At 40.6% G+C, this 60948-nt stretch overlaps 2 protein-coding genes across 6 annotated transcripts; both read right to left on the bottom strand.

Annotated features, from left to right (window-relative positions):
- Positions 1 to 2939: 2939 nt before the first annotated feature.
- On the bottom strand, positions 2940 to 21144 carry LOC111834445 (interferon-induced protein 44-like). 3 transcript variants are annotated; one of them, XM_023793749.2, is made up of 7 exons: positions 20942 to 21144; positions 10999 to 11110; positions 7942 to 8137; positions 6730 to 6882; positions 6372 to 6543; positions 5701 to 5801; positions 2940 to 3409 (listed from the first exon to the last, which is right to left on the bottom strand). In XM_023793749.2, the coding sequence occupies exons 1-7, from the start codon at positions 21018 to 21020 to the stop codon at positions 3245 to 3247; spliced, it is 978 nt and encodes a 325-aa protein (XP_023649517.2). In that variant the 5' UTR covers positions 21021 to 21144; the 3' UTR covers positions 2940 to 3244. The 3 variants fall into 3 exon arrangements, with proteins under 3 accessions (XP_023649517.2, XP_072562858.1, XP_072562857.1); XM_072706757.1 differs by lacking the exon at positions 20942 to 21144 and adding an exon at positions 13846 to 13851; XM_072706756.1 differs by lacking the exon at positions 20942 to 21144 and adding an exon at positions 13099 to 13175.
- Positions 21145 to 32120: 10976 nt separating this feature from the next.
- LOC111834450 (interferon-induced protein 44-like) lies at positions 32121 to 60742 on the bottom strand. 3 transcript variants are annotated; one of them, XM_023793758.1, is made up of 7 exons: positions 60701 to 60742; positions 48764 to 48907; positions 35802 to 35997; positions 33886 to 34062; positions 33426 to 33597; positions 32804 to 32904; positions 32121 to 32356 (listed from the first exon to the last, which is right to left on the bottom strand). In XM_023793758.1, the coding sequence occupies exons 3-7, from the start codon at positions 35850 to 35852 to the stop codon at positions 32192 to 32194; spliced, it is 666 nt and encodes a 221-aa protein (XP_023649526.1). In that variant the 5' UTR covers positions 35853 to 35997; positions 48764 to 48907; positions 60701 to 60742; the 3' UTR covers positions 32121 to 32191. The 3 variants fall into 3 exon arrangements, with proteins under 3 accessions (XP_023649526.1, XP_023649523.1, XP_023649525.1); XM_023793755.1 differs by lacking the exon at positions 60701 to 60742 and adding an exon at positions 59820 to 59855; XM_023793757.2 differs by lacking the exon at positions 60701 to 60742 and adding an exon at positions 58813 to 58938.
- Between the last annotated feature and the right edge of the window lie 206 nt (positions 60743 to 60948).

Here is a 60948-nt window from a genome sequence, read left to right on the forward strand (position 1 = left end):
AGCCTCGGAAATAATTTGATTTTGATGTATAATTTTGATATTCTTTTATTATAGGAATAAATATCCACCTGTTGTTCCCTTTAATCTGTTTAACTAGCCTGCTTCCTGCCTGTATGCCCCCCTCCTTGTCCCCCTCCCCCACCTCTAAAAAAAAAGTGGTTTGATCCACCAGTGCACAGATCTGTCATGTAAATAACAGTCGGTGGCTTTCACCAATTCTGAATGCAAAATGAAACCGAAACTAAAACCATGATTTCAGAAGCAGAAGGAGTGTAGTGAGTGAAAGAGGGAGACAGAGGGCAGACAGCTGCTGAACAGTTTATTTCAGAAAACTTTCTCAGGAGGGGCTTTGGGGGGTGGGCAAGGGGAAACGGGGGGGATGTAATGATTTGGCATGGTGAATGATGATCCTCTGAGCAGCTTACAGAAAACATGGGTATTTTTATTGCAAACTAAACTCAGAAAAAGAAACAGAAAACAAAAGGAACCAGGAGGGGCCTGAACACAGGTGGGAAGGCACACAAGAACTAGACCAAGAATTTGATACTGAGGCTCGAATTACGTGTCAAATTCACTAGTATCTCTGTCAATGAAGGACTGCTTAGAGGTTTAGTTCATTCTGGGAAAAAAAGCATGATCTGTGAAGCTTGAATGAATTTTTGGTCAAATGTTAACATCAACTGGACATAGAACACCATAATATTCTAAGTACGTAGAATCAGCCCTTGGACTCCTGGTATTCAGATTGATACAGGGAGCCCCCAGTGGGCTGGGTGGTGAGTGACAGTTACAGAAATCGGCTCACAATAAGACAGTAGCCGGGCTTTTGCTGACCACCCCCCAGGCCCGGTAATCAGAGCCGAGGTGGGGGATCTTAAACAAGGCCAGCTGTAGCTACAGCATTCAGCATCATGGTGTGCAACATGAGATGCATTACGAGGGCACCCTCTATGACAGCGGTTTAGCTTCATAGAGTACTTGTTTCTTCTCCAGTCCTTACACGAGGGGTGGGCAATCTTATCTGCAAAGGGCCAGTGTGTATGCAGGTTTTTGCTGCAATTCCATAATTAAGTCACTAATTAGAGGACTGATTAGCTGAAGAGTCCTCACACCTGGGTTTAAACAACTCATCTACAAGTTATCCCAAAAACCTCCATACACACCGGCCCTTTGCGGATAAGATTGCCCACCCCTCCCTTACACCATCTCCTATGCTATCTGTCAAAATGCTCTGCATTTTCTAAGTATGGATCTGAAGCTGGTGAGGCCAAGCCTGCCATGGGGGGACTAAATGTACTGCAGGTCATTTAGAGACTCTAGTGCACCTAAACCACACATGTTTTGACAGAGAATGGAAGCTGGAGGATCTGGTGGAATCCAGCAGAGACACATCTGTAGAACATCTGTTGTTGAGTTAAGCCTATCCCAGGCCATGAGGCATAGGACACCCTTGATAGGATGCCAGTCCACCAAAAGGCTCACTCTCATACACTGCAGGTGCACCTAAACCACACATTTTTGACTGAGAATGGAAGCTGGAGGATCTGGAGGAATTCAGCAGAGACACGTCTGTAGAGCATCCAGACTCCAGACACACAGGTGCAGGACTCTGACCTCCCTGGAGGTGTATGACTACAATTGTCCCTACTGGGCCACCAAAATGGCCCTTATTATGTGGGTATGGTTCAGGTGAAGCACCATATTCTGCTTTTGTGTATTTAAGGTGGAGTAAAACAGTACCAGTAAAACATTCTGATAAGATCCAGCTCTGGGCCATCTGACCAAAACTGCATCTGCTTTGTCTAATATTTCTCTGTAAATTTTGTCAAGGTTGGTGATCTGACTCTTACCTGCTGTGTCATATTGCATTTATACATTTCTACACTGCAAGTTACACTGTGTTTTGGGATCAGTCGACTCATTAGGTTATAGCAGTTAGATCAGTGATTCTCAAGCTTTTTGCAATATGAATCAGCTCAGAAAATGGCTCTCCAAGTACCACCATATATGACCAGCATTAAAATACAGCAGCGTAAGCCTTATTATATGTGCAAACAAATATAGTTTACACATGTGGCAATTTTATTCCTAATATGAATAATATTTAGTATTTACTGTAACACTCAGGCATTAATGCCACAGGACCACGGAAGGGGATCATGTGATTTTGTCCATCCAATCACATAATTGTCCATCCAGTCACATAATTCCACTCTTCCAATCCTAACACATCGTGGCGAGAGAATAACAATGATTTTGATGATGGCAAAGGTGGTGATGATGGTAGAAATGTTGGAGATTCTGGTGCCAGTGGTGATGTGATGGTGGTACAGATGATGGAGGTTCTGGTGACTGTGGTGATTGAGGTAATGTAGACAGGTGATGGAGATAATGCTCATGGTGCTGATGATGAAGCAGATGATGGTCCTGATTGCAGTTCTATCTTTGCTGGACTGTGGGCCTACAGAAATGGTTTTGGTCGTAGTGGTGGTGTTTATTTTGCTTGTTGCCTAGTTGCCCCGGCAGTGAGGACGTCACTGTTTCCCCTGAGGGGGATTTTGAGCCTCACTTCCCTCCTGGGGCTGCTGCTGTCTGCTCTGCACTAGGGGGCCTCATCTTCTCCACTCCCTGTCAGCCTTCTGCATCCCTGCATCTGTACTCTGGCATCACAGTCTGATTCCATTGCTGCGTGATGAGCTGTGTAGATCTACAGCCCTTCCCTTCTTCAGAAGGTCTCTTGTTCACATACCACCTTTGAGGTCAATTATATAAGTAGATAGCTTGATGTTATTAACATATTACATAAGATTATTTTATCACTCCACTCAGTTAGCAATCTGTGTAGAAGGGCCTAAGTACAGTTAAACTAATAAGCTAAACACTTCGATAAGCTCTTCTGAAAAAATCTTCATGTGATTAAAAATTCCAGTGATGCAAAAGAATATGAGACCATTTTATTTCAATTTATTTGATCATTTCCAAATCAACAGGCTAGTAATGAAACTGACAGAGACACTGAAGAAAACTTGAAATACAGACGTAGAAAACTGATCCAAACCACAGTTAAGACTGAGACAGACACTGAACCATGCAGGAATCACCAAGTTATTTTATTAATGTGTCTGATTATATCTATAGGCTGCAGGATACAAAAACTTGGGCAGCAGCTCTCGACACCATCAGAATGAGCTGTTGGCACTGACCCCAAATACGATGAATTCATGGTGTCTCTTTACTGAGTGTCCTAATCAAAGTTGTCTAAGTAATTATCAGCAAAGTTGAGCATCTGCTTCATAGCACTGAGGAGCAGGATGTCACAGGTGTCATTCAGCTCAATCTCACTGGAGTAATTCTTCACTGGAAGCACATTTGACTCCGCAATGCCCAGACATCCACTTGCTTTTTTGATCTGCAGAGAGACATTTACATTCCTTTTCAAATATATTTTCTTCAGTTGCTGTGTTGCAAGATTAATGTCAAACAGGGTTGTAATAAGTCACAATTGAAACTGTAGAAATCTGTGTTTAGCAGATGCTACTGAATGTCAATATACAGCTAAAGTTCTAAAGCTCTTGAATGCAATAAAATATCAGACACAAATTTGTCATCCATCCATCCGTAACAGGGTGATGGTGAGCCTATCCCAGGAAACAGAGGATCTGAGAAAGGAGGCACCCAGGCCAGGATGCCGGCTCATTGCAGGTCACACACTGTGGGCAATTTAGAGATACCACTTCCCCAAAAGCATGTTTTCACCTATTGGGGGGGGGGGGGGGACACAGTCATAGGGAAAACATGCAAACTGCACAGACATGGAGTGGAGGTGGGATTCAAAGCCCCAACCCTGGAGTTGTGAGGCCACAGTGCTACTCACTGAGTCATGTGGCTGCCAGTAAACATGTTTGTTAGAAAATAATACTGGGCTACAGATAAAAAAAATATGAGCCATTGGCCCCTAAACCCAAAATGTACAGGAGCCAAATGTTTTTATGGAGCCATAATCATCATTACATGCCAAATGTGAAATAAATAAAAAATACCTGCATGGCACATTTTGTCTCCAGTCTACCTCACAGTGCCTTTTCTTATCTGCCTGCTATTGCCTTCAGCATTCTTATACATAATAACATAATAATAAATGACACAGAAATATTCAATACATAAAAAGCAGTATGAAAGCAAGACAGCTGCATTATTGAATGTGAAGTGCACACACAAACATTGAAATGTGAAAACTCGCCCGTAAAGAAATTTGGAAAACCAAGATGAGATGCTTTTTTTGAAAGATATTACAATTGGGAGACTGAATATAAAGCTAACTGTACCGCGGTGTCATAGATAAGGTTTACTTCCCTGGTATTCTCCCTTGATGATGTAGGGTATGTTCACACTAGGGAAGCCAGAAAATGCAATGAAAAGGGCAACGCGTTGCACTTCGTTTTATTTTTAGCATGTGTTTTTCCGCATTTTCATCTCGCAGTTGTCCACGTTCTTGTGAGTCTTTCTATGTTTTTAATGTTGTGTTGTATTAGCCGTTTCTATGATTCTACATGATTGTCGCTAGTGTTTCTGGGGAAAAAGAGGGAATGTGTTTGCATCCATTTTTCAATTTTCATCAATGGGAGTGCGCAGCACAGAGAAATGCAGCACACAAGTGGGAACATCATACATTGTTTTCTATGCAATGTACAATGTTACAGCAAATCACAGAAAGCGTGCGTTAATGAAAAGTGCAACGCAACGCGCATAGTGGGAATGAGCCGTAAGCCCAACACCACAGTAAAGTTAACTTTACAGGTATATGCAGTTTTCCAGCTGTAATATCTTTCACTGTTTGTAATATTTTTCTATGGTTGTGTATGCACTTCACGTTCAGTAGTCCAGCTGTCTTGCTTAAAGTATGAATGGACATAGTGCAATTATTAATAATTATGCATAAAAACACATTAAATGCAACTTACATGGTGTGCATTTTCCCCCATAGTTTTATGCTTAAAGCTCACTTTACAGGACATGTCTGTATTATTTAGGTTAATGCTTATCAGTCCATAAATAAATGCCATCTATTTTACTTTAAACGGACACAGTGCAGTTATTAATGGTAACGGAAAAGTATTGCAAAAGTCCATCCCACCTTGGCGAGAGTCCATACTCTCTGCAACAGGTTGCCAGGTAGCGTGAAGAGTTTCCAAAGCAACGATTTCACAAAACCCGCCCAATCTGCTAACACTGCTCTAGATCAAGCCAGGGTTTAGTCACATGATAATGTAGAAGGAAAGGCAGACATTGGTCATTAAAAGCTGCCACTTTTCTTGCCTTATTTATTTTTCATTGGATTGTGAGAGACAGTTACCATTGGTGTCTAGAATGAAAAAACGAGTCGCAAAATTATAAATCTAGTTGCACTGGTGACCATTTTAGTCACCACCCGGAGCCCTGAAATATTGAAGATAACGTTTTGTGAGTCATTGGAATATAATAAACAGAAGTTCACACCCCCAGGCCTGTGGGCTTAATCCCTGCCTCTAACTCCATGTCTGTTGTTTGCTTGTTCACTCTGTTTCCTCCTACGGACCACAAACATTCAGCCAGGTGAGCTGCTCTCTCTCACTTGGTCATTGTGTTTGTCTGGGTGTGTTTTGCTGTCACTGGTAACCTGTCCAGGAAGTTGGCTTCTTGTCAGCTTGTAACCAAACTCACCAGTTCCCTTATGTAGCAGCTGCGGTACACATTCTCCAAGTCCTCTTCCACACGTGGACACGCTCTGTCCACTTTGGTCAGTAGCACCAGTAGAGGGACATCTATACACATTAATAGAAATGTGTCCCTAATCACATTTATTATGAAATATTGTATGGAATAACCCATTATCAGATGACACAGTTTCATAAGTAAGCTCATAGCAATCAGCACACTGTCTGTCTTACTCAGAAGCACCTGCCAGCATCACTCTGCCCTTCCTGAATCCACATGTTCATGCCCCAACATTCAGTCCCATCCCCTTAAGTGGCCTCTATGTGACAGAAAGCCCTTGAGTTCCTCCTAGATGGAGCAGCTCTGTGTAGAGGAGCATCCAGGAGCTCTTTCTGTTATGGCATGAGTACTGTTCATGTCAAAGGTATGGAATACTTTCAGTTTGCCACTTTCCAATCCAGGAAACCGAATTTCTCTTGGTAATTTTCTGAATATCCAAATTATTAGTCATTACTTCTCAGGGTTGAGCTTACTTCTAATTATTCAGCATTGTCCATGTTTCCAGAAAGCCAGGTGATAACACACATTATTATTTCCATACAAATAGTTGATTTAGTTGTTTATGAATTAGATTAGATTAGATGCCGCCTCCCTCCTTGTTCTCCCCACTCACTAACCGTGCAAGCAACATTCCTTTCGGATTTCATCAACTTTCTTCTTCATGCCTTCGTCTAGAAGTCCAGGCGATGAGCTGTCCATCACATACACCACACAGTGGATCCGGTCTGCAAGTGTCTGTGTGCTGCATTGCTGACAGTCAGAAGCTTCCTTTGGTTGTGAAGGGTTGAACTAAAGAAACAAAAAGGTGTGAATGATACATACAGACATCCATTGACTTTGATATCATGAGAAACTCAAGCAAAACAAGACCAGTAATTATAAATGTGTGACTTTTATAAGCCATTACATCGATCAGACCTGCATGTATTCATTTAGCAGCTACTTTTGATGCCTGGTTAGATACACAGTTCTTACCTGGTACTCGTCTGGTATGTAGCCCTTCAGGATGCTCATTATATCTTTAGGGTTCACCCCTCCATGATCTGTTTGTTCCAATCCCATGGTGTCACACAGTAGGAATGCCAGTGGCTGTCCACCTCGGCCTGCCTTCACCTTGTAAGTGCGATACTGGAAGAAGACACATAATGTCATTCATCTTCTGACACTTTATCCAGCTCAGCAGGTGCCTCAAACCTGGGGGCCACTGACAAGGAGGTGTTCAGCTCAAGGGACCTGCTTAAGTTTTTTGTTTTTGAATAATATAAAGATAATCCGCTAAACAGCCATCATTTAAATGTGTGTGTGTGTGTGTGTGTGTGTGTGTTGGGGGGGGGGGGAGGGATTACACGATGTCCCCGAGTTGGGTGGGTTTTTCACAGTTCAGTCTCTCCCTAATGAAGACAACAAATGGCAACTGAGCAACAGAATGAAATTATAAACAGCAGGGGGGTATTCTTCATACATAGTTTGAAACATTCAAGATCAGAGGACACAACCCAGAGTGTCTAATCGTGGAAACCATGATCCGGCTTTTTCGGTTCCTCAAAGCTGTGGGAGAACTGGATTATCCTCCTGAGACCCAACCTATTCATTTATTTACATTGTAGTGGACATTGTATTTTTGCATTCACTGATGTTGGGAAACATATTTATTCTTGTTGTGCACTAAAGAGGACATGCTGTGAAATTAAAATAAGAATAAATTTGAAAAAATCTAAATTGTAAGATGTCTTATTTCCTCCAAAGACAAATAGCCTACCATTGAAGGACACTTTTTTCCTTGGGTCTCAGGAGGTTATCCAAACTGGATTAAATGATCCGAAAAATTACATGCTGCTGTGGACACTGACTAGGTCATATATCATGAAGCGTGATACATACTGAAATATATATAAATATATATATACTATACTGAAAAAAAGATATAACAGGTTTGAGTTTAAGGACTGGTTGCTATGACAACCAATCCAGCAAGAGTTTTGAAGAAATGACACACCTGGAATCTAGTCAATTTTTCAACAATTGAATACAGATAACTCGTTAATCAACATATGAAGAACATTCCCCAGATGTAGAGCAAACACCAAACTAGAATATCATCCCTCCTCTCAAGCAAGAACATTATATAAGAATACTTGGATACAAAAGTCTTACACCAGGAAATGAAGAGTTAGACAATCATATTACCTTCAAAGTCAGGCTGGTTGTCATTTCTCCAGCTCCAGCTTGGCTTGTAATGTTGCCACGGAAGATAGAGTTGATGGAGTTGAAGAAGCTTGATTTTCCAGCTTGAATCCGACCAATTAGAAGAATCCGAGCCTGAGGCACTGAATCAATAGTGGGCTTGTAATCTAGCAGGTATTGCTTGAGATCAGTTTGTGTGCTAAAAGAACGGACATTGGAATTGGAAATGGGAATTAGTCAAAATTCATAAGGGATATAAACAATCCCATATCTAATAACATGTTATTACAGCTTCCTTTACATCCAGTGGCGGTTCTAGACAAATTTTACTAGGGGGGCCAAGAAGGGGCCAGTGTTTAACCAGAGGGGCACATTAAAAAATGACAACAAATGATATTTAAAGATTATAAACTTTATTTTACTTTAAAATCATACAAACATTTATTTTGTACAAGAGTAAGTGCAGGTGCAAAAGAGGTAGGGCCATAAAAAATGATAAGGGTACAAATACAGTGTCAGGGTTCCCCTGGAGTTTGATTTCAATTCTTCACTTTTCTTTGTATTTTTGATTCTACTAATCAAATTCTTCACTTTTTTTCAGCATCCGTTTTTTTTAGTCACTCTCTCGCCGTTTCTTAATAAATTAATCATTAAACTTACTGAATATACATCTCTTCTGACAATCACACTGTGATTGGTCAACTAACGGCATGGGCGAGTCACGAGTCTACTTGATAAGGTTGGGAGAATCGTGAATACTGTGTAAAAATTTGCGTGCTGAAAACATGATGTATAGTACGCATTTCGGAAATAATGTTCTAATTACTATATATATAAGGTAAGCTAATACTTTCCCGGTGTTTCATAGTACCTTTGAGAGGGACATTCTAAAACGCTTAATGTGAAAACGGCTAATGTGGTTTAATGTACCAAAATAGCGACCAATAATCACCAAATTTCGCACACACACATCTGGTCGTCATAAAGACTTTCACCTGACAAAAAATCAAAACAGAAATACAAGGAATATGGACTTTATTTTACCCTAAGCGTTTTCCCCTCCATTGACGCCCATTATTATGATTATAAGGAAAAGGCTTAATGTAACTTAAAGTACCAAGACAGCCACCAAAAATCACCAAATTTCTCACATATATATCTGGTCATAAACACTTTCACCTGACAAAAAATCTAAACCGAAATACAATGAATATGGACTTTATTTTACATTAAGCCTTTTCCTTATAATGGGCGTCAATGGAGGGGAAAACGCTTAACGTAGTATAAAGTCCTTATTCTTAGCATTTCGGTTTAGATTTCTTGTCAAGTGAAAGTGTTTCTGACCAGATATATGTGTGAGAAATATAGTGATTTTTGGTGGCTGTCTTGGTACTTTTTGGTCGCTATTTTGGTACATTAAACCACATTAAGCGTTTTAGAATGTCCCCACACCGATCGATAACATTTGCTACTTTTAGAACGGCCCATGCTCATTTGACATGGATGATCGACGATCGTGTGTCCGGGGCGCCGGGCCAGTTTTGATTAGGCGCTACGGGTGCTACGGTTGAAAATTGGGAAAAAATGAAATTCGACTTTTCAAAAATTAAAAATTCATCATTTGAAAATTGAATTCGCCAGAGTGACGATTTGATGCCGTTTTTCTTCGTCACCATGGGTTCCGTTTTCGTCAATGACGAGAGTGACGAGCGGCAGCGGGAACCCTGCAGTGTGTCAATTCAATGTGAACAAAACTCCAGGGTACAACAAAGGGTACAACTATGTGCCATTTCCTATTTATGGAAGCCCCACTACTGTGGACAGTTGAGTCCACACATATGTATTTGAATTAGCACAACAATGCTGGATCAATTGAATTTTAATAAAATATATACACGTTACACTAGAGCAACAGGATACGGCGGTTGTGCTGTCTGGAAAAACGGTCCACAAATACATCAAGATCCAGAGCCTTGGCCCTTCTGGACTCTATGCTCAGGACACCAAGATCACTGAGTCTCTCATCAGTTAATGCACTGTGAACTAACATGAACAGCTGTATATTTTTATTAACTAACGTTAACAAAGATTAACAAATACAGTAACAAATATAAAAGTGTTACCAAGTTTTTAAACATCTCGAGACCAGCCATTTCCAAACTTGATATCATTATCAGTGTGAAAAACAAAAGTAACACGGTTATGTGCAAGAACAACAAGTCACTCACGAGATGAAATTGTTTTGCTTTCCTTCGACTCTTGCTACAGAAGAAATTAATCGTAGCTCCACTATCCAAGAGTGGTTCTAGCTGTTGCTGCGCTCTCATTCACCGAGCAGCACCACAGTGTTTAGGTGCGCCGCTCTAATTTACCCGTGTAGAACGATGCGTCGCATTAGTTCCGCTTTTGGCGCTCGTGTGTAAAATCATAATAAATTCATACTTTTTTATTTGGTCAGCACAGGGGGGCCACAGGGGTGGCCAGGGACATGTCTACAGAGGCACGGGCCTCCCTAGGCCTCCGTGTAGAACCGCCACTGTTTACATCTCATTAGTCATCTGCAACTGAAACCACTTAATGAAGTATCATACATGCTTATTAGAAAGTGTTTATTTATTTATTAATGTATTATTTACATGTGCTTTCAACCAAAGCTATGCAAGACTTAACAGTCTTGTTCAAGGACCCAATTGTGACATCACTCTGCTGAACATACTGTAAGATCAGAATCTTCAGAATCTTTATCGCAACATAAAATTGGCGTTGGCACAGCTTGCTACAATTTGAGACACCATGATAATAGACAATTAACAATTAGGGCATAAGCAGACAGATTTAATATAAGGCAAAGGATATACAACAGAGATGCATGAATGCAGTGTAGGTGATAAACACAGTTACCAGCTGGTGAGCTAACCTGCAGGGCCGCACACTGGCCAGTGTTTATATGTGAGCTTGTGTGGGGGGAGTAGGTTATGGAACTCATACATAAAAGTATGTGATGCTAGTAAAAAATAAACAATAGTTGTTGATTATATTCTATAAAAACAGGCTTCATACCTATGGTCCCACACAACATTCCTCCATGGTTTACCAAGGAGTTCTGTTTTTTTCTCCACTGTCACTGGGGTACTGCTCCCACCTCCCATTTTCCAAATGCCAACGTCCAGACCTGTTCAATGAAAGCATTGTGTTTTCAATACTGGTCCACCAGTTCCTGGAGAAATTGGGATTAAGGGCCTTGTTCAAGGGCCCAACAGGAAAAATACTGGGCCGATCAAAGGATCTGAACCAGCAACCTGCTGATTATGGCCACAGAGTCACACACTGCCCCATTACCCTTTTGCATCAAGCTTTTTCACAATATACTTTATACATTTTCCAGACATCTTATGCTACAGGTGGCTTTGGAGTAAAATGTTTCTTAAATGGATTTTTACAGTGCTTGGAGTAGGAAAAACAGGTGCCGATACTCACCTTGTTATCTTTTACTGATACTAGAAAATCATGAGAGTTGCCAACATGCTAGAAATGTTGCCAGTTCTCTGAAAAGAAAGACAAAGAGGTGCCAGTACAGCCTCTCTCTGAGCAGCCCACTTCAAGCACTGGATTAGTACTTATACTGTACCTATTATACCCAGTACATTCAGGGCTGGTCCTCACCCATGTGGCGACCTGGGCAGGCATTACCAGCAGCGCCCCCCCTCCCCACCACCAACTCCAAAATAAATGCATAAACAATAAGAGTGAAGAAATAAAGATGCTGGTGACTAAACAGTGCCTAAACCAATCCAGAGCATTAAAGAATGGCCTATTTTATTTGTATGGCAAATTTGAACATCAAATTGAACAATAAATTAACTTAAATGTATAAATATATATATAAATACAGAACTTTTAACAAATTTACACAACATGATGCATCCACCTGCTTTTAAGTGTATCCATGCAGCGCCAGATGCGTCATTAAATTTGATGCCCCCCCCCCCATCCTTTTCCACGCAAATGATTTTAAACACATCCCGGTGTCGGAATCCTTTTGAATGAAATGCCGGGCTTTACACTGTTCAGCTTTAGGCTTTTTAACTGGGTTTGAGGTAGCTACTAGCTAACGGTAGCGTGACATCAGAGCAAGTGAAACATGAACCAGAGAGGGAACATAAGGTGCAGTGACGCTTCTGTTGCCTGAGCAAAAGTGGGCAAATATCAGCAGTTAAGACATTTAATTGACACCAAAATACGGCAACAAAATCTTAACTTCAATACAGTCCTGTACAAACTCATTGGTACACATCCCTATTGTTCATTGTTTAATATTAATTAAATTTGTCTGCTTAATGCAAAAAGTATACATTTTTGTAACATTTTCATATAATAGGGGTAGTGCAGCACGATCAATTGTTTTTGAATCGCAATGTCGATTCATACCCTCATGCTATTTCTTTGTAGGACTGAATTGCAGGGCAAAAAACATCATCAAGGACAGCTCCCACCCTGGCTCTGATCTGTTTGACCTGTTGCCCTCAGGGAGGCGCTACAGGTGCATCACAGCAAGGACAAACAGACTCAAGAACAGTTTTTTCCCAAAAGCCATAACCACTCTAAACTTGCACATGCATTGACTGGACAGTAGACTACACAGTCTAACCCCCCAAACCCTGGACTTCCTTCTATGAACTGTGCAATACCTGTATACTGTGCAATATCACTGCTCTGTATCCAACATCCACTACTCACTGCACATGATCATTATTACCATGTAATACCTAAATAACGTGCGATAACCCACACTGCATATCACACTGTATATTCATATATTTAAAAAATCCTATTTAGTTATTTATTCTTATAAATATATATAGCGCTGCAGAACTTTTTGCACTACATGTATTTGTTTATTGTTTGTCATGTCTACATGTTTGCACTGAAGGAGCTACTCTTAATCTCATTATACATGTGTATAGTGACAATAAAAAATTCCTGAATCATTGCCACTTTATAATAAGGCTAGCCTTATAAAGGGATCATGAATGGTTTATAAGCAGGTCATTAATTAAGTTGTAACACTTTGTAAATCATTACTTGACAATTATAAACAAGTTATACCACAGTTTTCTTCATATTAATGAGTTACTACTAAGTAGCAAAGGGTAGCCTTACTGTAAAATGGAACCCCTGGATCCCAATGCGATTTCATTCTTACAGGGCAACAATTCAGCCACTCCCTTCTCAAAATGATGGACTCTTCATACTCCTATGAAACCTCATGTTAAAATCACACAGATTATGCTTCGCTATAATTTAAACAAAATGACAGTTACATCTTATCTTATAAGTCATTTTAAAGAAGCCATATATTTATTGGCGTTGGTGGCTTGATGGTCAGGGAAGCGCACTTGAAATTGAAAGATTGCAGGTTTAAATCCCCGACCAGCAAGGCACCACTGAGGTACCCTGAGCAAGGTACCGCCCCCAAGCACTGCTCCCCGGGCGCTGAATTAGCTACCCCCTGCTATGTCACATTGTCACATATGGGTTAAATGCAGAGGACACATTTCGTTGTTGTACACTGTGTGCTGTGGTGTGTCAACAATGACCATTGATCACTAAATTCTAAAATGATTTCCCTGACGTAAGTTTTCTCAAGGAAAAAATAGCCCAAAATGTACGGCACTTATTTAGCAGTTAAGAATTCCTAGAATATTTTTTGTATTAATATTGGTTATGAAATCTTTCTACACATCTACATGAGTTACCCAGGAATAACACATTTTTAGGACAACGATTACTAACAATTCCTAACAATCAAAAAACATTGTGTAACCGGACATCTCACAAAAGCACTAAGTTATAGGACTTCTTACATTTTGTACACTGTTGAAATATACATATTTTCCAAATATTCACCTTTTCCAAACAATCTTCTACCGATTTTGATTTTACAGATTATTGTGAAAATGACTCTGTAATTCATAAATATTTGAATGTAGGAGTTACAACATTTTGTATAGACACGACATTTTTCATTTCATAGTTCATAAATATTTCATATTGCAGCAATTCTCATTTCATGGTTATCATATACGTAAGCTGACATAAGATGCTTGGCTATAATTTAAACTTAAAGGAAGTTACAAATTATCTTATAAGTTACTTTATAGTAAATCATTCCTCAAATGGATCCTTGTATGCAGACAAAGCTTCATATCCACGGGTTCCGCACTTGCGGATTCAAGCAGCCGTGGACCTCGTCTGCACTGAACATGTAGGCCTACAGGCTGTTTTTTTCATGTCACTATCCCCTAAACCAGTGTATTTCAACCTTTTTTGAGCCACGGCACATTTTTTATACTGAATAAAATCCCACGGCACACCACCAACCAAAAATGCTACAAAATGACACTATGTAGTCTAGTAATGAGAAAATAGTCTCTCAGTTTATTTATACTCACTCATTGTGAAACCTGAGCCTGTTTGGATGTACACAAAGCTGATATCCTGGCAGGAATTGAATTCAGACACACAGAAAGCTCTTTCTCAACAGCTCTCTGTCACGCCCCGCTCCGTCCGCTCCTAGTGTGTGCCACGCCCCCTCATTATCCACGTGTGCTTCCCCGATCGTGCCCAGCTGTTTCCTGTTTCGTTTGCCATGTCTTGTGTATTTAGTCTTCGTCTGAGTCTGTCTTCGCCAGACTCACCATTGATGTTGCCTGTCGTGCTCCCCCGGTCCTGTTGCCCTAATAAATCCCCGTTTGTACCTGACTTCCTGGCTCCGATCGCCTGCTTTCCTGCTCGCTTGCCCGCGATCGTGACAGAATGGTGAGTCTCCCGAGCGCACCTCTGCAGCTTGAGGAAAGCCGCATCAAGCTGCTGGACGAGGTGCTGTATTGGCTGTCACAGCCCGAGGTCCGTGAGGACCCTGGGCTATGGCAGCTAGCCAGCAAGAGCGGTCGCCTTCTTCAGGGGATGACTCCACTAACAGGCGCGCACGTAATTGCCGACGTGCGCGACAACCTGCGGCTGCTGGTCGAAGGATTTATGGAGAGGCAACTCCAAACGCTCTGCCTGCCTGCTCTGCCTGCAGCTGCCACCACTCTGGCTGCAGCACCCGCCGCGGTGCCCCCTGCTGGCCGCACGACGGAGGTGCACGCCGATGCGCCCCCTGCTGGCCGCGTGATGGCGGCACTCGCCGCGGATGCGCCCCCTGCTGGCCGCGTGATGGCGGCACCCGCCGCGGATGCGCCCCCTGCTGGCCAAGTGACTGCGGCGCCCGCCGAGGCGCCCCCTGCTGGCCACGTGTCGGCGGCGCCCCCTGCTGGCCGCGTGATGGCGGCGCCCGCTGCGGCGCCCCCTGCTGGCCGCGTGGTGGCGGCACCCCCTGGTGACCAGGAGCTGAGGGTGCCCGCTGCAGCTCCGACTGAGGTGCCCGCCGAGGCGCCCCCTGCTGGCCGCATACCCGAGGTGCCCTCCGAGGTGCCCCTTGCTGGCCACGTGACGGCGGCGCCCGTCCTGCCGGCTCCTGACCTGCCTGTCTCGCCTGTCCTGCCGGCTCCTGACCTGCCTGTCTCGCCTGTCCTGGCGGCACCTGAACGGCCTGTCTCGCCTGTCCTGCCGGCACCTGAACTGCCTGTCCTGCCGGCACCTGAACTGCCTGTCTTGCCGGCACCTGAACTGCCTGTCTCGCCTGTCCTGCCCACGGCCCTGCCTGAGGCCGCCTCTCCCGTTCTGCCCGCGGCCCTGCCTGAGGCCGCCTCTCCCGTTCTGCCCGCGGCCCTGCCTGAGGCCGCCTCTCCAGTCCAGCCCGCGGCCCTGCCTGAGGCCGCCTCTCCAGTCCTGCCCCGCCCGCGGCTCTGGCTGCCCCGCCTGCGGCCACGCCCGCGGCTCTGGCTGCCCCGCCTGCGGCCACGCCCGCGGCCCCGGCTGCCCCGCCCGCGGCTTCGGCTGCATCACCTACGGCCACGCCCCCTGCTCTGCCCGAGTCTACACCCTCGGGCACCTCCTTCCTGACTCCCTCGCCCTTGCCCCGACAAGGCCAACACCACCCGGGACCCCGCCTTTCAGTGTCCCGTAAGGGAAGGGGACACAGGCGTCGGGTCCGGGTCCCGCCCTCCCTGCCCCCTGGCTCGCCCGTTCGGCCCCTGGCTGTAGCTCGGTGGCTGCCTGCGGGTCCTCCGGCTCGGGGTCGGCGGTCGCCGCCGGGTCCCCCCCTGGATCCTCGGTGCTGGTCCTCGGTCCCTCCTCCGGCTCCATGTCGGTCGCCTCCGGGCCCCCCTGCTCCGGCTGGGCGTCGGACGGCGCCTTCGCCGGCTCCGGCTGCGCCTCCGCCTGCCGCGGCTTCCCCCTTCTGCCTGCCTGCACCGGTGTTCCCTCCTGCTCCCTCCGTGTCCCCTCCGTCACTCCCTCGTCCCGTTCCCTTGGCCCCTGGGTGGTCCCCTCCTGCTCCCTTCTCCCTCTCCCCTGCGTCCCCTCCGGCCGCTGCCTGTCGCCCGCCTGGGTTCCTTCGGGCTCCCCTTGTTCCTCCTCCCTTTCTGCCTCCTGTCTCTGCTCTTCGGCCCTCTGTGTCTCCTCTGTTCACTCCTGGCCCCTTCGTGTCGCCTGTGGGTGTTCCCTCTGTGTCCCCCTTCTCTGTTTGCCTGTCTGCGTTTCCTGTTCTTTGTCGTGTCTTGTCGTTCTTCTGGTCCCTGTTCCTGTTTTGTTCCTCTGTCCTGTTTCCGGTCCCCGCCTTTGGTTGATGTTTTGCCTTTTGTTTTCCAGGTCCTGTTCCCCGGTTTCGTCCCGTCCGTCGCCTCCTCTCGGGCGCGCCCGGTGTGCGCGCCTTTGGGGGGGGGTTATGTCACGCCCCGCTCCGTCCGCTCCTAGTGTGTGCCACGCCCCCTCATTATCCACGTGTGCTTCCCCGATCGTGCCCAGCTGTTTCCTGTTTCATTTGCCATGTCTTGTGTATTTAGTCTTCGTCTGAGTCTGTCTTCGCCAGACTCACCCTTGATGTTGCCTGTCGTGCTCCCCCGGTCCTGTTGCCCTAATAAATCCCCGTTTGTACCTGACTTCCTGGCTCCGATCGCTTGCTTTCCTGCTCGCTTGCCCGCGATCGTGACACTCTCAGTCTCTCTCTCTTTTTAGTTTTTATGAGTCAGGCTTGAAAAGCTCAGCTTAAAGAGATATGTCGTGGAAAATGGGAGTAATGTTGAAAAAGTTTTGTTTGTTTAGAATACATCAGTATTACAGTACAGACACTCAAGAATGGCATATTATTTGCAAATAATAATTAATTTTCAAAAAAGTTTTTTAGACCAATTAAGTGAATTTGGATAATTCCCCACGGTACACCCTACAATGTCTCAAGGCACACTAGTGTACCTGCCACGGCACAGTGGTTGAAAATCACTGCCCTAAACAATACATTAGGTCTATAACCTCTATTTACAGTACATGCTATTTACATTGCATTAGGTAAATAATGTAGAGTTTATTTAAAGTATACAGGAGGATGTGCGCAGGTTATATACAAATACTACCCCATTTTATATAACGAAAAAATACGAGTAGGCTTACCGGTTCTTATTCAACGTTTACTAATTATTAGAATAAGTTTTATTATCCATATTGGTTATGAAATCTTGCTATACGCATCCATTTGAGTTCTCTCACGGTTCGAGAATAACGGTAACTGACATTTTCAGCCAAAGACTTCTTGTATTTAGTCCGCGTTTCAGTTTGTTTCCCCTGTCCGTCCGTCTGCGTTTTGCCTGCCTTACCTGTAATTAAACCCTGTATTCCCCGATACCCGGACGTCTGCGCCTTTGTCCCCGTTCTGTCCCCGCTAGGCGCATGACAATATTATTAAAATTAAATGTATTAATGGTTTATTAATAATGATATTAAAATAATTAATAAGAAATCTTTATTTTTAAATGTATTTTATTATATAATAATAATTTCTTTTATTGCCTATCATTGTCTAAATGTATTTTTAGTGTCTAAATATATGTATTCAGCTAGTGTAAACATGCACGATGCTATCACAGTCAATGCGAGGCTGAGACTGACGCATTACCCTTTGTTTCCGCTGAGACGTGCCACGTGACTCATTTCCCCGCGCATACAAGTTATCTTAGGTCGGCGTTCACGGTTCGACTTCCGAGATTCTGTTCGAATTCTAGGTATTTTTTTTCGAACTGGTTGGTTCGACTTTTAAGAAATTCGAGTTCTAATGAGTTCGAGAACTGAGGTACCACTGTATTCATACTTATTTGAGAAACTCACCTTTTCCAAACACCACCAGTTTTTACAGTTAGCCAGAAACTCCAGTTAGATTAATAATCATACGTGTTCAGCAGCTGGGCTGCACCGCCTGAATCTGTCAGGGTATTCATGCCCCACTGCGCCCCTACGTACAATTGCTGACGTACAATGCTTTACTATAATTTAAACATAATGGAATTTTCGACTTTTAAGCCATTTGTTGTAGTGGTGTATTTGATTGCTGGTCCCGCCCTTCGATGATTAACATATTTGGAAAGGTTTCAGGACAGTTTCTGTGCAGCTCCTGGTACCACCCACTCCCCTTTAGACCAATGGTGCTGGATGTATATTTGCATAGTATGACACAGTACTGTCTTTGACTTAAGATTTTTTTAATCCACCATGATTGTGATGAAGAGGGCAAGAGAACAAAAACCACATAAATGGTTTTAGTCTCCTTGCCAGTGAGTAGTTCAGATGGAGTATCCTCTATGGCTCAAAGAAAATGATATGGAAAATGATTTGCTTCGCTTTGATTCACAGCCAAGACCCTCTAGGAAATGCATCCAGACCATACAGTATGTACCTCTGTAATTGATACACTTTGAAAGAATGTGGTGCAAAGCACAACAAGATTTTTTGGGGGATACATACACATAAGAATAACAGCACTTAGACCAATTAATATATATCAAACCAAAAGCAGTAGCTGTCAAATGTGGCAAAGACTAATATCAGTGCCATACCATCCTCAATTGTGGTGGGTTTCTAAAAATTAAGCTTAATGAAAATCTGAATATTAAATGAGCAGAATGATTTCATTGGTTTTCAATCCAAGTTGTGGTCTAAAGACAAAAGGTACTGTTTCTGGCCACTGTATCTTGTTTATAGCTATTTATGCAAGGATGCAACAATGTGTTGTAATAAAGTGGACTGTTGCAGTAAACTGGCTTTTGGGTTATTTAGTTCTTTCAAATTATATTTATTAGTTGAGAATGAGCAGTTTTATTGGTTTTAAGTGCAAAAATCTAATGTATTAGCTTGACTACTTTAAGTTGAACTGACTTGAAAAAATTATATTAACCAAACTTGAAAAAAGTTTGAAAAAATTAAGTAATATTTTAAGTTGATCCAATGTTTCCTTTTTAGCCTGTAGGTTCTAATAGTAATATGTTTTTTAGTACTCTAAACAAGGCAACTTGAAATATTACAGTTGAATCTTGCTATTTAAAAAAGTTAATGAAAACAGTAACTCTTAAAATGTCACCTAAACAAGGCAGGTTTATTTAAATTTAACTTGACTCCTCAAACAAAGTTGAATAAACCTCTGAACCTATGTTAATAGAACTTGCAAAACAGTGTTGACAATTTAACAATCTAAGTTTATTGAAACTTTGTACCTAGGTTAATCTAACTTGTATTAGTGTTGCCTTAACTCTTAAGTCAAAGTTAGCTGAACCTCTGTCTATAGGTAATTTGTTGAACTTTTGTAACTGAGTTGACTTAACTCAAAAATGTTATCGCAGCATTTTGCCTTGAATTTTTGAGTTGGCTGAACAGTTTTTTTTTTACAGTGTATAATAGGAATCCGAGGTAGCGGATTTCGCCAGTGTCAGTTTTGCTTCTTCACAGGAAAAAAAATAAAAGTATGGTTGGTATGTAACAGCTATAGAATTCTAGAAAAAAGTTATTAGGCCTATATTAAGACAGGTTTTCATATTTATTTCTGCACATCTTCATGAGTTGATACGGTTTGAGAACTGCAAAAACTCTTAAGCGGAAACATAAACATGCTTCAAAAAAATATTGTTCAACTGGACTTTTCACAGAAACATAAATTGAACCAGTTATGGAATTTAGTAAACTTTGGACGCTGTTGAAATATACAGTACATACATTTGTTGGACAAATGAACCTTTTCAAACGCTGCAACGTTTACTTACAGACCGTTGTGAAAGTGAAAGTAGGAGTAGATTTTGTAAAAACAGGATGTTTTTCACTGCGTAGGTTATAAATATTTTAAAGTAGCAGTTGAAATATTTTGTATAGTCATAGGCATGGTGTTTTTCACTCAGTTTATAAATATTTCATATTGCAGCAATTCTCATTTCAGGGTTATTGTATACGTAAGCTGACATAAGATGCTTGGCTATAATTTAAACTTAAAGGAAGTTACAAATTATCTTATAAGTTGCTTCAAAGTAAATCATTCTTCAAATGGATCCTTGTATACAGACAATGCTTCGTATCCGCGGGTTCCGTAGGCTATACAGTATACTTGCATGCAGATTCAAGTAGGCGTGGACCTCGTCTGTACTGAACATGTAGGCCTACAGACTGTTTTTTCGTGTCATTATTTCCTAAACAATGCATTAGGCCTATAACCGCTATTTACATTGTGTCTTAAAATTAATGTAGAGTTTATTTAAAGTATACAGAAGGATGTGTGCAGGTTACATACAAATACTACGCCATTTTAAATAAGGAAAAAATACAAGTAGGCTTATTTAACGTTTACTAATTAGGCTATTAGAATAAGTTTTATTATCCATATTGGTTATGAAATCTTGCTATACGCATCATTTGAGTTCTCTCACGGTTCGAGAATAACGGTAACTGACATTTCCAGCCAAAGACTTCTCAAAAAAAAAAATATATATCGTGTAGCTGTAGTTATACCAAAGCCAATAAATGGACGATTTACGGCGTTTCATACATTTTGTACGTCATTGAAACATTCATACTTATTTGAGAAACTCACCTTTTCCAAACAGACTTCGACCACCACAGTTTTTACAGACAGTTCTGAAAATGAAAGTATATAAGGCGATCAAAAGCATTTTATATAGTCACCCAAGGAACGTTGGCCACACCATGGTTCATGAATATTTAATATTGTTGCGATTTTCATTTCAGTGTTAGCATACAGCCGGGGACGTAGCCAGAAATTCCAGTTAGATTCATAATCATACGTGTTCAGTGGCTGAACACGTATGATTATGAACACGTTCTGCAACCCCTGAATCTGTCAGGGTATTCATGCCTCTACTGCGACCCTACGTACAAGTGCTGACATACAACGCTTTACTATAATTTAAACATCAAGGCATTTTCCACTTCTAAGTCATTTGGCAGCAAAACGTTTGCGCAAATGGATTTTTGTTGTTTGTTTATATTTGGTAGCCTATATTACATAAACTTGTTTGGTTAATTATATAGGAATCCGGGGTAACGGATTTCGCCAACGTCAGTTTTGCTTCTTCACAGGAAAAAACATAAGTATGGTTGGTATGTAATAGTTATAGAATTATAGGGGAAAAAAATTATAAGGCCTATATTAATACGGGTTTTGATATTTTTTTCTACACATCTGCACGAGTTCATATGGTTTGAGAACCTCAAAAACTCTTAAGCGGAAACATAAACATGCTTCAAAAAATATCGTTCAACTGAACTTTTCACAGAAACATAAATTGAACCAGTTATGGAATTTAGTAAACTTTGGACGCTGTTGAAATATACATACATTTGCTGGACAAATGAACCTTTTCAAAAACATTCGACCGCTGCAACGTTTACAGAAAGTTGTGAAAGTGAAAGTAGGAGTAGATTTTGTATAAACAGGATGTTTTTCACTGCGTATAGGTTATAAACATTTTAAAGTGCAGTTGAAACATTTTGTATAGTCATAGGCATGGTGTTTTTCACTCAGTTCATAAATATTTCATATTTCAGCAATTCCCATTTCAGGTTTATAACCAAAACAAGGGTCCGCATCAATATAAATGCGCGCGCACGCACACATACGCCCGTAGTAGTGGTGCGCAAGTCGGCTCTGACGCCATCCGAATCCGCAGGCATGTATAAAACATGCACTCGCCACGAACCCGTACTAATTCTTTTCTCCGATTTAGACACCCACACCGAATCACACATTGCCAGTATTTCTCAGTGGGATACATGTAAGCGCCAATATTATCTTATTTTATCTTTTTAAAAAAAAAAGGTTAATATTGGCTGAGGATCGTTGGTACCAAGCTCCCATGATCTGAACAATGTTTATGCTAGCCGACTATGTAGGAAGGCTAGCAACATCATCAAGAGCCCCACCCGTCCGGGTTACAAACTCTTTGCTTTTCTTCTATCGGGCAGAAGATTCAGAACCATCAAGTTACGAACGCTCAGACTGAGGAATAGCTTTTTCCCCGAGAACAGTGGTCTCCGTTACACCCCTTCCCACTACAGAAGACTGAGCTTTAAGTCATTTCCACACCTCTGTATTACTGCTGATATGCACTTGGTCACTTTTAAATCACCTTAACTTGTAAATACCTATAATCTGTAAATGTATTTTTATATTGTATTTTATTAAAATTTCTTAGGTTTATTTATATTTATACCATGTCTATGAGACTGTATTCTATATTAATGTGGTACATTAATGTATACCTCTTTGCTGCTGAGCCATGAGCTACCAAACAAATTTCATTGTATTTCTGATACAATTACAATAAAGTCTCTTATCTGTTAGTATATTACACTGAATTAACAAATAAACATTTAAAGTAAAAAATTGATTTCATAGAGCCTAAACTATCTTGCCTAGTGACTGGCTAGCACGCAAGAACCATTTCTGTGGTTTTTGTTCTCTTGCTCTATTCATCACAATCGTGGTGGATTAAAAAAAAAAAAAAAAACTTAAATCAGGAACTGTGTTGTGTTATTCTATACAAATATACATCCAGAGCCTTTACATCTCATTTGCCATCTGCTACTGGAACCACTTAATGAAGTATCACACATTTTTATAAGGAAGTAAAATTAGTAAATTGTTAATTTACATTTAGTCGACAGACGCTTTTATCCAAAGTGATGCACAGTTGAGAATGCAGGTCAGTCAATCCCTGGAGCAATTGGGGTTAATTAAGGGCCTCGCTTAGGAGCTCAATAGTGAAATCAGTCTGCCAACCACAGGATCTGATCCAATGACCTTTAGATCATGGGCATTATAGTCGGTTATTGTACTCATGCACATTAAAAAATATATATACCTAAAAAACTAGTAAACAAAAAAAACAAACAAAAAAAGCTTTATATTTGATAAAAAGAGGCTTCTTGCCTATGGGTTCTTTAAGGAGCTCTGGTTTCTCCTCCTTCACTTATCGCTACTCATTACATACTGCTGCTGCCTCCCATTTTCCAAACACTAACTTCTAGACCTGACAATGAACGCATTGCATTTTCCTTATCCGTTCGTGTTAAATTTAAATTTATTTTACCAGATGCTTTAATCCAAAGACACAATACAGAAACTGAGGTTAAGGGCATTTCTCAAGTGAAAACACTCAATCACAGGATTTGAACCGGTTACCTGCCAGAGGTTGCTGAGCCTCACTGGCCCCATCATCTACTGACATCAACCATTAAAACAATATAACTTACAAATTTTCAATATGCTTTATCCTACAGGTTGCTTTGAAGTAAAACGTTCATTACATGATTTGGTATAGTGCTTGAAGTGGTAAAAAACACGTGTCGCTAGCAAAGATTGTTAACGATTAGAGAGAGTTCTACACTACAAAACAGGGCTGTCAGGAATCCGTGCGGCTCAGGCACGAGAACGAGGCATAGTGCAGGCACAGAAAGGGCGGACGACCTACTTGCGGCTCCAGGAACAGAAGGGGTCTATTAAATAAGACAGAAAAACTACAAACACAAAACCAAAAGGACCACGGGGGGTCAAAACTAAAGGGAATAAACTAAGATTAAATCACAAAAACCAAATACACATCAAACACTGAAAATAGCAGAACCATCAAAGAACAACACACATAGACAATCATAGACAATGAACCACCGGGGAACTGAACAGAAGCAGGAACTAAAATACTAAGGGGTAACGAGACTAACACAGGACAGGTGAGACTAATTAAGAAAGACCAGGGAAACAGGGCACAGGTGAAACTAATAAAGTCAAAGGAACTAAAAAAAACAGGGAAACTAAGAACTAACCAAGGACACAGAGAAACAGAAACCAACACTAGGGAATTAAACAGGTAAAGACACAAGCAGGGGCACAAGGAACAAAACCAAAAACCATATACAAAATCACCAAATACAATAACTAGACAAACTCAACTGAAACACTAGGGAGCAAAATACAAAAATAGAGGAGGCAGGATTTGAACACAGGACAGAAGGGTACACAGACAACCACATGCTCAACACATTGAGCCACATGATTAGACAGGTAACCAGGGAGAACAAAGACTAACATGAAGGACGGGATGACCAGCGACACCTGCTGGTCAAACGGGGAAGGGACACGGAAGGACCACAGCAGGGGCTGACCCTGACAAGGGCTGAGTTTCCCAAAAGCAATTCATTGTTGGAATTATTTGCTTCTGAGACATGAGTTAATTGTTTTTGTGTAAGTACAGGCTTTTGCAGCTAAACCATAGTGTCCTGCTTATCACGACATGAACAAAAAAATCCAGGCAACCAGGTTTATTGTGGGAAATACAGAGAGTCGTCAGTAGCCAAGTCCGGGTCGTAGCCAAAATCCAGAGATCAACCTGGAGACATGGACGGCACACACACACTGAAAAAAGAGACCAACTTAAAAAAATTGCTTTGAAAAAAGAGAATTGTTGGACCAACTTAAAAAAAATGCTTCAATTGGTAACACACAAATGAATTAAGTTTTTTCAAATCAAGTTAACAAGTTTAATTAACCCATTTGCTTTAAGTTAGGTGTACTGAATAATCTGATTACATTCAAATCAATAGTTTTTATTAATGCAACTGAAATTTTAGACAAGTCAACTTAAAGTTTGCAATTCTTACAACACAGTTATTTGCTTTATAGAAAAGTAAAATATTGCACCGTAACAACCTATAGTATGATTTCAAGAAGTCTTTTTTTGTATATACTTGCATTTGCTACATTAAATATATTTAAAATACCAATGAAATGCATTTACTAAAAATAATTAATACAATCCTTTGTTTTCAGATTTTATTATGTACAACCATATAAATAACTTCTTTGTCCATTTCTCTAAATGAAACATGCACTAAATGGATATTTAGAATAGATATAACAAGAAATTATCATAACTATTTTGATTTAACAAGTTGTCAAAATTCCACTGAGCAACAGCTACAGAGCTACAGAAACAGACTTCTTGAAATCATACTATAGATTGTTACGGTGTAGTATTTTACTTTTCTATAAAGCAAATAACTGTGTTGTAAGAACTGCAAACTTTAAGTTGACTTGTCTAAAATTTCAGTTGCATTAATAAAAACTATTGATTTGAATGTGATCAGATTATTCAGTACACCTAACTTAAAGCAAATGGGTTAATTAAACTTGTTAACTTGATTTGAAAAAACTTCAGACTGATTTGTCCCCACTAACAGCTCATCAGTATGAGGCCACAGCACAATGCATAACATGCTGTCTCCTTTCTATGTAGCAACTATGGAACTCAGAGTATCGGGATCAAAGACACTCCCACTTATTCATATGCTGCAATTCACATTAAATGAAACAATGTGTCAGACCACCAATGACATGGCCAGCCAACCTGGAGGAAATCTTTACAGTTCTTAGTAGATAAACTGTCTGTAGCACAAATAATGAGTGTTTTGTATCTGGCAATACTGTTAGACCTGAGAAATAACTGCACTCACACCCACTGAGTGGCAGTATTAACACGCATCTCGAATGCCGCAAAACAAAACAACTAAAATGCAGCTAGGGCTCTCAAGTCTCACGCATTGGCTGTTAGACACATGCATTTCAACCAGTTCACATGCTCACAATCCACACTTTGTTTCTCACAGTGAGAAATAAGGAATAACCCCCACCAAGGTGTCCCTTTATAGAATTAATGGAAGAGGGGCAGGCAGATGGAGTGGAGTTTTCAGCCGAGTTCATAGCCGTTATCAGTTAAACAGAGTTAATAGCTCATTTACCAACCAATCAGAATATAGCATTTGTTGTTTCTGGGTAAATTCCAAAATAACTTGTATGTGATCCCGCTGCAAGCACATTATTACATGGATGCGCACACACACACGGAGTGCAGACAATGTGGAAGAGGAAGATCCGATGTGGTGGGCAGAGCTCTGAAGTGTCACCCATTGACCTTGAGACACACATTTCAGCCCTAATGTAATCTCACTCCAAACTTTTGATGATACTTGAGCGCCCTATAAAATGGGAAGGAGCTGTTGTGCAGTTGATTGCACAAATTGGTTTAACAAGAAACAGGAGCTATCTTTTTACAGACTGCTGAAAACTAAGTATCGGATGTGGCTTGGTCTCAGCACTGCACAAGCGACCCCTAAATGCTCACTTGATTGCTGCACATGCTGTGAACAGCCAGATGCTTGACATATCAGGCACCATAACTGCCACCTTTCCTCTAGGTAATGAATCCTAGCAGCATGTTTTCTTCGTACTGAGGGGGTCTGCAGAAGCAGCAGTGCTGGGTCTGGACTTTGTTGTCCTTAACCATGGTCTCTTGAATGTTGCCTGTGGCAGACTGCAGTAGTTGTATACTAGCATTCTACTTTTGAGTAACAAAGACTTGATTCCTGAGTATTGCAGCGTTTCTATTGCAACTGCCAAGACACTGCACCCCCTCAGCAAAACACTGGTGCCTGTAAGTGTCTCCCCAGCTGGGCCTGTTGATTAGCTCCCTGGTATTGTAGGCTACTTAGTGGCCATCCTCCAGGACTTGGCATCTCCTCTGCACACCATACAGCAATCAATATAAAGCTGAATGACAATCTTCAAAACCTGATCCTGTACCAGGGGGAGCGGGCAGACTGGCACCTTCTGGCGATGGGCAGTGAGATGGACATACACACAGTCCACTTCCATGGAGTGACCTTTATCTACAAGGTCCATCCAATCAGATGTAACATGAATCCACATTTAACACAGAACCTGACACATGATTTTGTTTCTCTATTTTTTGTTTTGTATACCCATGGCAGAGGGGCCAGAGTCAGCCGAGGGCATTATGATAAAGACCTAGGCAAGATGTCCAGAAGTATTGTGAGAGACCAGGGGCCTCATGTATAAACGGTGCGTACGCACGAAAATGTTGCGTACGGCCGTTTCCACGCTCACATCGAGATGTATAAAAATACTGATTTTCTGGCCCATGATGATGACTGGCTTCTAAGTCGATTAAGATTTCCAAGAGCAATCCTTTTGGAGCTGTGTGCTAAACTGGGGCCAGCATTACAAAAGCAGACGATGAGGAATTGCGCTATAGGCTACCTGTTCCTTTACAAGTTATGTCCACTTGCGGGTACTTAGCGACAGGTGCTTTTCAGCGAGAACTTACGGACCGATCGGGTATTTCTCAGTCAACACTGAGTCGTGCCATGCCGGCTGTATGGGACGACATAATTCGCTTGTCACCCAGATATATAAAATTTCCTGTGGTTGAACAGGCAAATATTAAACATTGCTATAAAGTCACCTTCAGAGAACGAATTTGCTTATGCTTATGTAAATAGAAAGCACTTTCACTCTATTAATGTACTCTATTAATGCATTGGGGGCACCTCTTGTACTGTTGTCTGTAAAAATAAACAAACAGAATAAACGAAACTAACACCGCATCTGCGCCCAACGTGTTATTCATAAACATGCAAGTAATTCAAACAAGTATGGTACGAGAAAAACTCACCCACGATGACATCGGCGTCCCCCTGCTCCGATAAAAGTGTGTCCCCAATCATCACAGCAACTGGTTGCTCAAAAGGTGTGAGACCGGGAATTCCGCTACCTCCGCCTGTGCTGTTAAGACTCTTGCGGTGAGTGGCTGCTTGTTTTTTCACATCAATTTTAATGTCCGACCACTTCTTTTTAATTTCGGCCACCGTGCGAATTTCGGAACCAACACTATTAACTGACTCCGCCACGCTGTGCCACTCTGTCAATTTTTGTTTATTGCTGATGCTACTTATACCACCAAATAATATCACTTTTCTTTTCTCAATTTCTGTTAACATGACCTCCACTTTGCATTCGCTGAAATACTTCTTTTTCCCTCGTGGTTTATGCATTGTTGTTTAAGAAAAACATAGAACAAAGCAGGCATTTATACAGATTTACATATGCAAATATACATAATTATGGGCGGGCTCGTTCACATACGTAAAATTTCACGCTCATTCGGATTTATAAAATGTGCGTAGATCTGTGCTTACGCATAGTTTTATGCATCTGGATTTTTTCTTACTTACGCACATTCCTAGTTTTGTCCGTACGCCATTTTTAGTATGAATTCTACGCACGTTGTTATGCATGAGGCCCCAGGTGTGTTTATTATAATGAGCAGTGGCAGTCTTTGGAAGTTTTAACTGGCCACATATTACAGCCAATTATATTCTTGAGAATTCAACATGGAGAAGCTGCAGAGCTGAATAATGCACATATCATACAACCAGGGATAAAATAAGATACAGATAGAGAAACTCTAAGGCTAGATCACGTAGCAATAACTGGACTACATTCTTATACTACATGGTTATATGGTATTTTGCAGGTTACATCTTTATAGTTTTGTCCTAAGGATTACATTCTCCAAGTGCTAAATAATATTTCATACATTTCCCCCCTTTGGGAGTCTCAAGAGTCCCACACACAATCCTGTCCATCCAGCCTAGGAAGGAGGGAAAAACCCCTAAGCTTTAGGGAAATTCCAGTCCCAACCCACCAAAGGCACAGCCCCCCCTCGGGGTCCATGACTGGCATGGCTCACAAACTATCATTCACAGTGCCAGGAAGCTGTGGTGTAGTGGCCTCTGCAGTAAATAATGGAGAGGATTTCCATGCAAGCTATAACATAAGCAAATATATTTCACAGAAGGATAACTGAGGAGTTAACTGAAAAGGCTGTACTGTAACATTCACAACATACACATTTTCATAAACCAGCCACAGAGGACAAAACATGTTTAAATTAGCGACATTGTATTGTCCTAAGGATTACATTCAGTTATCCTACCGTGTTATTACGGTGTTATAACAGTGTTATATATTTAGTTAGTGCTAAATAATATGCCATACAGTTTGCAAAAAAAAAGTATTATTCACAGACACACACCTATAAATTGAGAAATGAGTGAAACAAAAAATTGTGGTGTAGTCTCTTTTTTTCCATGGCTGTATTTAAGTTTGTAGCTTCATGACATGACATGTTGTATAAGATAATTGTATTACCCCAATCAGTTAGTCTGTGTTCAAGGGCCTAAGAACATTTAAAATAGCAAGCTAAACACTTTGATAAGATCTTCTGAAGAATGCACATGTGACACACCCAAACTCCAGTGATGACGAATCTGAATGTGAGACTATTATACACTCACCTAAAGGATTATTAGGAACACCTGTTCAATTTCTCATTAATGCAGTTATCTAATCAACCAATCACATGGCAGTTGCTTCAATGCATTTAGGGGTGTGGTCCTGGTCAAGACAATCTCCTGAACTCCAAACTGAATGTCAGAATGGGAAAGAAAGGTGATTTAAGCAATTTTGAGCGTGGCATGGTTGTTGGTGCCAGACGGGCCGGTCTGAGTATTTCACAATCTGCTCAGTTACTGGGATTTTCACGCACAACCATTTCTAGGGTTTACAAAGAATGGTGTGCAAAGGGAAAAACATCCAGTATGCGGCAGTCCTGTGGGCGAAAATGCCTTGTTGATGCTAGAGGTCAGAGGAGAATGGGCCGACTGATTCAAGCTGATAGAAGAGCAACTTTGACTGAAATAACCACTCTTTACAACCGAGGTATGCAGCAAAGCATTTGTGAAGCCACAATACGCACAACCTTGAGGCGGATGGGCTACAACAGCAGAAGACCCCACTGGGTACCACTCATCTCCACTACAAATAGGAAAAAGAGGCTACAATTTGCACGAGCTCACCAAAATTGGACAGTTGAAGACTGGAAAAATGTTGCCTGGTCTGATGAGTCTCGATTTCTGTTGAGACATTCAAATGGTAGAGTCAGAATTTGGCGTAAACAGAATGAGAACATGGATCCATCATACCTTGTTACCACTGTGCAGGCTGGTGGTGGTGGTGTAATGGTGTGGGGGATGTTTTCTTGGCACACTTTAGGCCCCTTACTGCAAATTGGGCATCGTTTAAATGCCACGGCCTACCTGAGCATTGTTTCTGAACATGTCCATCCCTTTATGACCACCATGTACCCATCCTCTGATGGCTACTTCCAGCAGGATAATGCACCATGTCACAAAGCTCGAATCATTTCAAATTGGTTTCTTGAACATGACAATGAGTTCACTGTACTACAATGGCCCCCACAGTCACCAGATCTCAACCCAATAGAGCATCTTTGTGATGTGGTGGAACGGGAGCTTCGTGCCCTGGATGTGCATCCCACAAATCTCCATCAACTGCAAGATGCTATCCTATCAATATGGGCCAACATTTCTAAAGAATGCTTTCAGCACCTTGTTGAATCAATGCCACGTAGAATTAAGGCAGTTCTGAAGGCAAAAGGGGGTCAAACACCGTATTAGTATGGTGTTCCTAATAATCCTTTAGGTGAGTGTAGTTGTCCATTTACAAACCAACAATCCAGTAATCCGTGCATCCAGCTCGCCGTTCTGCCTGTGTCATCTTCCTTGTTTGACCCGCTCCCTGCCTTCTGGCTGCCTGGCGATTGGAGGGAGTGGTGGCACCGGCTTGTCATCTCCCCCCTGCTCCCCGTTTGTGTCTCAGATTTAACTGTATTTGACTCTCCCTGCCGGCCCCTGGAGGATGGGCTCCCCTTTGAGTCTGGTCCCTCCCAAGGTTTCTTCTTTCTAGGGAGTTTTTCCTTGCCACTGTCGCCTATGGCTTACTCACTGTGGGCTTTGGGTGGGGATGCTGTAAAGCGCTTTGGGACAATGTAATGTTGTGATAATGCGCTATACAAAAATTAATTTGTTGTTGTTGTTGTTGTAATCAAATTGAAATTGACACAAGCAAACTCAAAATACAGACATAGAACACTGACCCATGTTGTAATCATCAGGTACTTTTCATTATCTTAGCATCTGTTAATCCAGTGTAGGGTTACAGTGTGTATCTGATATCTCAACTTTATATACACTTATACTACGGGACCGTTGAATGCTTGAATCTGATTGGCTGACGAACGTTCTGAGGTGTGCAATTATTTTCAGGGAAACGCACGGCGAACGTAGTTCCAGGCAGCTCTCTTGACCGCATTACAGTTCCATATCACTTCGCATAGTTAACTGTAATAACGGAAATTAGCATACAGTACGTGTTGTCAGCGCTGCCCTGACGATTTTATCAGTTAGCCTAGTGTAGCAACTTAAAGGCTACACATGACATTTCTCACTAGCGAGGTAATAACAGCGCTGCATCTTAAAGCAGACTTACAGTTTAGAGACGGTGCTTCAGAACACTGTTGAGGGACACACAGAGGTAGCCTAATTCATACAAGCTCTCTCTCTGTTTCTCTTTCTCTGTGTCTCTGTCTCTCTCACTCTCTTTCTAATAACTTCATTATTAACTGCATTAGTCTGCTATCAACGGCTCAAGCCTCCATTGACAGCTTTAAAATGACGTTTTGGAACTAGCAAAAGAGTCGTTGGATGAGATGCGGAAGAAATAATCCTACTCACAATAGCGATTTAAGTAGAAAAACCGGACGAATCCCTTGAAATATATCATCTGATCGATGTCTTGAGGTGTGGCAACCGTAGTATAAGCGGAATAATTGACTCCGGACCGTTGAATTATTAGAAAAATAATGCACACCCGAGGTGGTGATGCGGCCACGACGCGAAGCGGAGTGGCCGTTACACCTCGGGTGTGCATTATTTTTCTAATAATTCAATTATTTTGTAATAATTCAACGGTCCGGAGTCAATTATTCCTTACATCATATATGCCTGAGTGAAAAGACAAATTTAAATCCATCTCTCACTCTGTGTCTTACTCAAAATTAGCAAAGAAATCGTCAGATAAGTGTAGCATTTTCTGCATTGCGGTGAGAAGCAGGATGTCACAGCACATGTCCAGCTTATCCTCGCGGCAGTAATTCTTCACTGGAAACACACTTGACACTTGGATGCCCAGTAATTGACTTGCTTTTTCGATCTGCAGAGAGACATGCAGTTAACATATACATTCCTCATGAAATGTATTTTCTTCATTTTCTGTTTGCTGAAATTAATGTGAAACAGCATTGCAATAAACTCATTTTGAAATGGTAAAAATTTGTCTTTAGCAGTTGCTGCTGAACATGGATGTGCAATTAAAATTTTAAAGCTCTTGAGGGCAACAAAATGTCAGACACAGATTTGTGATCCATCCATCATTGAGTCTATCTCAGGAAACAGAGGACCTGAGGAAGGAGACACCCAGGCCAGGATGTCGGCTCATTGCAGGTCACCTTTCACTCATTCATTGTACTGCATTTATTTGCTGCAGAAATTCAGGTCCATTTCCTAGTCAAGGGGGCCTGGTGCAAGTATCCACCAATACTATCCTGATACGTCAGTACAGCTTTCAGGACCGATTTCAGTGTTACACCCTGATACTCACCTTCTCCTTTAAGTAGGTACTCCAGTACACGTTCTTCAAGTCCTTTTCCACGTCTGGGCACACTATGTCCAACATGGTCAGTAGAACCATTAGAGGGACGTCTAAAAACATCAATAGAAAAGTTTCACTAGTGACATATTGTATGTTCTATGGAATAAGCCGTCATCAAGTGACAGTTTCTTGAGCAAACTCATAGCAATCAGCACACTGTCTGTCTTACTCAGAGGCACCTGCCAGCATCACTCTGCCCTTCCTGAATCCACATGTGTTCAGCTGAGCTCATAATCATGTCACAATGTTCATTCGCAACCATTTAAATGGGCCCTATGTGACAGAAAGCCCTCGAGTTTCTCCTAGATGGAGCAGCTCTGTGTGAAGGAGCATCCAGGAGCTCCTTCAGTTACAGCATGAGAACTGTTTATGCCAAAGGTACAGAAAACATCCAGTTTGCCATTTTCCAGTCCAGTAAACTGAACTTCTCTGTGTTCACACTGAATACATTATTCAATGTTCATTTTTCATGTTACTGAATGAGTATTTAGTATTACTCACATTTCAGGAAAGGCAGTTTGAGTTCAACACATCACACATTCAAATCACAAATGCGACGGCCGTCACTAACCCAGCTGGTTAGCTTTGTTCTTGATTTGAATGAATTTATTTTTGTCTTTGTCTGAATTCATAAGTGGAAGTTTTGAGGCGTTCACCACAAACACCACACAGTGGATTCTCTCCTGAAGTGGTGGAATGTGAGTTTGATCACCATCTTGGCTCCATGGTGTTTCAGGGTTAAACTAGACAAACAAAATGAGGTACATTCAGACAGACACTGACACTGATATCATTAGAAACACCAGCAAAATGTTAAGGGAGTCATTTCATGTGACATTTGTGTAACAGCAGTATATTATTAAAGCTAAAAAAACAAATGTGAAGAAGTGAATGATATTTGGAATCCTCAGAAAAGTGTTTGGGAAGAAAACTAATAAACATGTGACTTCTGTAAGCTATTACAGTGATCAGACCTGCATGTGTTCATACAGCAGGTGTTTTTGAGGCCTGGTTAGATACACAGTTCTTACCTGGTACCCATCCGGTATGTAGCCCTTCAGGATGCTGTCAATATCTTCAATGTGCACCCCTGCATTTTTATTTTCATTTTCCTGTCCCACTTTATTTGCTTCCAATCCCATAGTGTCACACAGGAGGAATGAGAGAGGCTGTCCACCTCGGCCATCCCTCACCTTGTAAGTGCGATACTGTAAAAAGACACATGATGTCATTCATCTTCTGACAGCTTGTCTAGTAGGGATCATGGGGGTAAAATATCTTCCCCTGTATCTAACTGGTGAATTCTCTCCTGCCCCTTCACCACCTTAGCTACTGTGTGGTGAGCGTACTGGTGCAGAATGACTGCCGTCACATCATCCAGGTGGGGGCTATACAGTGGGGGTGGTTCAAGTGGCTCCTCTTTGGTTCTGTAAAGTACTTTGGGTTCTAAAAAAGTGCTATATAAATGTAACATTCAATCATTCATTATTTAACACATGTGATAGTGATGCTCCGATTGATCGGCCACCGATCATGATCGGCCGATATTGGCTAAAAATAGCTTGATCGGCGAACCCCAAAAGTGCCGATCAAAAAAGTCGATCACTTGACGTAAATTACTCGCGCGACTTTTTCACACGGGCATGCACGGCGCACAGGTAAACAACAGCGGAGCGGAGCTTACTAGTGGCAACATGAGTTCTCCCGTCTGGAAGTTTTTCAAAGTGTCCGATAAAGACGTAAAGTTAGCCGTTTGCAATGTATGTCGTGATGAAATCCCTCGAGGTGGAAGCAAGCATTTTAACACCACTAACATGATTAGGCATCTTAGAACACGCCATACAACTGAATATGCCGAGTATGAGAAAGTAAACCACTCTGCTCTCAGGGAACATTTCATGTGTTGACCCTGGAGGTGTCAGACAACAGTGCTGACCAAAGTGTCACTGCCCCTCCTTCAGTGTGGGGCGCCAAGTGTCAAGCGCTTGATTCTTCAAGATCTTGACTGTAGCCTATTTCTACAGTTTTTTTTTTCTTCAATATAGTTAATTTAGAGTTAGTTTCATTTCTACAAATGGTGCAAACTCTGCTAGATTATAGATAAAAGATTCCCATTCCCCTGCCATTCTGTGATCGGCAGTGATCGGCAATCGGTAGATCATGCATGATCTTGGTGATCGGTAATCGGCCCCAAAAATGCTGATCGGAGCATCTCTAATATGTGAGTCTGTTGTGGTGCTATCATGAATGAACAGTGTGTGTAGAGACTTTTTCTAGCACTGTCTCAATTTAAATCCAAATTTTGGGCAAATTATAAAGGAAACTAACACTTAGACATGATATGTATGCAGTTCTGTTGCACTATTTTTTGTGCTATCCTTTACTAATTATGCATTTTATAATGGGTAATGCAATAGTGGAACTGGCGCCTTGATATCTGTTGTGACGCGAATTACGTCTGACCGGGAATAGATTTCGGAATGAGACAAAGTGGAAAGACGGAGCTACACTCAATTCCTATTACAAGCTTCTGTGTCTAATTTAAGACTACATTTGGCAAAGGTTGAATGTGTCTGTAAGTGAGACATACTGTACACAACAACTTGAGTATGGCTATCTGAAAAAATTGCTGCAGTAAAAAATTAACACTTTATATTAACTGCACCTTCATAATGTATTCATTATGCATTCGTAGAAAATTCATAAGCAGCACATGAAGTATACCTGCATAGTATATCTGAAGTACAGCGGCATGCACTCAAGCAATAACCTTGATTTCATTAAAAACTTGGCTTGACATAGTTTGCTGATAGTCACCATCATGATACCGATTATCTTAAATTGCATTTGTTTTAGTCAAAATGAAACTTACCTTTGAAGTCTGACCTCATCAAACCAGCTTTGTGATACAGGCCTCATAACAGGAAGATTTAGAAGATCACATTACCTTCAGGGTCAGGCTGGTGGGATTGGGTCCTGCATTGGCTTGGCTTGTCATGGTGCCACAGAAGACAGAGCTGATGGAATTGAAGAAGCTTGATTTTCCAGCACCAACATCACCAACCAGAAGAATCCGAGCCTGAGGTACCGACTTAATAATGGGTGTGTATTCTTTCACCAACGTCTTGAGACAGTTTCTTGTACTAAAGGATACATTCAGCATAAGACCATCGTTACTCACCCAATTAAAAAATAATAACAAAAAATCTATTGCATGCAGCACACCTGAGTAGGGTTGCACAAAACTGTTTCACAATTCTTGAGCAATATTTTAACATATCGAAATTGCTCTTGTAACCCAGTTAAAAAATTGCAATTAGATTGTAAATTATAAAATACAAAACCAGATATTAAGATGAATATATAATTAGATTGCGGATTAGGTGGTTTGATAAATGCAGCGGGCATAGAGAAGCACCATTACGTAAAGGATATATCTATATACAGTGGTATCTCGGTTCTCGAACTCCCTTGAACTCGAATTTCTTGAAAATCGATCAAACCAGTTTGACCTAGAACTTGATCTGAATATCAGAAGTTGAACCGTGAACGCTGACCTAATATAAATTGTACGCGCCAGGAAATGAGTCATACTACAATGCAATTCTTACTTGAATGCCTTCTTCACAGACTGGACGATTAACTAAATAAAGTAGCGCAACATTACAGTAACTAACAATAAATAAACCACTAACTTACGTGTACTATTAGAGCATTTATGTAATTTATTTAAACTTTATTTTACCATGTAAATTAACTGAAAACCAGTTCTCACTGCTTTACGTGATATTCGGGAGAAATAGCAGATTACGCATTGGAACTGCCTGGGATACAAACGTCATGCGTGTAACTGAACTCTTCAGCCAATAAGGGCAAAGGTGTGTCATCACGGAGGCGGTTCCAGTTTGTGCAGCCGGGTGAGGGGTCGCAATGCATCTAACCGTAATGCATTGCATCAAGATCAGAATGCGTTGCTTTAAGCCAGCGCTGTAAGGAAGTCGAACGCACCCAATGACCGGACTTTGGAAACAAACTGAAACGCGAACTTAATACAGAGGACTAATGACAACAACCAGAAACAGCTGATCACATGGGGATCCCACACGAGGTTAACGAGGGGGCGTGGAGCAGACGATCAGGGCAGGACAGGGGTAATGTTGGGATAAGATTTTTATCGTTTTGGAAGCCATTAAGAAAAAAATGCTCTTCTTGTTTTATCCTGTTCATTTTGTGTTTAAATGCTAAAAAAGAAAAACATATTTAGGTGTAATTTTGGGGGGCCGGGAAGCAATTAATTGGTTTTCCATTATTTCTTATGGGAAAAAATTGATCAGAACTCGAACTTTTTAGGATTCGATCCGGAGTCCAGAAGGGATTAAGTTTAAGAACCGAGGTACCACTGTATATTAGTGCTGTCCCAAACGTTATTCTTTAAATGATTAATCTAGCAATTTTTTTTTTAGCAATTATTCGACTAATTTAACAAGTAATTTTTCGATTGGTCTGATGATAAATTTATTGATAAGCAATTTTTTTGTTAGTCATTTAATACAATTCAACCCCTCCCCCGACACACACAAATCTGAAATTCTCATTACTATTTCACTTTATTAAAACATTTCTTATACTTGCAAAATAGTGCGGCACTGCTGGCACCGGCGATATTAGAAAAAACTTCAGTGGTACCTCAGTTCTCGAACTCATTAGAACTCGAATTTCTTAAAAGTTGAACCAACCAGTTTGAAAAAAAATAACCTAGAGCTCGATCTGAATCTCAGAAGTCAAACCGTGAACGCAGACCTAAGATAACTTGTACGCGCAGGGAAGTCAGTCACGCGGCATGTCTCTCAGCGGAAACAAAGGGTAAAGCTTCAGTCTCAGCCTTGCATTCGCTGCGATAGCATCGTGCATGTTTACACTAGCTGAATACATATATTTAGACAGTAAAAATACATTTAGACAATGATAGACAGTAACAGTAATTATTATATAATAAAATACATTTTAAAATAAAGATTTCTTATTCATTATTTGAATATTAATAATAAACCATTAATACATTTAATTATAATAATATTGTCATGCCAAGCGGGATGGAAAGGAGACAAAGGCAGAGACATCAGGGCATCTGGGAATACAGGGTTTAATTACAGGTAAGGCAGGCAAAATGCAGGCGGACAATACAATGACCGGACTAGGGAAACAAACTGAAACACGGACAAAATGCAGAGGGGATTTCACACGGGGTTAATGAGGGGGCATGGCACACGGAAGGAGCGGACGATCCGGGCAGGACACATTTGTTTTTTATTTTTTAACTTTACACAGTGTTTGGATACATTTATTTTCTTACTTTACAAATTACTGTTTTGATAAATGTGCTTAGATGTGTTTAGTACAGTATATGCTCTTCTTCACTGTAAAAAAAATCCCGTTGTTTTTACGGAAAAAAGCTGGCAGCTGTGGTTACCAGAATTATTCTGTAAAAAATACTTCACACATGTAAACAACTTTACAGAAACATCTATAAATTGTACTGGATTTCAATGTAAAACAACCACCAACTACATGTAAAGTTTACTTGGTTTCAGTGTAGAATAAACAACGATTAGATGTAAATTATACTGAAAGAACTGGTACAACAGCAGCATGGCTCTGCTAAATTAACAGAAAGAAGATGTTGAATCTACAAATTAACTATGTAAAATGTTATAGTTGTGGTATGTGAAATAGACAGACTGTTTTATAAAGCTGTTTATATTCTTAATGAATTTTTTTTACGGAATTACTCTGGTAACCACAGCTATCAGCACTTTCTTGCCGAGGTAACACGCTACATCAGGCACCCAAAGAGCACCGAACCAATTACACACAGTAAACACGAGGTTGTCAGACGCTCAACTGTAAGTCGCATACACGGTGGGAGATTTACGGACGCTAATTACACATGAGGATCGGACAGGGTACACATAAGACACAGGTAAACACACGCGACAATAAGGAAATATAACCATTAGCAATAACAACAACAATACAAGGGCTATTTACAAATGCGCGCGGGGCATGCTGGGACATGAGCCCCGCTGGTGCTGCAGTATTTTTTATCACCTCAGTGGAAAAATACCTTCTTATCAATGGACCAGAGGTGTTGCCATGAGGTGAAGTTCTGACGGTAGCCCCGAATGTACCGTCAAAAGCTGTCTGACAAACCAGAAAATCCTGAGTTGTGTGGACTATTTCTAGTTGGTTCGTAATGCACGTAGCAAAAAGCAAGTGTTGATATATCATTTAAAGTTTTACTGTTTCTCATCTGTAAAGCACAGAATATTAATTTGTAAAATGTAACATGGTTATCTTTCAGTATAAACAAAGCTAACCTGATTAAAAAAATATTATTTTCACACTGTTATGGTGTAATTTTAACTGTATTGTACTGGTTTTTATATTACAGTTTGCTTGCGTTTAAACTACAGTAGTTTGTTAACTCTACCAAAAAAATATTTTTTAAAACATTTTTACTGAAAAATTAACAGTTGTTTTTTGTTAAGCATTTTACAAAATCTTAATGTCAAATATACGCTGCTCTATTGTTTTTTCTTTTACAGTTTTTTTATGTCGTTATTTTACAGAATTTCTCAGTTAATTTCACGGACATTTTTTACAGTGTTGTTTAGCTGCTATTTTGGATCGATGCTGTACTACAGCCTTGCCATAATTTCAGGTATTCCGTATAACGTAATTCAGTGCGCTTCATGGAAGTTTTCGCATTGTTTTCTTATTCACAGCTCTTTGTGAGAAATTATCTTTAAGTAACTTATAGGACCGTATGTCATAATATAAAGTGTTTATTTTATCCCTGTTTCCTTTCCCCCTTTTCCTTACGGTGTGTTCACCGTTTATGTGCATCTGAATAAAACCCCCTTTCTGAAACATCAGTTGAGAGTTTCACCATCATTCAGCCAGGGATGCTACACCATCCAAGAATCACATTATCTTTGCAATCGAGAGAACTTATTCGATATGGTCATTCAAGTTGCAACATTGTGCACTAAAATATTACAGAGTAATTCTGTGTACAATTAATTGTATATTTTGAACATTTTCCACGAAAAATCATCCCTAATAATCCATAGAATATCGATTTTATTCACATTAGACAGAAAACAAAGCACATATTTGCTTCTGCGATGATCCACACAATACCCTTCTGGGTAAAAATATTTGTTTTATAATTTATTTATTATAAGTCTATAAATAATTGGATAGAAAAACACTCAAAAATGGGCTAGAATTCTACTAGAAATAACAACAAAATGCAACATTCTATTTATAAGGAAGACAATTACTTGATATTTTCGTAATTTTTATTCACAAAAGTTTGTAAAATTATATTTGAAGTCGAGCTCCATCAAAACAGTTGAAATAGAACGTGCCCATGTGTAATTGCAACCCCTTCTACATGTAAACGCAATGACATGCTACAGCGTACTGTATTGTTTGAGGCTAAAATGTTGATTAAAAGTTTCCTCCTCAGATTTCACTTTACCAATCATTAACATATATTGGCGGAAAAACAATAGCAATAAACATTCAGCATTAGACTCTAAAATGGTCTTTTATGTAAGAACAAAAGAAATTTACAAACGAGAGGAGGCCATTCCACCCATCAAGCTTACTTGGGGAGAATTGCTCAGAGTTGTTAAAATCTCATCTAGCTCTGATTTAAAGGAACCCAAGGATTTAGCTTACACTACACCAGGGTTCTTCAAATCTGGACCTCGATTCCAAATTCAGGCCTTGTTTTCAGTTCTCCCAGGTAGTTAGTTGAATAATTACTAATTCTGATTGGTCAGAGGCTTCACACCTGACTGACAGGTAAAGGAAGGCTGGAAAACCAGCAGTGCCTGGACCTCGAGGACCGTGATTTGAATAACCCTGCACTACACTAACATGAAGACAATTCCATACTCTGACTATACGCTGTGTAAAGAATTGCTTTCTCAAATTCAGTGTAAATTCTGCTAATTTCCACCTATGGCCACGAGTTCTTGTATTTGAACTAATATTGATGTAACCATTTGGTTGAACAGCATTCAGACCTGTTAGAATCTTATATACCTGGATCATGTCCCCCCTTAGTCTCCTTTGCTCGAGGCTGAACAGATTCTGTTCAGCTAACCTCTCCTCATGAGATATTCCTCTAAGACCAGGAATCATTCTTGAGCCCTACATTAAACCCTTTCTAGGGCAGCAATGTCCTTTTTAAGTCAAGGTGGCCAAACCTGCACACAATATTCTAGGTGGGGTCTTACCAAGGAATTGTATAATCGTAGTATCACCTCTCCACACACCTAGAGATGTAACCCAACATCCTACTGGCCTATTTAATTGCTTCCTCACGCTGGCGAGAGTGGAACATGGAAGCATCAACATACATACCAAGGTCTTTCTCATAATCAGCTACCTTTATTTCAGTGGAACCCATAAAATATCTGTACTTTATATTTCTGCTCCCTGCATGGATTACCTTACATTTATCTACGTTAAATTTCATCTGGCAGGTATCAGCCCAGTAACTAATTAAATCAAGATCCCGCTATAGCCTCTGTACCACTAGTTCAGTATCTGCTACACCACCCACCTTGATGTCACCTGCAAATTTAACCAATTTACTGTATATATTTGGTGTCAGTATCATTAATGTAAATTAGGAATAATAATGGTCCTAAAATTGAACCCTGCAGAACCCCACTATGAATGCAGGCCCAATGTGATATTGTGCCACTAATAACTACCTGCTGCTTCCTGTCTGTTAACCAAACACATTTTTGTTTATCCAGTGGATCATAACTAATCAATGCTTTTCTATTTCAATTTATTTCAGATGTTACAAAATATAAAACCATGCATTGCTATCTATCAGCAAGTTACTAAACTGATACAAAATCAAAGATATTCAGAAACTATGTATTACTTCACAATACTAAGCCATAGAAAAGACCCCAATAAAACCCTTGCATTCCCACATCACAAAGACTCTAATCCATAGGCCAGTGGTTCTCAATCCTGCTTCTGGCGCCCCACCTGCCAGATTGTTTTCATTCCGACCCTGCCTTAATCAGGCTTATATGGTCCTTAAAGCTGTTTACTGACCGAACGCGGCATGCTCATGCTCGCTGCGAGGCTTCTACGCAAAGAGTAGGCGTGGTTTTCAAAACTCTCCCCTGTCATTTTGGCTCGCGGTCAGTAACGACGATGTATATTTCGCATTCAAAAAGATTTTACGCTTGTGTGATATAGCTCTGGGAACTCAGACACGGACAATATTAGTTTTTCCTCCATTTCGTTATCTGTGCCCGGTTTGGTGCCTTGTTTCTATTGATTGCGCGACAATGACTGAGCGCCGCAGTCAAAGTTCAACAAAGTTCATCTTTGACCACAGGAACAGGATTGAGAACCACTGCTATAGGCACAAGTAGTTTTTCCTCATAAGATGTATCAAGACTATGTCAGCTTTTACACATCAAATTATGACATATCTGAGTAGCCCAGAATGTTCTGAGAACAAAACCATGAAGCATATGTGGCTAGCTCATGTATATACAAGTCATACACCTAAAATCAAAGGGATAGAAAGATGCTCAAAAATAGGGTTCAAAGGGTTAACACAGTACAATGATTGGGTGTAAAATGGCCTGCTTCAAAGTTCAAATGCAACCATCCATCTTATTTGAAAAAAATGGTACATTTGTAGTTTAAATTTTAAGGAAAAGTGTCAATGGTTCAAATTATACTGTGAAACCATACTGCCTAGCCCCAAGATAGTGCCTATGCTCCACATTTTATAGTGTATTGTTTTATGTAGATGCAAACATCAGTCTGTTTCTGATCTTGACTTAGTCTAGCCCTGCCTTGGTGTTGGTCTTGTCTCGGTCTCAATACACTCTGGTCTTGGTAATGACTTGGTCTCAGTTTAGGTGGTCTTGACTACATCATTAGCACTAACAAACCAGCAGAGTTTCACATCCGTGCACCATTCTAGGGGGGGGCTGGGTGACATCATTGTCTGGGAAAATAAATGATATTTTCCTGAATATGAAAGCAGAACAAATCATACGTTTTGTGGCACAAATGCAGCACTAAAGAACCAGCCTGGTTTTATGTCCATGTGCTGTTATTGGAGGGCTGGGTAACCTTTTGCTCAAAAAGTAAAAGAGACAGAATGGTGATTTCTGTGGCACAAACGCTACACTAATGAACCAGAAAGATTTCATGTCCTTGTGCTGTTGTAGGAGACCTGGGTGACCTTTTGACCTTTCCAAAATCACTAATACCTCAAAAACTAAAGGTGATAGAACGGTGATTTCTTCAAAACAAATGGGCACAAACATAGCACTAACAAACCGGCCCAGTTTTATGACCATGAGCTGTTGTAGGGGGCATGGTTCGAATTACGGGGGGTACTGTACCCCGCGATCAAGACCCAGACCCCAACAAAGAGACTAAAATAGCAGTTTGGGGGGGGGGGGGATCTTATCATTTTTCTTTTGTTCTAAAAAAAAAAAAAAAAAAAAAAAGAGAACTCCACCTAGTGGGAAAATTTTATGTTAAACGATTTTAGACACCCCTAATGTGGACCGTACCATTTTAACCACCTCGGCGCTAGAAGCAGCCAGTCGGTTGCGTCATTCATTCTCATTGAGTGACCTGTTCATTGTGTTTGTCTGTCATGGTGCTGTTTCTCATGCATTGGTAAATGTAAGTAGCCAGCAGAAGTCTAGCCTGTTGAAAGTGTGTTATTGTAGAACCTTCATTTATTCATTTAAGTGTTTCATCTACTAATGCAATCTGACGTCTTTATAAGTTTAATTACTTACCATTGTCCTTCTGTGGCCGGTGTTCTGTTGAGTTGAGCTACTTTGTAGAGGTAAGCTACCGTAGTGCTAATCGATAGCGCTAACCATAGCTTACCTCGACAAAGTAGCTCAACTCGACAGAACACCGGTACAGTCAACGTTAGTTATGTTAACTAGCAAGAGAGCTAAGTTCTCTATTTAAACCAGGCTTATTTGGTGAGGTACAATCGATCATGGTCATTTTCCAAGGAGATGAACTCCCTAAGTTTTCATTCTCATTTTATCAGGAAAAAGTTGTGCCTTTCTGAAATTAATTCACCACTTAGCCTGTGTGGTTTTTTTTTAGGCTAATGTTAATGCATAAGAAGGTCTAATGTTATGCTCTGAAAAAACATTACTATAAGTGAAACCAATGTAAAAAAAAAAACTAGCTAGCAAATAATAAGCCCTATGATTTGAATTTTAGTGGTATTGATTCTGCATTCCACAATTTCATATTTAAAGACATTTTTAGAAGCTTCACCTGGTAGCCCAGATACTGCTTTGTTAAATATAGATTAGATTTTATTCAAAGACACACTACGAGCAGGGGCGGATTAAGGTGCACAGAGGCCCCTAGGCTACAGTAGTCCGTGGGCCCCCCAACCCCGCCCCCCTCCGCGCCAATGGGGGCCCCCTTGCAGGCTGGCACACGTGGGGCCCCTAGGCTTAAGCCATATCTAGCCTGTGCGTTAATCCGCCCCTGACTACGAGGAAATGGAAAGATATCCAGATAGCAAAATCTTTCTGGCCCGGATGTGGCCCACATCACACATAACCATCTGGCCCACATACCGCATGGAATGACGGCGATTGAGCGGACCGCTCTCGGTTGCCGCATCCCACATAGCAAAATTGGTATGGCCCGGATCTGGCCCACACTATGCGCTTACACCCGGCCCACATACCGCAATGAATGATGGCCCCTTGATGGCCCAGATCTGGTTTACCAGAGGTGGCCCACACATGGGCCAGCACAAAGCCAGATGCAGACATGTTGGTGGCCCTGTTCTGGCCCAGAACAGTTTCAGCTCGGGCACCAAATGTCAGCCTATGTGTACCTTAATCAAGTCATGTAATACCTACTTAATATGAATTCAATATTCATTGAAATATTAAGTTACTTCAAGTTGCTGTACCTTAATTTTTTTGTTTTCTACTCAGAATTGTCCATGCAAATAGTTAAAACACTTTCTTTAGTATTAGTATCTTGTTTTACTTAAGTCAGGGGAAATAAAAAACAACCGCATTTCACAATTCAACAAATGTTAAATAACAGCAATCATCATCACTTCACTAATCCCCATGGGGAAATTGCCTTTTACGTCTCCCTCAACTTGCCCTTTGCAAGTTGTCCGTGAAGGACAGCCACTCATGGCTGCACCCAGGGAGCTGGGGATTAAGGACCTTGCTCAAGGACCCACAGACATGCAGAGGCTGGGTTTGAACTGGTGACCTTGCGATTACAGGCGCACAGACTTAGCCCACTGAGCCACACAGAACACATGGTTCCAGTTGTTTGAGTAGAAGAATTTTTTGAAATAAATTACAAATATCAACTCTAAACACAAAAAGCATACAATAGGTATTTTAGACATCCAGAAATTGTGCAAATGTTGCAAAAGCAGTCAAGTAGAAAACAATTTGAATAGTGGAATGTAATCGTGTGCATTATATGTGTGTATGATCAGCAGGGTTTAAATATGAGTACAGTCAATCTATTTCAATACATCTATATTGTACAGCACAATACTATATACAGTACTATACACTATATACAACATCTATACAGTATCTAAGTAGTATTGCATTTGTAAAATGCAACTAGAAAACCCCTTGTCTCATGCTGTCTTGCCATGCTTCCCCGAAGATAATACTTGTCAAATTGGAACGTGTGTCTTCTGTTCAAGTAATTTAGCTGTGGAGCTTAATGAAAATAGTGGGACCACAATTCGCATCAGTTAGCATAGCACCACGCTAGCAGAACATAGCTGCTCTGGGTAAAATTGTTCTAAAACATGTTACACAGCAAATGTGCCATTGTCAAATTAACACTGCATGATGTTTATATGGGCCCACACCATTCAGTGTTACCTATAATACTGTAGTGACTGTGGGGGCGGGGCTGCCTCCTCATTGGCTACTTCCACGCTGGCCACACAGAGCATTATGGGAGTTCATGGTTTGGGAGCGGGTTAGCGCTATATTGTTCCGGTATCGTGCTATGTTGTGCTGGGTGAAGGGCATGGGTTCATAGTGTGTTATTGTAATGGGTGCTGGCACCTTTGAGGCTGCCTGCCGGGGAAGCCACGCCCCACCGTCCTCGCGAAGCGGAGCCTGGTTAATGACGGTGAGCGCGGCTCGCTCGGCAAGGGGGAGAGAAAGGGCGGATTTATGAGGTGAATCAGTGCAGTGCAACCTCTGAACGCAAGAGGGTGCACAGGTTCCTTTAGCCTTCAAGGCTGGTAAATAATGGGTTGGATGTGTTTCAAATTGCACTTGAACTCCTTGTGTGGAGCCTTCATTTCTGTAGTAAACTTGGTCTCTCTCAAAGTTTGTTACAATACTTTACGGTATGCAGTGTACGGTATGCACTCATTTGAGCATTCAGCTGCTGTGTTTTACTAATCCACCATAGTAAGAAAGACTTAGACCAACATTGCCTTTTCTCATTTAAGCATGACTACGATAGATTTTTTTAAGAAAAGGCAATGTTGGTCTAAGTCTTTCTTACTATGGTGGATTAGTAAAACACAGCAGCTGAATGCTCAAATGAGTGCATATTAAAATGGGGCCGATATGGGCTATCCATTTTGTACTTGTGTGCCACCCTTATGGGCTTGCAATCTAGGAAGAGGTGGCGACTTATTGACTTAACAGTCTAGCTTGTCAATTGAACACTATATGAGTTAATAAATATTAACACTGTAAAAACAACACTCACTGCACACTGTAAAGTATTATAGGTAACACTGAATGGTGTGGGCCCATATAAACACCATGCAGTAATTTAACACTGGCACATTTGCTGTGTAACATGTTTTAGAACAATTTTACCCAGAGCAGCTATGGTCTGCTAGCACGATGCTATGCTAACTGATGCAAATTGTGGTCCCGTCATTTTTCATTAAGCTCCACAGCTAAATTACTTGAACAGAAGACACACGTTCCAATATGACAAGTATTATCTTCGGGGAAGCATGGCAAGACAGCATGAGACAAGGGCTTTTCTAGTTGCATTTTACAAATGCAATACTTCTTAGATACTGTATAGATATTTTATATAGTGTATAGTACTGTATATACAGTATTGTGCTGTACAATATAGATGTATTGAAATAGATTGACTGTACTCATATTTAAACCCTACTGATCATACACACATATTATGCACACGATTACATTCCACTATTCAAATTGTTTTCTACTTGACTGCTTTTGCAACATTTGCACAATTTCTGGATGTCTAAAATACCTATTGTATGCTTTTTGTGTTTAGAGTTCATATTAGTAATTTATTTATAAAAATTCTTGTACTCTAATAATTGGAACCATGTGTTTTGTGTGGCTCAGCGGGCTAAGCCTGTGTGCCTGTAATCACAAGGTCACCAGTTCAAACCCAGCCTCAGCATGTCTGTGGGTCCTTGAGCAAGGCCCTTAACCCCCAGGTCCCTGGGTGCAGCCATGAGTGGCTGCCCTTCACAGACAACTTACTTACAAAGCGCAAGTTGAGGGAGACGTAAAAGACAATTTCCCCATGGGGATTAATGAAATGATGATGAGTATTATTATTATTATTTAACGTTTATTAAAATGTTGAATTGTGAAATGCGGTTCTTGTTTTTTATTTCCCCTGACTTAAGTAAAATAAGGTACTAATACTAAAGAAAGTGTGTTAACTATTTGCATGGACATTTCTGAGTAGAAAACAACAAAAAAATTAAGGTAGAGCAACTTTATTTGAATGATGAGGTAACTTAATATTTAAATGAATATTGAATTAATATTAAGTAGGTATTACTTAATTTAGCTTTTGGATATAGAAGGAAAAACATGGTTATTGTACTTGATTTAATGGTGTAACTAACACATGCATTAAGTACAACCAATATGAAAATTCAAATAGTGCCCACTGAATATCGAGTAGATTCAAGTTAATATAGCTTTTAGTGTATTTAATGATTTCTGTTCGTGTAATAATGATAGTTTAGTAACAATTACTTTATAATACTGAATTGGGACAGTTAAGTTGGGACAATGCAAATAGTTAACACACCTTTTTGAGTAGCCCCAATACATTCTTTTTTAGAGTTTAGGGATAAGGATAATGGGCCTCATTCATCAACCGTTCTTACGAACAAATTTGTTCTTAAACCCCAAGTACGCACTTTTTAACAAACATTCTGACCTATTTATAATCCGCATAATCGCCGTTACTGCTATGAAAATTATTTTTACACTTTAAAATAATTTTTTATATTTTACTTTTATAAATTATTAAAATACTATCATTTTATGAACTGTAGAATGAACAAAACTGCTATAACCAATTATTTTGAACAAACTATCATTACTCAAATGTGCGTACGAATGGTCTTGAGTGTGCGTAGATTCTGTTCTTAGCTAAGAACAAATTCAGATAAGAAAACATTGGTGAATGTCACAATCTTTGTAAAAAAAGTGCATACGTGGGGTTTAAGAACAAATTTGTTTGTAAGAACGGTTGGTGAATGAGGCCCAATGAGATTTTCTTTATTGATTCTCATTGTGTCGCATGTCCAGACCATGACCGTGTGTTGCATACATGTTAGTAAACATCCCTGGCGCATCTTGCACTCTTAACATTGATCCTGGTGGCGACTATTTGTATTGTATGTAGCGGATCATAATGGTCATAGAAGTGTTATGAAGGCAATACCCCCCAATTATGGAGGGGTGATTCGCTCTCTGGATAAAATTATGTGACACTAATAAAAGAAATGTTAATTATATTTAAAGAAAATTGGCTCTATACCTGTCATCCCAATCAATATTCCTCCATGGTTTGTCAAGGATTGTTGGTTTCGTCTCCTGCTTCACCACTCGCTGCACAGTTTTCTTTCTCCTGGGGGTTCAGTACTGCTGCTGCCTCCCATTTTCCAAACACCAACTTCCTGACCTGTTCAATGAATGCATAGTATTTTCCTCATCCATTCAAATGCAAATTGCATTTAACAACAAATTTTAAATTACCTTTCTTTACCAGATGGTTTAATCCAAAGTGACAATTTAGAAAGCATGATCAGCCACTCCTTGGTGAAACTAGGGTTAAGACTATTGCTTAAGGGCCCAGGGGGGAAAAACACTTAACCCATCACAGGCTCGGCAACCTGCCAATTACAGGCACAGAGTCCTAACTAAATTATCTATTGACATTGACCATTTCTACCAATGTAACAAATTTTCAAGAAGTGCTCGTACCAGGAGTGCTGTTAGAGATTTTGGGCCCCATGAAAGCGTATCATTTCGGGCCCTCAGCACAGATCAATCCAATTATGTTTGAAAATTTTTAGGGCCCCTATCAGTCAGGGGCACTTGGAAACTTTCCCCCCCTTTATGGCGCCCCTGGCCGGTACTGCTTGCCGGTGAGCACCAGAGCATATGAGCGGAGTGGAGCGGTGACAAATGTCACTTTAAACCGAAGCCTTATATCATAAGGATCTATGAGCAATGGCAACACTGTCACTCAGAACAGAAAATATTTATTTTTAAACAACATAAGGGCAACAACGGACAGGTTTGGCAATGGTATTCCACACAAAAATAGGCTTAAAAAGAAAGGAATCAGTGGGCTTAATAGCCTAAAGAATATACAGGCTAAGCATCCACGTTTTAAATTCCTCAATTTTTTTCTGTTGATGCTGCTGCTGCGTCTCAATAAAATTAAATTTCACTGACAGCGTTACATGAATTTAAAAAATCCTATTAGACCTGCTTTGAATGACAAAACTAATTTATTTAATCACCAATATTTACTTTATAGGCTATTATACTTTTATTTACTTTATAGACGTGATATGCTACAACCATATATAACTTGCTCACATTTTGCTCTGGCCTCTGCATGTTCTCGTAGTACACTCTTGTTTCCGAGAAAGGTGTCTTTTTAGATTCCAAAGTGAATGTTTACTCACTGAAACAGTTTCACCACATTGTTGTTCTTGCTCTACATTATTGTCAATATGTACACTTCTACAGTATGACCTGTCTGTTTCCTTTGTGAAATACTTTGCAAATTCCATCTTGGCCAATTTGTTTAACAGTCTTGATAATTGTACAGATGAATTTTGCATAGATTTGGGCACGTCTCAGAGTCGTAGTGTGAGCAGTATCAGAGCAAAATTGGAGCGAGACAGAGTGACCGCTCCAGCCTTAATTAAAAAACCGTTTCACGCTCTGACCAAATTCTGCCCGCTCTGCGCTCACGCTCCACTCCACTCACATGCCCTGGTGAGGATCAGCCTACGTCTGCTACTTCTTGAGGTGAAACTTGTCTAATCATGTTTCTTTTGTTCTAAAAAAAAAAAAAAGAGAACCTCACCTTGTAGGAAAATTTAATGTAAAATGATTTTAGACACCCCTAATGTGGACCGTACCATTTTAACCACCTCGGCGCTAGAAGCAGCCAGTCGGTTGCGTTATTCATTCTCATTGAGTGACCTGTTCATTGTGTTTGTCTGTCATGGTGCTGTTACTCGTGCATTGGTAAATGTAAGTAGCTAGCAGAAGTCTAGCCTGTTGAAAATGTGTTATTTTAAAACCTTCATTTATTCGTTTAAGTGTTTCATCTATTAATGCAAGCTGACGTCTTTATAAGTTTAATTACATAACATTGTCCTTCTGAGGCCGGTGTTCTGTTGAGTTGAGCTACTTTGTCGAGGTAAGCTACGGTAGTGCTAATCGATAGCCCTAACCATAGCTTACCTCGACAAAGTACCTCAACTCGACAGAACACCGGTACAGTCAACGTTAGTTATGTTAACTAGCAAGAGAGCTAAGTTCTCTATTTAATCCAGGCTTATTTGGTGAGGTAAAATCGAGCATGGTCATTTTCCAAGGAGATGAACTCCCTAAGTTTTCATTCTCATTTTATCACGAATAAATTGTGCCTTTCTGAAATTAATTAGCCACTTAGCCTGTGTGGTTTGTTATTAGGCTAATGTTAATGCATAAGAAGGTCTAACGTTATTATCTTACCCCTAGCGCATCTTGCACTCTCAACATTGATCCTGGTGGCGACTATTTGTATTGACGCAGTAGCGGACCATTTTGGTCATAGAAGTGTTATGAAGGCAGTACCCCCCAATTATGGAGGTGTAATTCACACTCTGGTCTCATACAGTAGCTTGTTGCTATTTAGTCAGAGGAAAAACTCTTGGAGATGAACAGGGCATGTCTCCAGAGTGGTATGTATTTCAATGGTGTGGGGGTGTGTTTGACTGCCAGTCCTACCCTTGGATGATTAACATATGTGGAAAGGTGTTAGGACAATTGCGGTGTGTTTTCAGTGCAGCTCCTGGTACCACCCATTCCCCTGTGGACCAATGGTGCTGGATGTATATTTGCATAGCATGACACAGTACTGTTTTTGACTTAATAGATTTTTTAAAAATCCACTGTGATTGTGATGAATAAGGCAAGAGAACAAAAACCACAGAAATGGCTCTTGGGTGCTAGCCAGAGAATGGGTGGGTTTGTTTAGTCTCTATGGCTTAATTAGCTATTAGATATTGGCTGGGAGAGAAATGCTATCCCATCACTGTGTTTCTTTTCTAAATCTCTACAAGTGAGATTTCTTTGGGGATGCACCTATATAAGAAAAATTACACTGCTCAGACCAATTAGCATACACCAACACAGGCAACCCAAAAAAGCAACTAATGTGGTAAAGTCTAATTTCAGTGCCATACCATCCTTGATCGTGGTGGGTTTCTAAAAATTAAGCTTAATGAAAGTCTTAATATTAAATAAGCATTTATTTTACAAGTTATTTGATTTGTTCTATCACAAGTTGTGCTCTAAATACAATGAGGCTACCACCCATTATATCTGCTTTAGCAGAAACACACTTCTTAAATCATTAAGATAGCTCTCACCTTTTTTTCAGCCCTGTTAAATATTTATGTTTAACACAGTCATAATCTGTGTTTGGTGACTGGTACCATACAGTTTATGCAGTTTATGCACTTTTATGCCACAGGCAGGTCTCTGTACAGTTCTTTGGTTATTAAGAACTGAACTAGAATAAAACTTACATGAAAAGAGAAAAGGCTATGTTGGTCTGAGTCTTTCTTATTATGGTGGGTTAGTAAAACAGCAACTGAATGCCCAAATGAGTTCAAATGAGAGTACATTAAAATAGGGCAGATATGGGCCACCCATTTTGTACTTGTGTGCCACCCATATGGGCTTGCAATTTGGGAAGAGGTGGAGACACATTGTCCTAACACTCTAGGTTGTAAATTTAACACTATAAGAGTTAATAAACATTAACACTGTAAAAACAACACTCACTTAACAGTGTTAAAGGTAACACTGAATGTTGTGGACCCATATAGACACCATGCTGTGTTAATTTAACACTGGCACATTTGCTGTGATTACTGTAGTTGAATGATGTTTTTTATTTTATTTATAGCAACTTGTTCTTTCTTTGGGCTACTTACAATATATTACTAACAACTCCAATGGTTTGAGAAAATCGGAAACTTCCATTTCCATATACACAGGCCTTGTACACCATCATTCAGCTGAACTTTTCACAAAGCCACTAAACATGAACAAGTTATGAGGTTTACTAGACTTTGCACACTATTATATATATATATACTCAGCAAAAAAAGAAACGTCCCTTTTTCAGGACTGTGTATTTCAACAATAATGTTGTAAAAATCCAAATAACTTTACAGATCTTCATTGTAAAGGGTTTAAACAATGTTTTCCATGCATGTTCAATTAACCATAATCAATTAATTAACATGCACCTGTGGAATGGTCGTTAAGACCTTAACAGCTTACAGAAAGTAGGCATTTAAGGTCACAGTTCTAAAAACGCAGGACACTAAAGAGACTTGTCTACCGACTGTGAAAAACACCCAAAGAAAGATGCCCAGGGTCCCTGCTCATCTGCGTGAACGTGCATTAGGCATGTTGCAGGGAGGCATGAGGACTGCTGATGTGGCTAGGGCAATAAATTGCCATGTACGCACTGTGAGACGCCTAAGACAGCGCTACAGGGAGACAGGAAGGACAGTTGATCATCCTCGCAGTGGAAGACCACGTGTAACAACACCTGCACAGGATCGGTACATCCGAATATCACACCTGCGTGACAGGTACAGGATGGCCACAACAACTGCCCGAGTCACACCAGGAACACACAATCCCTCCATCAGTGCTCAGACTGTCCGAAATAGGCTGAGAGAGGCTGGACTGAGGGCTTGTGTGTTCCTGGTGTGACTCGGGCAGTTGTTGTGGCCATCCTGTACCTGTCACGTAGGTGTGATATTCGGATGTGCATGTTAATTAATTGATTATGCTTAATTGAACATGCATGGAAAACATTGTTTAGAGCCTTTACAATGAAGATCTGTAAAGTTATTTGGATTTTTACAACATTATTGTTGAAATACACAGTCCTGAAAAAGGGACGTTTCTTTTTTTGCTGAGTATATATATTAGGGGTGTGCAAAGCAGCCGGTATTTGTATCTGTATTTGTATTTGTTGAGGGGGGAAAAGTATTTGTATTTGAGTAAAATTCAAAATAGGCGTAAAAATCCATTTTTTTTGCGTTGCACTTCTAATTTACGTTATAGTGTAAGTATTCTTTAATTATATCCATTATAATAATGGATATGAAGTAGACAGAGTAACTTAAACATACCATATAACTCCTACAAGTACATACAATTCGACACAACTACACAAGCATTGTTTTAACCTTTTTAACCAAACGTTAACGTTACTCTGTCAACAGCCTATTGTCTAAATTACCCAGCTAACAGAGCTACGTAAACAGAGCGAACATGAGAGCACCTGACTGCAGACGTCAATAATGCAGCGTAATGGAATAATCTCCCGATCAAACTCCGCTTCCCGAAAGTTATAAACTGCCTCCGGAACCCAGTTAAGGTACAAAAATAGTGATACAGTTAAGTCTTTTTTCGCTCAGCCGAGCCTTCTCTGTTGCTGTGTGGAGCAGCCTGTGTCAGTCACCTCTTTTACTCCCCCCCCCCGACTCCTGAACTCACTCACTCACTCACTCATCCGGGCATGCACTGCGGTCTCAAGAGGAAACGCAGCATTTTGATATAAAGTTTTTCTTGTTCCCGAATACAAATATTTTTAAAAGTATTTGTTCGAAATAAGTATTCGTAAAAAACATTATTTGTGCCTTTCCGAATACCGTATTCGGGTTCGGCTCCACCCCTAATATATATATATACACTCACCTAAAGGATTATTAGGAACACCATACTAATAGAGTGTTTGACCCCCTTTCGCCTTCAAAACTGCCTTAATTCTACGTGGCATTGATTCAACAAGGTGCTGAAAGCATTCTTTAGAAATGTTGGCCCATATTGATAGGATAGCATCTTGCAGTTGATGGAGATTTGTGGGATGCACATCCAGGGCACGAAGCTCCCGTTCCACCACATCCCAAAGATGCTTTATTGGGTTGAGATCTGGTGACTGTGGGGGCCATTTTAGCACAGTGAACTCATTGTCATGTTCAAGAAACCAATTTGAAATGATTCGAGCTTTGTGACATGGTGCATTATCCTGCTGGAAGTAGCCATCAGAGGATGGGTACATGGTGGTCATAAAGGGATGGACATGTTCAGAAACAATACTCAGGTAGGCCTTGGCATTTAAACGATGCCCAATTGGCACTAAGGGGCCTAAAGTGTGCCAAGAAAACATCCCCCACACCATTACACCACCACCACCAGCCTGCACAGTGGTAACAAGGCATGATGGATCCATGTTCTCATTCTGTTTACGCCAAATTCTGACTCTACCATTTGAATGTCTCAACAGAAATCGAGACTCATCAGACCAGGCAACATTTTTCCAGTCTTCAACTGTCCAATTTTGGTGAGCTCGTGCAAATTGTAGCCTCTTTTCCCTATTTGTAGTGGAGATGAGTGGTACCCGGTGGGGTCTTCTGCTGTTGTAGCCCATCCGCCTCAAGGCTGTGCGTGTTGTGGCTTCACAAATGCTTTGTTGTATACCTCGGTTGTAACGAGTGGTTATTTCAGTCAAAGTTGCTCAGCTTGAATCAGTCGGCCCATTCTCCTCTGACCTCTAGCATCAACAAGGCATTTTCGCCCACAGGACTGCCGCATACTGGATGTTTTTCCCTTTGCACACCATTCTTTGTAAACCCTAGAAATGGTTGTGCGTGAAAATCCCAGTAAATGAGCAGATTGTGAAATACTCAGACCGGCCCGTCTGGCACCAACAACCATGCCACGCCCAAAATTGCTTAAATCACCTTTCTTTCCCATTCTGACATTCAGTTTGGAGTTCAGGAGATTGTCTTGACCAGGACCACACCCCTAAATGCATTGAAGCAACTGCCATGTGATTGGTTGATTAGATAATTGCATTAATGAGAAATTGAACAGGTGTTCCTAATAATCCTTTAGGTGAGTGTATATATACATATATTCAGGCCCCAAGTTGCCAATCAGGAGGCTCGGGAGAATTCCAGGTGGGCCACTGAATGGTTGTGCCGGTCAGAAACAAAATAATTTAACAAGTTTAAAACTAAGATGGTTGGAAACTTTAATATTGTACAGTAAAGCCTAGAATGTTAACCAGAGAATTTTCCCAAATGTGCACACACATACACACACACAAATGTTTGTAGTCATATCTTTGTGAGGATTGTCCATTCATTTATCAGGTCAAAACCCTAATCCCAAAAATGACAACGTAAACCCCTACCCAACCCTAACCTTAACCATCATTAACCAAACAACAAACAAGACTTGACATTTTTAGTTTTTTGATTGCAGTCACAGATTTTTATAAAATTGAGCTTCCTCTCATTAGCACGGAAAAAACGAGTCCCCACAACATCAAAGTAACAGATTTTTATCACAGTGTGGAGACATTTGATCCCCATGGTGTAATATATACATAACACACACACACAGGGACAGATTATGGGTTGTGTGGGCCCCTGGGCAAAATGTTCGCGAGGGCCCCCCCCCCCACCACAACTACCACAATTCAAGGGCCCTTGGCAGCCAAACGCCCTCCCTCCATGTTTCCATCAGAGGCCCTATAGGGTCAGGGGCCCTTGTAGGCAGAGGATCAAAGAATGTAGATCCTCTAAAATAGACAAACGAAAATACATTGTTGATACATTGTCAACTGTCCAATTTTGGTGTTCCCGCCTGTCTCTCCCTCTTTCTCATGCTGCTATACTCAGATCTGCCGGAGCCTAGACGAATATTGCACTCGATCATTTTGCTTACACTGCCTCTGATTTCCTCAACTCTGGCTAATACACAATTATTCTTACTTCCTCCCTCACCCCTTCTGGGGTGTGCTCCATGGAGCACAATGTCGTTGAAGAGTTTATGCCTCTGCGGCCTGCAAGACAACTACCTCCACCTCCGGCAACTACCCTCCAACCTGCCTGCCCTTGGCTCAACACGATGCCTCGCCATCCATCCTGCGGCTGTGTGTCTATTAATCCTGCCATCGTGCATCAAGCACCACGTGCCTGCACCGGTCGGCCGCTGCATTGAGACATATATTTCAACCCCTGTATTAGCTTAGTCATTTCATCTTGTCTGTATTAGCTTAGTCATATCATCTTGTTTATTTGACTCATCTGCCGGCCCCTGGAGGATGGGCTCCCCCTTTGGGTCTGGTTCCTCCCAAGGTTTCTTCCTCTTAGGGAGTTTTTCCTTGCCACCGTTGCCTTTGGCTTACTCAATGGGGGGTCCTTACGAGGCAGAAATGTAAAGCGCATTGAGACAATGTAATGTTGTGATAATGCGCTATATAAATAAATAAAATTGAAAAAAAAAAAAAATAAGCGTTGCAAATTGTTTTGGGCTAGGGGCCCCATGGGCCCCCTGCACCCCAAGGGCCCCTGGGAAGCGGCCCCGCTGGCCCGGTCCGTAATTCGTCCCTGCACACACACACACACACACACACACACACACACAAAGCAGACCATTATTGCTCTGCACATGCGTCTGTGTGATCGCTTGCCATTTGGAACTGAGTGAGCGCAGTGCGCAGTTGTGGAGGTGCCACCACTAATCCTTTGCTATTGATAATCGTTGGAATTTACTCAAACGATGGATGTTAGAAAAAGACCAGGAAGGGCTGAAAAAGTCAGACTGCTTGAACAGTTCAAAAGGCTATTAATAATTTATTTTCTTCTTGAAATGTCAGCAATTTATCAGGATAATAAGACTTTTATAAAAAAAAAAAATCATTTACCAAAGTTCCCCCAAAACAAAGACAAAATTGGCTGGTCTTGGGCATAAAACTCCCAGGCTGAAAATTAGTCCCATTCTTCATTGGCATATATTTGTTAGATGAACTTTTCCCAAATGACCCTCGAAATCTGCAGTTTTACAGACTACTGTGAAAGGTATCATAACTCTTTTATATAGTCACAGAGATAAAAAAAAAATAAAAATTCGGAATATTAAAATATTACACAAAACTCATTTCAGGGCTGTCGTACAGTTGTTGATGTCAAATGCTATGCTATGACCTAATTTAAACATAAAGGCAGTTACACCTTTTCTTATAAATTGACATGAATGTCGTTAGGCCTATTTTAGGGGGACTTTACCCCCCCCCCCCAGAATATTTTTTAGCCCCCTCTGAAAAATGTGTATTTATTGGCTTAAATCATGAATAGTTTGCTCCATTCATCTCTAACAACTCCCCTCTAAGTTGCTTTAAAGTAAAACGCTCTTCAAATGGATTATTCAATTTTTATGTCTGGCATATTAAAAGAAATTTGTTTGTGGTAATTATAATTGTGCTCTGAGGTAATGGATTTCACCAACATCAGTTGTGCTTCTTTACAAGGAAAAAAATGAATACAGTTGATATGTAACAGTTACAGAATTTATAGAATAAGTTGTTATATTAATATGGATGCTGAAATCTTTCTTCACATCAGGAAGTTCCCTAGAGAAGGTCGGTAACTGCCATTTTTCATGCTGAAATATTGTCTACATATATTTGTTGGACAAACTCACTTCTTCCAAAAGACCATCCACCGCAGTTTTCACAGACAATTGTGAAAGTGAAAGTAGAAGTTAATAGGTTTTTTACATCAGACTTTTTTAGTCACACGGATTACTGTGGCCACACCACAGTTCATGAATATTGAATATTGCAGCACGTTTCTTTTTAGAGTTGCCATACAGTCGTTGACCTAAAACGCCGTGCTATAAACATGAAGGCAGATACACATTATCTTATAAGCTGCCTTACAGTAAAACGCATGTCAAGTGGATACAGCTACTAAAAACTTTCTTCATATTTACATGAGTTCCTCAGGAAGATCCCCAGAGAAGATCAGTAACTGTTCATTCCAGCCAAAGTTGTTTCAATACACATCGTTTAGCAAGACTTTTCACAAAATCAATAAATGAACTATTTATGGAGTTTTTTTGCATGCTACTGAAATATAGATATTTAATTCTATATTATATTATATTGAAATCTATAGATATTTCAGTGTTTCCCCTACCATTATATTAGGGGGCGCCCCGCCCCCCCCCAACGGCACCTCCCGCCGCCCCTTGAAGGTCAAGTTAATTTAATTTAATTTTATTTTCTATATAGCACCAGATTCAATTCAATTCAATTCAATTTTATTTATATAGCGCATTATCACAACATTACATTGTCTCAATGCGCTTTACATTTCTGCCTCGTAAGGACCCCCCATTGAGTAAGCCAAAGGCTTACACAACAGAAGTCATTTAAGGTTACCTTTCCTATAGAACAGGTCTATACATTGTGCTCACCTGTGTGTGACAATCTCGACCTGAATTACCCAACTCTGGTAATAATCCACAGAGATTTAAGAAAAGATAGGAAGAAGGGAGGCTACAGCGATTCGATGGCTAAAATAACTTGCTCATCTCCTATCTCAGACTTGTGAAATGCAAAATCCTATTTGGTACACGTGGCGCTTTTGCTTCATTTCCGGAACACTCAAGAGGGTCTAGCTGCAGACGCCTTTAGAGTGGAGCTCCACCAGAAATACGTCACCTCCACAGGAAACACGTGATCTTTAAGGACGTAAAGTTGAGCTCTGGTTAGGGTTAAGGTTAGGGTTTATTCGCTGTGACACAGAGTTGAGGCCACGTGTTTCCTGTGGAGGTGACGTTTTTCTGGTGGAGCTCCACTCTACAGGCGTCTGCAGCTGGACCCTTCTCAGAATACTTTGAGCCCTTTTTTGAACAGAGAGCTCCATCTAGTGGGAACAGAAAAAAATAGCAAAATGTTCTGGAAGCGTCATTTTGTCCATCACTATTGTTTGGCACGTGTTTAAGTTCTGAAGATAAAGTATAGCCAGACATTCCTGACTTCCCATATCAAGAGGCTCTAGAAATGTTCTTCCAGAAGCCCAGAAAAATACACTGCAGTGACAAAAGCTGCACACTTGCAAACTGTGGATAATTTTCATAAAAAGAAATGTTCTGATATTTAGTTCAGTTGTTATATTGACTGCTGTCATCAGAAGAAACACAAACACCATGAATCCTGTTAGTGTCCGTCTGCAGTTATATAATTACTAGAATAAGTTCTTATATTAATACAGAAACTGACGTCCTTCTATACATTTGCATGAGTCTCCTGGGAGTAACATGATTCGAGAACAACAGTAGCTAACAGTTACGTCAAAAAATGCCTTAAAAATAAAAAAAACATATAAATATTTCTACAGACGGACAAAATTAACAAGTTATTAGGATTACTCGTCTACAGTTTGTACGGTATATATGCCTCTTTTTTTTAACAAACTCACCTTTTCCAAACGACCCTCGAAAGCTGCAGATTTACAGACAATTGTGAAAACGAAAGTAAAAGTTCAAAGCATTTTATATACAGGTAGTCACAGATAACGGTGGCCACACCATAATTCATGAATTATCTTGTAAGTTTCTATAAGTAAAACGCTCGACAAACGGACACTTCTATTTATATGTATGGTATATTATATTAAAATAAACTCAGTTGTGTTAATTAGAATTAGACTCTGGGATTACGTCAGGTTTGCTTCTTTACAAGGAAAAATATAAGGCCGGTTGATGTTTAATGGTTAAAGAATTTCTAGAATAAGTAATTATATAAATACAGATGCTGAAATCTTTCTTAAAATTTACATGGTTCAGAAGTTCCCAGAGAAGGCTGCTGTCAATTCCAGTCTATTCAAGATTTTTCAAAAAAGATTGTTTAGCAGGACGAGTTATGGGGGTTTCTTACATTTTGCACGCTATTGAAATATACAAATATTTTTTTTAAATACTCACCATTTCCAAACAACCTTCAACCGCCGCAGTTTTTACAGAGTGAAAGTGAAACTAGAATTTCAAAATCATTTTATATAGTTACACGGATAACGGTGATAAAAGGTAAAATATAATTACGTTTGGGATTTAACAATTATATAATTATTAGTTCTTATACTAATACAGATTTTGAAACCCTTCTACTCATCTACGTAATTTCCCTGGATATAGTATTATTCAAGAACAGCAGAAACTAACAGTTCGGCCAAAAATGCCTCAAAAATTTAAATAAAGGAGAAAAAAAAACTTTTCACAGGCGGGCAAAATTAACGAGCTACAGAGTTTACTAGTCTGCAGTTTTGTATGATATATAGGCCTATTTGTTTAACAAACTCACCTTTTCCAAATGAGCCTCGAAAGCTGCAGATTTACAGACAATTGTAAAAACGAAAGTAAAAGTTCAAAGCATTTTATATAGTCACAGATAATGAAATAAAACACTGGTAAATTTTTCTTCTTCTTCTTTAAACATGTTGGTTAAATATGAGTTTAAGTGCTTTCTTTTAAAATATGTAAATACCGCTAAAGTTTTTCTTCTTCTTTTCACATGTTTGTTATACTGTATAATGAGTTTAAGTGCACTCT

This window comes from Paramormyrops kingsleyae, chromosome 24 (assembly GCF_048594095.1).
Source record: "Paramormyrops kingsleyae isolate MSU_618 chromosome 24, PKINGS_0.4, whole genome shotgun sequence".
Classification (NCBI taxonomy): Eukaryota; Metazoa; Chordata; class Actinopteri; order Osteoglossiformes; family Mormyridae; genus Paramormyrops; species Paramormyrops kingsleyae.

Bases quoted from the DNA above. Each gene is read 5' to 3' on its own strand.
- LOC111834450 (XM_023793758.1), bottom strand. From the start codon at position 35,852: ATGACAAGCCAAGCCAATGCAGGACCCAATCCCACCAGCCTGACCCTG. The intron at 33,598-33,885 runs GTAAGAACTGTG...TTGTTTGTCTAG, and splicing joins ACATACCGGATGGGTACCAG to TTTAACCCTGAAACACCATG. The intron at 32,357-32,803 runs GTGAGTATCAGG...GTCTCTCTGCAG, and splicing joins GTACCTACTTAAAGGAGAAG to ATCGAAAAAGCAAGTCAATT.
- LOC111834445 (XM_023793749.2), bottom strand. From the start codon at position 21,020: ATGCTTTTGATCGCCTTATATACTTTCATTTTCAGAACTGTCTGTAAA. The intron at 5,802-6,371 runs GTTAGTGAGTGG...TAATGTGTATAG, and splicing joins AAAGGAATGTTGCTTGCACG to ATGTCCCTCTACTGGTGCTA. The intron at 3,410-5,700 runs GTGAGTTTGGTT...GTCTCTCTGCAG, and splicing joins GCTGCTACATAAGGGAACTG to ATCAAAAAAGCAAGTGGATG.